This window comes from Triticum aestivum, chromosome 3A (genome assembly GCF_018294505.1).
Source record: "Triticum aestivum cultivar Chinese Spring chromosome 3A, IWGSC CS RefSeq v2.1, whole genome shotgun sequence".
NCBI lineage: Eukaryota > Viridiplantae > Streptophyta > Magnoliopsida > Poales > Poaceae > Triticum > Triticum aestivum.
The window spans coordinates 722609936-722682024 of NC_057800.1; the positions used below are offsets into that span (position 1 = coordinate 722609936).

The 72089-nt window shown below is 47.7% G+C and overlaps 1 protein-coding gene and 1 long non-coding RNA gene across 2 annotated transcripts; both read left to right on the plus strand.

Moving 5' to 3' along the window:
• The first annotated feature begins 24898 nt into the window (after positions 1-24898).
• Positions 24899-26184, plus strand: LOC123059445 (uncharacterized). The gene is made up of 2 exons (XR_006427441.1): positions 24899-25330; positions 25931-26184. It is a non-coding gene; the product is annotated as an uncharacterized lncRNA (long non-coding RNA).
• A 10303-nt stretch (positions 26185-36487) lies between these two features.
• LOC123059446 (protein STRICTOSIDINE SYNTHASE-LIKE 10) lies at positions 36488-37709 on the plus strand. The gene has a single exon (XM_044482023.1). The coding sequence runs from the start codon at positions 36561-36563 to the stop codon at positions 37611-37613; it is 1053 nt and encodes a 350-aa protein (XP_044337958.1). The 5' UTR covers positions 36488-36560; the 3' UTR covers positions 37614-37709.
• Positions 37710-72089: the final 34380 nt, after the last annotated feature.

Genomic DNA, 72089 nt, shown 5'->3' on the forward strand with positions numbered 1-72089 from the left:
GCTACAGATTCCTGATGGAGACCTCGGAAAGACGGGCACGTTTCAAGGGGTCAACCCGGGGAGGAGTCAGCCGAAGGGTAAGGTCACGCTGCCTATGACGTTTGGAGGCGAGTTAAACTATAGGACGAAGAGGATTGTTTTCGATGTAGCCGAGATCCCCTTGCCCTACAACGGGATTCTCCGCCGCCCGGCACTAGCCAAGTTCATGGCGGCATCGCATTACGCCTACAACACGCTAAAGATGCCGGGGCCAATGACCATCATCATCGTCCCCTCCGACAAGAAGGATGCACTGATCTGCGCCGACCAACTCTACCAGGAAGCAGTTGCGGCGACTGCTGCCAAGGCACTCGCTCCTGCCGCTGGAGCCCCAGCAGGGAAGAAGACCGGAACAACCTCTCACACCCACTCCAGCAAGCGCACCTCTTCGGAGTGTTGTTCTCCCATCGAGGAGGTGCTAGAGAGCTCCACCGGCAAGAGCAAGAAACCCAGAGCTGCCCCACCAGAGACCAAGAGGGTGTCCGTTGAGGAGGATGGCACGGGAGGGGCTTTCACCATAAGCTCCACCCTAGATAGCAAATAGGAAAGCAAGCTCATCACCTTCCTGCGGGCGAATGTGGACGTGTTTGCATGGCAAGCATCCGACATCCCCGGCGTTCCCAGGAAGGTGATTGAGGACCATCTTGCTGTCTGTCCTCATGCGCGACCTGTCAAGCAGAAGGTCAGGAAGCAAGCTTTGGAATGACAGGAGTTCATTACGGAGGAGATCAGGAAGTTGGAAGCAGCAGGCTTGGTGAGAGGAGTACTCCATCCGACGTGGTTGGCCAATCCGGTGGTGGTGCGCAAGGCGAATGGAAAGTGGAGGCTGTGTATTGACTACACAAATATCAATAAGGCTTGTCCCAAGGACCCTTTCCCGTTGCCGCGCATTGACCAGATTGTTGACTCCACGGCCGGGTGTGACTTGTTATCATTCCTTGACGCCTACTCGAGGTACCACCAAAACTTCATGGCGAGAGAAGACGAAGAGAAGACAGCGTTCATCACCCCATGTGGCACGTATTGCTTTTTACGGATGCCTTTCGGGTTGAAGAGTGCTGGCTCGACGTTTGCAAGCGCAGTCCAGATTGGTTTTGAGCCCCAACTACATAGAAATATGGAAGCTTATATGGATGACATAGTGGTCAAAACCAAAGACAGGGCGACACTTGTACAAGATTTGGAAGAGACGTTTGCGAATCTGCGCAAGATCAACCTTAAGTTAAACCCTAAGAAGTGTGTCTTCGGCGTTCCGTCCGGCAAACTTCTCGGGTTCTTTGTGTCACAGCGTGGGATCGAGGCGAATCCAGACAAGATCAAGGCTATTGAGCAGATTAGGGCACCCAAGTGCCAAGGACGTGCGTCGGCTCACTGGTTGCGTTGCCGCCATGAGCAGATTCATCTCCAGGTCTGCTGAGTGTGCCCTTCCCTTTTTCAAAATCTTGAAAAAGGCAGGCCCAATGGAATGGACCCCAGAAGCCGAAGCAGCGCTGCAGGATTTGAAGAAATACCTCTCCTCTACACCGATACTGGTTGCGCCCAAACCACAAGAACCGTTGCTGCTATACCTGGCGGCAACGAATCAAGTGGTCAGTGCCGCACTAGTGGCGTAGAGGGAGGTCAACGAAGAGGCAAGGCCCCTGGCAGGGTCTGAAGCCGGCGGGGCAGGGCCTGCGCAACCATATGAAGTGCTTCAAAAGAAGAAAATGATGTAGCACTCGGTTTACTTTGTGAGCTCCCTCTTGCAAGGGGCTAGGTCAAGGTACTCCGGTGTGTAGAAATTGCTCTTCGGCATCCTTATGGCCTCGAGGAAGCCGCGTCATTACTTCCAAGCACACAAGATCACCGTCGTCACCCGCCTCCCATTGCAACGGATATTGCATAACCCAGACGCAACCGGGAGGATTGTGGAGTGGGTCGTGGAGCTGTCGAGCTTTGGTTTGAAGTTTGAAAGTACTTCGACAATCTAGAGCAGAGTACTGGCAGAGTTCATTGCCGAGTAGACCTCAACGCCAGACGAAGAGATCCAGGAGACCACCCTCCGTAGCAAGGAGGCAAATCGCAACTGGATTTTTTACTTTGATGGGGCTTTCTCGGTGCAAGGCGCCGGTGCTAGTGTGTTTCTCGTCGCACCCACTGGACAACACCTCAAGTATGTAATCCAGATGCACTTTCCCAGGGAGATGTCCACAAACAACACTGCTGAATACGAGGGGTTGCTCGCCGGTCCCAGGATCGCGGCAGACCTCGGGATCAAGAAGCTCATCGTCAGGGGTGATTCGCAGCTTGTTGTCAGGCAAGTCAATAAAGATTATCAAAGCCCGTTGATAGAGGCCTACGTAGATGAGGTGAGGAAGCTGGAGGAGCGCTTTGACGGTATACAGGCAGAGCATGTTCCCCGAGTGGAGAACGACATTGCCGACTACCTGTCGAAGCGCGCCACCTTCAAACTACCTGTGGAACCAGGTAATTTTGTGCTTCGGCTGACTCAACCATCCGTTGAACCATCAACAGAGCAGAACAAGCGAAGGAAATCAGGCCCCGGCAAGTACTTTCCCGCCGAGCTCCCAGGAGCCGCCGGCAAGGATGTTGCCATGGACACTGAGCCAGCCATGGGGCAACCGACTCGGGCGGGGCGTCAAGTCCTAGCTATAGAGACAACTGCTCCCATGGCAGAGGAAGTGCCTTTAGTCCTTGCCATCGAGCCTCAGGCTCCGGCATGGGCACAACATACCGTCTGATTCCTCCAAACAGGGGAACTCCCTAAGGAGCAGGAAGAAGCGGAGAAAGTAGCCCGTCGGTCTGCCATGTATCAGTTCGTCGATGACGTCCTGTACAGAAAAAGACCAAACGGTGTGAAATTAAAGTGCATTCCTCGGGAGGAAGGACTGGAGTTGTTGGCAGAGATACATGGAGGCATATGTGGCTCCTACATAGGGTCAAGGGCCCTTGACGGCAAGGCATTTCGGCAAGGTTTCTTCTGACCCACTGCCCTCCAGGATGCAACGACACTAGTAACCAAGTGTGAAGCGTGTCAGTTCCATTCGAAGAAGCTTCATCAACCAGCTCAAGCGCTCCAAACAATCCCTCTCTCCTGGCCATTCTCGGTCTAAGGGCTCGACGAACTGGGCCCCTTTCCCCGTGCTGTTGGGGGCTTTGAGTACTTGTACGTTGCAATCGACAAGTTCACAAAGTGGCCGGAGGTGGAGACAGTGAGAAAGGTGACATCACAATTAGCCATCAAATTCTTCAAGGGGCTAGTCTGCCGTTTCGGTGTGCCAAACAGAGTCATCACCGACAACGACACACAGTTCACGAGCCACGCCTTCATGCAGTACATCAAGGACCTCGGCAGCAAGGTCTGTTTTGCTTCTGTTGCACGTGCACGGAGCAACGGCCAGGCTGAGAGGGCAAATGCTGAAGTGTTGCGAGGCCTCCGGACAAGGACTTTTGACAGGCTACGCAGGTGCGGACAACGCTGGATTGATGAATTACCGGTGGTTCTTTGGTTAATCAGAACGACGCCAAATCGAGCCACCGGTCAGACACCCTTCTCCCTCGTTTACGAGGCAGAAGCAGTTCTCACGGAACTCACATACGGGTCACCTCAAGTGCTCGCTTATGATGAGCTTGAGCAAGAGCAGTTGCGGCAAGATGACGCAACACTCCTTGAGGAAGATCGTCTTCGGGCGGCTGTACGAGTAGCGTGCTACCAGCAAGCCTTGCGCCGCTACCATAGCCTCAAGGTTCATGCGCGAAGCTTTGAGCAAGCCGACCTTGTTCTTCGGCACATTTAGTCAGCCAAGAATTCCGACAAGTTGACGCCAAAGTGGGAAGGCCCTTATCGGGTAATACGAGTCACCAGGCCTGGCGTAGTCCGCCTGGAGACCGAAGATAGCGTTCTAGTGAGCAACTCCTGGAACATCGAACATCTTCGCAAGTTTTACCAATAAGGCGCGGTTGCCGCCCCCCCCCCCCGACAAACCACCTTTTGTACAAAGTCAGGCGCAGACCCTAAGCATAAATAAATGAAGCGCTGGCGCCCTAAGTTTTAGCATACATGCTATGTTAAGTCTCTCCCTCGGTTAGGGTTGATAGTGCTTAGCGGAGGTTAACCCCTAGCATAGAGGTCGAGTGTGCGTCACTCTGTTCCTTTCCACCTTCTTTGGTTCGCAGGGTACATGGACAGTTATGATGAGCTACTGGGAGGAAAAAGAACGGGCCGGCGCTCCGGCCCCGGCAAACCAAGGTTGCCGGGGGCTGCAAACACAAGGATCTAACCGCGGCAGGCCAAGGTTGCCGGGGGCTGCAACGTCAGATAAGTTTTTCTCCCCCACTCCGTGCGCCAGTATGAACCTTGAACGTATAAGGCTTCGCTCACTCTCGTACCATCTTGCCCCCTCCATCCCATGTCCGAAAACTCTACTTTGGACCGGAACTTGCTTGTAGTGCGATGAGAAGAGGGCGAGCGAAAGGCCTAATCCTGCTCGGCCCCTACATCCACCAAGAGCGTGAGCGTAGTCGGGCCATAGAGCAAGAGGACGGCAAGGCATGTTTCCGGGGTACCATGTTTATCTTAAGATAACGAAGATGTGTTCCTCGGTGTGGCCCTTGCCCACGCACAAACGAAGCCCGACAAACACCCTTCCTTTCATTCATACGTTGCAAACAAGTACAATTCATATGGAATGGGTACACGAGCAAGGGGATTATAAATTTTAAAATCTAACGAATGCCCGCAGGATTACAAACTAGAAAAGATAAGCGCCCCATGATTCCCGTTCTTGCCCTTTTCCTCCCATGTGCGGCAGGCGAAGGCAAAAAGTAGGAGATGGGGAACGCGCCGATGGAGAGCTTGACGAGGAAGGCCCTCGGCAGAGCGCGCAGCGGAGGGAGGGGCGACGCGGTCTGTCGGAGACAAGGTCGACGTGCCCTCGCTCGACGCTCTCGTCGTCGTTGTCGCTGTCCTCCTCATCACTCCTGCTTGAGGAGGAGTCTTCATTGTCCGAGGAGCTCTCCACGCAGCACTTCAGGCGAGTTCCAGAGTCTCCAAAGACCTTAACGGAGAGCAGGTCGTTCTCCATTAATTTGAAATAGAGAACGAGCCCCGCCGTCAGGCTATGGATACGAGCGAAGGTCTTCCACCCGCGGTGAAGATACATGACCTGAGGGGTGGGAAAGTCAACATCGACCCGCGTGCCGCCGTTCCCACAGCCCCTCATATGCAACCTCAGGGTCTGGGGCGGATCGAGCTCCATCTCCTGAGCGAATGGCGCAGGGAGACAAAGGCGACAGTGCGGTGGCCGGCGCAGCCTGATGAAGAACTGATGAGGCTGGTCCCCGATGTGGCCCTCCATTGGAGGAGGCATCACTGGCGGATGCAAGGCTGGTGCGCCGCCCCATCACCCTCTTCCCCGAACGCGGCCTTGGCCTCGCCCCCTCCCCCTTCCTCTCATGGCCGGCTCCGCCGCCGCGGGCTCTTGGGAAGGAGGGATGCGCTGTCGAGCAAAGACCCTCGCCGCCACCGTCGAAGGACCGGCGCCCCCTCTCGCCATGGCAGATGAAAGAGTGGGGCCGAGGTGGAAGGAGAGGGATTATGAAAGATTGTGGGGTGCCATCCCCCTCCCCCTTTTTATAAAGGGGCGGGGTCGGGACTCGGCCGCCCCACTTAGCCAATCCGACCATCGGGGGCGCAGAGAATCGATGCCGACCCACTGCCCCAATAAGCAGCGAACCGTTTCCCCGCCTCGTCATTCAAGGCCCGCACCCACCACCTACGATCTTTGGAGCACGGGGACACGTGGCGGGCGAGCAGAAATCGAGGGGACGGACGAGATGGCCGTTCTCTGCCCCGCGGTCGTGGGGCGCAGGCGCCTTGAAGACCACGACCCGAGCCCACTCAGTAAATGAGCCGCGCCTCTACGTTTTCCTCTTTTTATGGGGAAGGCGCGAGCCGCCTCTTTACCACGATGTGACACATGCATGCGGAAACCACCCCACGCATGACCCCCCACGTCGCGCGTTCAACGCGGGTCATGGGGAAGCGCAGCGGACGGAGAGTTACTGCGGTAAAAATCCGCCCACCTGCCCGCGCACCGTTCTGGGTCTAGCCCAACAACGCGTCGCGCTGATGTGTGGCCCAGGCCCCCGAGCTCCTGTCGGTGTACAAAAGTAGGGGCTCTCCTTTTGCACCCCTTTACTTGTGCACGGGCAGTCAGAGCCGTGCCCACGGCCACACTAAGCAGGGTAGAGGAGGGAAGCCAGAGCAGAAGACGGCCAAAGCAACGCCAAGGCCTGAGGCGCAAAGAGAGCAAGAGGGCGAGGTGGACTCCCCCCGGCAAGACCCTTGTCGGGGTGGCTTCCGCAGCCTCGGCAAGATCCTTGCCGGGGCAACTTGCCTGACGCCAGCAGAGCGCGCCACCCTTGAGCCCAAGGGGTTCCAACACCATCAACCATACTGGAACCAAGGCTCGGGAGGCATCTCCGTGGTGGCATGCAGATCTTTGTAGAGATCATAGATACACAAGGACAGATGGGAACCAGAAGACGATGATCCTTGGGGAGACCCTTGCCAAGGAAATCCACGAGACCCTCGGCAAGATCCTTGCCGGGGACGACCGCATGCCGCAGCGAGACCCTTGTCGGGCCCTCGGCAAGATCCTTGTCGAGGACACCTGCGGGGCTGCAGCCAGCCGCGTCTGCCAAAGACTCCACTGCCGCTCCCATACAGCTGCCAGCTCGACCAGCTGGGCAGGCATCTGCGTGGCAGCGCGCGGCCTCTACACCAACTCAGCAAGCATTTGTGTGGTGGCATGCAGATCTTCGTGAAGGCTCCACCACCGCGCCAACCTAGCAGCCAGCCAATGTGGCGCTACAACGCCTCGTGAGCTTGGATGCGCGTCGGAACGTGACGAGGCGATGACAGCTGGGACGAGCTTCTTTGCCGTCCCCATAAAGCAACAGGGGTACGGCGGCAGCGCATTAAATGCATTTGTTCGACGATGCCAGGGGATAGACTCAGCCCCCGTACATCTTTCCACCTCGCGTGTGCCACTGTGGCGATCCCTTTTGTCTATAAAAAGATGCTCGAGGTGTACTGAAGGGGGATTCGGATCTTTTGGACTAGAGAGCCACCGCTGCTAGTTCAAGAACACAAGAACACCTAAATATACATCAAAGCAGGACTAGGGTTTTACGCGCCTCCGCGGCCCGAACCTGGGTAAATGATCTGTGTGTTGACCGCCAGACCCGCTCTTTGCACAACCCGGCACCTGCCAACCGTAGAAGGGATCCCAGTGACCCCATAGGTGTCGTTTCCCACCGACAATTAATGTTCTTTATAGTTCTTTGTTTTTCATTTATACAAATCACCTCAGGTTATGTTTATTCAGGTTATCTTTACAAATCACTTAGATCACATTGATACAACATCTAGGAAATCAGTACCGCGAACTTTGCACATTAAGGAGTAATCTATAGTCAGGTTACTATAACAAATACTACGCATACTATACGTTTTCCAATAAATATGCTTGAGCTAATTTTCTGTTTGGTTTTGTATATTGGGCTTGAAATGCTTGCTTGCAGTTTTGATCTGGCACTGATCTTACTATCAGGGCCTTCATGATTTCCTTCTTGGAATTGCTTGCTTCTAATTTCTTTGAAAGATATCATGATGCAATTTTGTTTTTCTATCTTGTGTATTCTGCTGCTGATTCCTGCTGATTCTTTCTTGTAGTATGGGTTATTGTTTGACCGGTTACAGTGTGATAACAAATTTTGCATTTGTGATTTGTCCCCTTCCCAAGGAACCTTCTATATAAAAGATCTCAAAATGCAGGAGCTTAAGAAAATGCTATATAAAAGATGTCAACTACTATATCAGCTATCTAAAAGATATCACCTGTGCCTGAAAGTATTATCAGCTTCTTCATGAAGTATCAATTAATTGCAGCTAGGCTTAACCATTGTTTTTTATTTTCTCTGTCGACAGAGAGGCAAGTTCGAGATTCAATTGGATGGACCTTCATGTTGTTTACTGAGTTTCTCATCAGCCATGGTCTTTCTTAAGTGGTTATAATGTCAAAGTAGTACATTGCAAACATGTGTATAAACTGTATAATAACTGGACGCGAACCTAGACGTGTTCGGTTGCTGATCCTGGAAGCGGTGGCGGCGGAACCTTGAAGTGATCGGCGGCGTATCCTGAAAGTGATTGAGGGCGGATCCGGGAAGGGATCGTCGTGCGACTCCACAAGTAGGGTGGCGGCTTTGAACTGGGAGGGCACCGGCGAAGGGATGCAGCGGCGGGGGCGAAGTGCCTGAGCAGCGACGATGCAGGGACGGATGACAGCAGCGAACTTCTCGTGCGTGCGAGTGATTCAAGGGCTTATATATGATCAGAACAATACCTGCTTTCAGGTTTGCGCTGACTCTGCAAATTCAAAATATGCCAAAAGACATTTTAGATAGATATTGTTCTTTGCATGCCAACATATTCAGGAAAGAACAGTTCTAGTTCCATCAGCCTGCCTTATGCGATCAACATTTAATTACTGGATTTGAACTTCTAAAAAATCCTCTGGAGATCATTTGCTAGCTATAAAGGGAATGGAAATTGAAAATGTAAACTTAGTCAATCGAACAAAGTTGGTGTATTACATATTTACATGCAGGCGTTAGGCACAAACTGAAAAATGACTCGATGATAAGATAACATAAACCTGTTGTCTGAGGATGAAGCTATCTTACTTGGATTGCCCTAGCTTCAAGTATCCCTGCAATGCAAGCTCCCATAAACCACTCGAAATCTTTTGGTCAAAATCCTAGTTCACAAGTGCTCTGCATATAAAATAAGTGCCGCAAACTTTATACAGTGATGTGAGGTTGGGTTGGATGAAGTCAACTGTTTTGGGTAACTAAACAGATTCGGTCTTTCCAAATCCTCTATAAAAAACTGCATAATTTTGACTTGGACTCCAAACATAATGTGGAGATCAATCGCAAAAAAAGGAGAGATACGTCCATGCTTTCTATAGACTATCTATTTGCAGTATTTTGATGTACGGTTTAAAAATAGCAGTCCAATTTAGTTTCACAGTCCAAAAATTAATCTTTCTGTGATTCTGTGTACAGTAACCTTGTATGCGGACTTAGACCATGTTACTGTTCGAATTAAACTAGGCGTTCAACATGAAAGTTGTAGATATCTTTAGTGGTATCTTTTGATATGTTTAGGTGAGTAGAACTAAATAAACAAAATTAACAGTGATGAAAGCAGAAGTTGAGCAACTAAAAGTGCATGGACAGACTCACTAAATATTAAAGAGACCAGTCATGCTAGTTTTCCCTAGGTTCTGAAACTGCCGCACGCACTCTAACCGTCTGCAGGTTTGGCTCTTGTGCAGATTACAGTTAGCTTTTATACTGAAAAAATTAACAAATCAATACGTTTCCTAAATAGGACATAGAGCTAACCAATATCACCGTCAAATAATCAGTGCCCTGCCTAAAGCTCCTATTTGCTGAAGGTGTAACACCAGAGTTGTCTGACCTTCCACTGGGCAATGTGTAGACAACCCTAAGCTTCATTACCTCAATCACCTTATCAGCATCCTTATTGAACTGAAGAATACACAAAGATGGAATCTAGTTGGTGGAATGCTAATCATTTTATTCTGATGACAACACAACATTAAATCATAGAAACCAACGTGGACATAAATATTTTAAAGAAAGATTCATAAATGATTCACCATATATATGTATGATCCTCCTAGATTGTAAGAACAAACACACTGGAGCGGATCCAGACCCCCGCAATCAATTCATGTGGATGTCTGATAAACATTTTGTACAACATCTAGTAAACAAAGAAAAACAAATACACAGAATGTTTACTTGTATGGATTGAAAAGGGAAATATTGCAGTGGAAAAAGGTCTACTGGAAACTGCTCCTATCTTTGCTGATTTGAGGACACAACAAGTTTTATAGGACCCTGAAAAATTACAACATGATGATTATCAACAGGACTTCGTGATCATCATCTCGCTTATCAGACCAATACTATGGTAATGCTCTACTAAATTAACCACTGGCTAAAAGGAGAAAATACAGTTTCTTTTAATCAAACAAAAATGAAAATTCTCATAAGCATATATGTGTAATCTATTTTTTGTGGCAAAACTGGACGACCGGCTAAAAGGAGAAAATACAGTCTTATAGCACACGAAATTAACACTACAAAGCATACAACAAGAAAGCATTATTTTTTGTGGCAAAACTGGACCAGGTAGTACCTTCAATCGGCCAGAAGAGGAACATTTGAATCTCCTTGAAAATTTACAGTCGACCAGAGGACAACCTGCAGCAAACTGACGGGGTGAGGGTAATTGGGAGAGAGATGCAGAGTTGGGGCTCAGGCAGAGGAGGTTGGCCTCCATTGGAATGGCAAGAGGGATATATGCGGGAGACGGAGAGGTGTCAGGTGGACGGCGCCGAGCAGCCCACCACGGACGCCAATTTGCGGGGCGGCGATGTAGAGCCGTGCATGCTCGGGCGGACAGGGAGGGGAAGGGGTAAGTGGAGGATGCGGAAGGAGAGGAAGAGAGGAGGCAGCGGGGAGGGAGGAAGAGGAGCGTACCAATGGCTCTGTACGTCGGATAAGAGGCCTGTGAAGTGGATCGGCGTCGGATCCTGGACGTGATCGGCGGCGGCTCCTCAACGGGATCGGCGGCGTCTTGTGTTGTTGCAGCGCTCTCTCTCTCGTAGCTAGAGGTAGAAGAAGGAGGAGCACACAGTACACTGGAGTTTCACCCGGCTTCACAGCCCCGTTACTTTCCTCATAGCACCAAACTCACTGGATTACAAAGACGGCTTTGTAGCCTTGGCCAAACGCAGCGCCCACGCATCCGTCGCGCTGCATGCGCGGGCATGATATGCATGCCCACAACACACATGACCCGGCCGTGGCCATTAATCCATGCACTACCAAACTGACTTGATCGGCTCATGCAAATAGCTAGCTCATCCATCCGATGCATGCACGGACGCACGACGCGCGCGCCACACGGACGACGCGGCCAGCTCCAACGGGCGCCGCTAACAGCCTGCTGATCATCTGGCTAACTAACTCACGCCGCTGACTATCACGTCACACACATGCGCACACAGCCACACTACACACATGGAACTGCTACAAGTAAACACACTACACACACGCCACGCTACTGCATCCCACACGTCCCGTTCGTCCCGCGCGTCATCGACACGCCCGACGAACCCGACGAGCCCAACGCTACCAGTGTGTCCCGCCCGTCCCGCGCGCACCCGACGCGCCCGACGAGCCCGACAACACACGCCGTGGCTTATTTCAACACACCCCCCCTAAGCCACGGCCTAGAGGAGTCCGTCGTCGTCGACGTTGGCACCGGCCAAGAGGGCCTGCTCCGCCGCCGGTCCTTTTCCGCAGCTGCGGGCACTCGCGCCGGAAGTGCCCGTGCTCCCCGCACTTGTAGCAGCGCCTGCGCCTGTTGCCGCCGCTCCCCGACGCCACGCTGCGCCCGTCGTCGTCGTCCCGAGCACCGCCGTGTCGACGCTCCCGTGCTGCCCACTGCGCCGCCGTCATGAGCAGCTGCTCACCCCCGCGCTCGCCGCCATCTTGTCCACGGCGCCGAACCCGCTCGTCGAACGCATGCAGCCGCCCGAGCGCTTCGTCGAACGCCATCGTCGTCACGTCGTGGAACTGCTCGATGCCGGCGACGACGGGGAAGAGGCGATCCGGCACCGTATCCAGCAACTTCTTGACAAGTGCTGCGTCGCCCAGCGTCTCCCCGAGGTTGGCATACCTCGCCGCCATCGCCGCGAGCCTCCCGCCGTACACGTCGAGCTCCTCGCCGTCCGCCATCTTCATCCGGTCGAATTCGCCGCGCAGCGTCCCCAGCCTCGCCGCGCGGACCCGATCGGCGCCGACGAACCTCACCTTCAGGGAGTCCCATACCTCCCTGGCGGTGAGCTTCGTCGACACCTGCAGCAGCACATCCTCCGGCAACGCCCCGAGAAGCAACGCACGCGCCATCTTGTCCTTCCGCGCGTTCACCGCCGCGTCGCCCGGCGCCACCGCCTCCCATACGGTGTGGACGTCGAGGATCGCCTGCGCCTTGATGGCCCAGACCGTGTAGTTATCCGCGGTCAGCATCGGCATCGCCATCGTCGCCGATCCGCCCGCGCCACCGCCGTGTGGGACGAGCGCCATGGTCGCCGGTGATCGCCCAAACCAAAGCTCTGATACCAATTGTTGTTGCAGCTCTCTCTCTCTCTCTCTCGTAGCTAGAGGTAGAAGAAGGAGGAGCACACAGTACACTGGAGTTTCACCCGGCTTCACAGCCCCGTTACTTTCCCCATAGCACCAAACTCACTGGATTACAAAGACGGCTTTGTAGCCTTGGCCAAACGCAGCGCCCACGCATCCGTCGCGCTGCATGCGCGGGCATGATATGCATGCCCACAACGCACATGACCCGGCCGTGGCCACTAATCCATGCACTACCAAACTGACTTGATCGGCCCATGCAAATAGCTAGCTCATCCATCCGATGCATGCACGGACGCACGACGCGCGCGCCACACGGACGACGCGGCCAGCTCCAACGGGCGCCGCTAACAGCCTGCTGATCATCTGGCTAACTAACTCACGCCGCTGACTATCACGTCACACACATGCGCACACAGCCACGCTACACACATGGAACTGCTACAAGTAAACACACTACACACACGCCACGCTACTGCATCCCACACGTCCCGTTCGTCCCGCGCGTCATCGACACGCCCGACGAACCCGACGAGCCCAACGCTACCAGTATGTCCCGCCCGTCCCGCGCGCACCCGACGCGCCCGACGAGCCCGACAACACACGCCGTGGCTTATTTCAACACCCCCCCCCCTAAGCCACGGCCCAGAGGAGTCCGTCGTCGTCGACGTTGGCACCGGCCAAGAGGGCCTGCTCCGCCGCCGGTCCTTTTCCGCAGCTGCGGGCACTCGCGCCGGAAGTGCCCGTGCTCCCCGCACTTGTAGCAGCGCCTGCGCCTGTTGCCGCCGCTCCCCGACGCCACGCTGCGCCCGTCGTCGTCGTCCCGAGCACCGCCGTGTCGACGCTCCCGTGCTGCCCACTGCGCCGCCATCATGAGCAGCTGCTCACCCCCGCGCTCGCCGCCATCTTGTCCACGGCGCCGAACCCGCTCGTCGAACGCACGCAGCCGCCCGAGCGCTTCGTCGAACGCCATCGTCGTCACGTCGTGGAACTGCTCGATGCCGGCGATGACGGGGAAGAGGCGATCCGGCACCGTATCCAGCAACTTCTTGACAAGTGCTGCGTCGCCCAGCGTCTCCCCGAGGTTGGCATACCTCGCCGCCATCGCCGCGAGCCTCCCGCCGTACACGTCGAGCTCCTCGCCGTCCGCCATCTTCATCCGGTCGAATTCGCCGCGCAGCGTCCCCAGCCTCGCCGCGCAGACCCGATCGGCGCCGACGAACCTCACCTTCAGGGAGTCCCATACCTCCCTGGCGGTGAGCTTCGTCGACACCTGCAGCAGCACATCCTCCGGCAACGCCCCGAGAAGCAACGCACGCGCCATCTTGTCCTTCCGCGCGTTCACCGCCGCGTCGCCCGGCGCCACCGCCTCCCATACGGTGTGGACGTCGAGGATCGCCTGCGCCTTGATGGCCCAGACCGTGTAGTTGTCCGCGGTCAGCATCGGCATCGCCATCGTCGCCGATCCGCCCGCGCCACCGCCGTGTGGGACGAGCGCCATGGTCGCCGGTGATCGCCCGAACCAAAGCTCTGATACCAATTGTTGTTGCAGCTCTCTCTCTCTCTCGTAGCTAGAGGTAGAAGAAGGAGGAGCACACAGTACACTGGAGTTTGACCCGGCTTCACAGCCCCGTTACTTTCCCCATAGCACCAAACTCACTGGATTACAAAGACGGCTTTGTAGCCTTGGCCAAACGCAGCGCCCACGCATCTGTCGCGCTGCATGCGCGGGCATGATATGCATGCCCACAACGCACATGACCCGGCCGTGGCCACTAATCCATGCACTACCAAACTGACTTGATCGGCCCATGCAAATAGCTAGCTCATCCATCCGATGCATGCACGGACGCACGACGCGCGCGCCACACAGACGACGCGGCCAGCTCCAACGGGCGCCGCTAACAGCCTGCTGATCATCTGGCTAACTAACTCACGCCGCTGACTATCACGTCACACACATGCGCACACAGCCACGCTACACACATGGAACTGCTACAAGTAAACACACTACACACACGCCACGCTACTGCATCCCACACGTCCCGTTCGTCCCGCGCGTCATCGACACGCCCGACGAACCGACGAGCCCAACGCTACCAGTGTGTCCCGCCCGTCCCGCGCGCACCCGACGCGCCCGACGAGCCCGACAACACACGCCGTGGCTTATTTCAACACACCCCCCCTAAGCCACGGCCTAGAGGAGTCCGTCGTCGTCGACGTTGGCACCGGCCAAGAGGGCCTGCTCCGCCGCCGGTCCTTTTCCGCAGCTGCGGGCACTCGCGCCGGAAGTGCCCGTGCTCCCCGCACTTGTAGCAGCGCCTGCGCCTGTTGCCGCCGCTCCCCGACGCCACGCTGCGCCCGTCGTCGTCGTCCCGAGCACCGCCGTGTCGACGCTCCCGTGCTGCCCACTGCGCCGCCGTCATGAGCAGCTGCTCACCCCCGCGCTCGCCGCCATCTTGTCCACGGCGCCGAACCCGCTCGTCGAACGCACGCAGCCGCCCGAGCGCTTCGTCGAACGCCATCGTCGTCACATCGTGGAACTGCTCGATGCCGGCGACGACGGGGAAGAGGCGATCCGGCACCGTATCCAGCAACTTCTTGACAAGTGCTGCGTCGCCCAGCGTCTCCCCGAGGTTGGCATACCTCGCCGCCATCGCCGCGAGCCTCCCGCCGTACACGTCGAGCTCCTCGCCGCCCGCCATCTTCATGCGGTCGAATTCGCCGCGCAGCGTCCCCAGCCTCGCCGCACGGACCCGATCGGCGCCGACGAACCTCACCTTCAGGGAGTCCCATACCTCCCTGGCGGTGAGCTTCGTCGACACCTGCAGCAGCACATCCTCCGGCAACGCCCCGAGAAGCAACGCACGCGCCATCTTGTCCTTCCGCGCGTTCACCGCCGCGTCGCCCGGTGCCACCGCCTCCCATACGGTGTGGACATCGAGGATCGCCTGCGCCTTGATGGCCCAGACCGTGTAGTTGTCCGCGGTCAGCATCGGCATCGCCATCGTCGCCGATCCGCCCGTGCCACCGCCGTGTGGGACGAGCGCCATGGTCGCCGGTGATCGCCCGAACCAAAGCTCTGATACCAATTGTTGTTGCAGCTCTCTCTCTCTCTCTCGTAGCTAGAGGTAGAAGAAGGAGGAGCACACAGTACACTGGAGTTTCACCCGGCTTCACAGCCCCGTTACTTTCCCCATAGCACCAAACTCACTGGATTACAAAGACGGCTTTGTAGCCTTGGCCAAACGCAGCGCCCACGCATCCGTCGCGCTGCATGCGCGGGCATGATATGCATGCCCACAACGCACATGACCCGGCCGTGGCCACTAATCCATGCACTACCAAACTGACTTGATCGGCCCATGCAAATAGCTAGCTCATCCATCCGATGCATGCACGGACGCACGACGCGCGCGCCACACGGACGACGCGGCCAGCTCCAACGGGCGCCGCTAACAGCCTGCTGATCATCTGGCTAACTAACTCACGCCGCTGACTATCACGTCACACACATGCGCACACAGCCACGCTACACACATGGAACTGCTACAAGTAAACACACTACACACACGCCATGCTACTGCATCCCACACGTCCCATTCGTCCCGCGCGTCATCGACACGCCCGACGAACCCGACGAGCCCAACGCTACCAGTGTGTCCCGCCCGTCCCGCGCGCACCCGACGCGCCCGACGAGCCCGACAACACACGCCGTGGCTTATTTCAACACACCCCCCCTAAGCCACGGCCTAGAGGAGTCCGTCGTCGTCGACGTTGGCACCGGCCAAGAGGGCCTGCTCCGCCGCCGGTCCTTTTCCGCAGCTGCGGGCACTCGCGCCGGAAGTGCCCGTGCTCCCCGCACTTGTAGCAGCGCCTGCGCCTGTTGCCGCCGCTCCCCGACGCCACGCTGCGCCCGTCGTCGTCGTCCCGAGCACCGCCGTGTTGACGCTCCCGTGCTGCCCACTGCGCCGCCGTCATGAGCAGCTGCTCACCCCCGCGCTCGCCGCCATCTTGTCCACGGCGCCGAACCCGCTCGTCGAACGCACGCAGCCGCCCGAGCGCTTCGTCGAACGCCATCGTCGTCACGTCGTGGAACTGCTCGATGCCGGCGACGACGGGGAAGAGGCAATCCGGCACTGTATCCAGCAACTTCTTGACAAGTGCTGCGTCGCCCAGCGTCTCCCCGAGGTTGGCATACCTCGCCGCCATCGCCGCGAGCCTCCCGTCGTACACGTCGAGCTCCTCGCCGTCCGCCATCTTCATCCGGTCGAATTCGCCGCGCAGCGTCCCCAGCCTCGCCGCGCGGACCCGATCGGCGCCGACGAACCTCACCTTCAGGGAGTCCCATACCTCCCTGGCGGTGAGCTTCGTCGACACCTGCAGCAGCACATCCTCCGGCAACGCCCCGAGAAGCAACGCACGCGCCATCTTGTCCTTCCGCGCGTTCACCGCCGCGTCGCCCGGCGCCACCGCCTCCCATACGGTGTGGACGTCGAGGATCGCCTGCGCCTTGATGGCCCAGACCGTGTAGTTGTCCGCGATCAGCATCGGCATCGCCATCGTCACCGATCCGCCCGCGCCACCGCCGTGTGGGACGAGCGCCATGGTCGCCGGTGATCGCCCGAACCAAAGCTCTGATACCAATTGTTGTTGCAGCTCTCTCTCTCTCGTAGCTAGAGGTAGAAGAAGGAGGAGCACACAGTACACTGGAGTTTCACCCGGCTTCACAGCCCCGTTACTTTCCCCATAGCACCAAACTCACTGGATTACAAAGACGGCTTTGTAGCCTTGGCCAAACGCAGCGCCCACGCATCCGTCGCGCTGCATGCGCGGGCATGATATGCATGCCCACAACGCACATGACCCGGCCGTGGCCACTAATCCATGCACTACCAAACTGACTTGATCGGCCCATGCAAATAGCTAGCTCATCCATCCGATGCATGCACGGACGCACGACGCGCGCGCCACACGGACGACGCGGCCAGCTCCAACGGGCGCCGCTAACAGCCTGCTGATCATCTGGCTAACTAACTCACGCCGCTGACTATCACGTCACACACATGCGCACACAGCCACGCTACACACATGGAACTGCTACAAGTAAACACACTACACACACACCACGCTACTGCATCCCACACGTCCCGTTCGTCCCGCGCGTCATCGACACGCCCGACGAACCCGACGAGCCCAACGCTACCAGTGTGTCCCGCCCGTCCCGCGCGCACCCGACGCGCCCGACGAGCCCGACAACACACGCCGTGGCTTATTCCAACATCTTGTAAAGTGGATCGTCCAGGTAGCGAGACGATCAATTGCTCCCGTCAAGGTAGCACAGGGATCGGCGGCGGCTTGATGTGAGAGGGCAGCGGCGAAGGGATTTGGAGTGCGAGTCTGCGTGCGAGTGGTTCTCGCTCGAGGGCATGAGGCCTCGCTCGGTCGTGCGTGCGATTTGTTTGGCGTTTTTTTTCATTGGTTAATTTTCGTAGGAACATAGAATAGCGAGTAAAAGGAATCTAAAAGAAGTATATGTTTTCACATTAGACAAGAATGTGAATATCATGGCCTATTGGCTCGACTATACATATTGTTGGAATACTTTATCTCAATATTACAACTTTCAAAACATCTTTACCAATGGAAGGATGCATTGATCAAATGCTGATGAACATATAACTTTTTCACTAACCTTTCCTATAATTGGTTCATCTGAAGAATCTTGAGAATCAAACGTTTTTGGGCGAGCCCATCATCCTCGATATGCATGACCGGGGCACCGAAAATGGGTGTGTTTACAATGCATAAGAACGATAGGATCCAACAACCTTCGGATGTCCACCCTCTCTAGATGAAGTGATGTGTTGTTTCCTTGAGGAGAAAGGAGGAACAACTTGTGGGGCGGGAAGCCATTTATAGAGCAGAGCCTGCAACAACTATTGAGCAAGAAATGCATGGAGGTTTCGGATGTGAGGCCAATCAGTGTGAGGCGCATGAGAGAAGGTGTTATCCAAATGATCAAAGCGGGTTGGGTCACATGCGGAACCTGCGACACCAAGGTGGAATGGAGTAATAGAGGAGGAGGTGGTGTGCGTAAGGGGCAGAGCGATGGTAGTAATGTTGCATTGCTTTTGGGGAGAATTGATGGTTTGGAGGAGAAAGACGATGGAGTCAAAGGAACGAGATTGATTCAGTCGGCTGGAATTGGACTAGAATTCGTACGAAGTTTGGAGGATAGAGATGTCATGTAGGCGTCGCATCCATCCAAAGGGTATCTTGAGGCTGACTAGGTTTACTCCAATTTCTTTGATCGTGTTAGCTACTTAAAAGCAAGAAGATTTTGACATATCTGACTACAATTCGTATGACATTACAACACGGTTCCACCTGATTTTCTGATATTTCACAAGATTTTACTAGATTATGCAAGGTGTGGTAATTGTTTGACAAGTTTGCACTAGATTTTGCACCACTTTACAGTGTGAGATGAAACAAGCATCCGCTATTAATGTAGTTATGTATCAGATGGACATTTTTTTTGTAAGGCATATGAACATTTTCTTTCTTTTCTGCAAGGTAGATGAACAGATTGTTAGTGAGAACGTTTTATGAGATATAGCATCTTCACCTTCGCTACTCCCTCCACTCCAATGTTCCACATTCAACAACCTAACGAAGCTGAGATGAGGAAGGGGACGAAGAATCAAAAACAACGATCTAAGTGGGACTTCAGAGAGAGAGAGAGAGAGAGAGAGAGAGAGAGAGATAATAAGGGAGAGAGAGACAGACAGAGAGAGAGAGAGAGAGAGAGAGAGAGAGAGAGAGAGAGAGAGAGAGAGAGATGATGCATGCACATGCACATGTTGAATCCTTCATTCCACGAGGGTTGTGTCAAAAAGCCGCCTCAAACAGCATAACTATATGTAGAATCAATCTAGAGATATGATCGCCTTCATGATTACAACTTCAGTGTGATTATATAAGTAAGGAACAATAGGCATCTAGAGAAAATATATGGCCCAGTTTGACATGGAAGAGAAAAGAGTTTTGCTTTCGTACCCCATCCCCTAATTTTGAGGGCATTCTCATACATTCACGACCAACTTTCTAGTCCCAATTCTTCCAATCAAAAAAGAGGTCAGAACAATCTAATATTTTAATTGAAGGGCTATATTCTAATCTACACCTTTAAAACTGCATCAAAGTCTGTAAACTTGTCTAAGCGGGGTTGTACCGAAGCAAAACTCATTAAGAAAAAAATATAACGTCTGTAGCAATTGTTATGTTATTTTGTTTTCTCTCTTAAACTAGAAAATCCTTGTGGAATATAAGAAGTGAATGGCATGCATACCTAGTATGCCAATATGATGGACACCAAAGGGATCACATTCTTCTTATTAGCACCTACAACTTGTTGAAAAATGGATGCTGAATTTACTTACTACATTAATTTATAAATATTATATCTAGGTACAAAATAAGTAAACAGAACAAAAAATATAGAAGAATTTACAATATTATTTTCAGAAAGAACATATATGCATGTACACTACTAGGTAATTAAAAATAGAACATGTGACTAAGGAAAACATCATCAAGGAGATTGACCACGAGAAGATCTTATATGCATATACAATACATGCAGTAATATATCGCCAGATGGATCCATGAGATGAAATTTGAGCATTAGAAATTGAAAATTTTAAAACGGTGAAACTGCTGAGGGACTACACTACTCTGCATTCTTTCAGAAGTACTTACACATCATAGATGAGAGGTTAATGTCTCTTAGTAAAGCTAGCTATCGTGTACTCCACCTGACCATTTTTTGTAACACTAGGTTGAGGTTATAAGCTGATGCTTTGACCTGCTCTGCGGTAATTTACTGTTTTGTTTCAATTTTTGGGTCACTGCCCTTGATTTTTCAAAGTTTAAAATAAGAAAACATTGCAGAGTGGGTACTGGAGGGAGTGCATTGGACACTTTTGTGGCCTCTTTGATTAGTTTTATTTTGAAAGCACAATATCTTGTAGGACATATTAAACTATTGAACGGACAAAACATCAAGTTTCTAGAATTGGAAAATATGTCAATAATAAAAATGTTCAAGGCAAAATTACAAAAGTAAAGTTTTACAGGAATTGGAATAACTGACAGCAAATTGTTCAAAAGCAAACTGATATAAGGAAACAGCTATGTCTTCACACTTGGCATCTTGGAACATATTGCTGGAACATTAGGCAATGGGTGTCTTGTCTTGACACTTGGCGTCTTGGAACATATTGCTGGAACATTAGGCAATGGGTGTCTTGACACTTGGCGTCTTGGAACATATTGCTGGAACATTAGGCAATGGGTGTCTTGACACTTGACGACATGTGCGAGGGAGCTGGGAACAAACTACAGACTTATGACCGCCGGTCTCAAGTGTAAACATGTATGGGGCGATCATCGCCATCGGCCAAGTTCTGTTGCCGCACAAGGGTAAGGCTCCCCTCTGTGACGTCCACCCAGAACACCTCGACATCCATGTCTACCTGTTCGCTAGGGAACACGATGAGGATGTCATGCACGAGCTGCATTCTCATCATCCCGTCACGGTGGCGGGCCAATCGCAGGAAGGATCTGATGACCGAGTTGTTAGTACTGCGCCTGTGGCGAGCGTGCTGCCTAGCCACGCACACGAAGTGAGGCTGCGGCCAGAGCGCATATCTGAGCACGTCCCCTTCGAGGGTTGGCAGGTAGAACTGGCCGCGCACGGAGAGGCCGGACTCTGACAGCGCCGGCCAAGTATCCACGATCTGCCACCTGGCGTCGCCGGGCTTGGCGTGCATAATCACTTCCCTAGGCGCCCCCACCGTCACATAGAGCACCACGATGGGATCAGCCTCGCCGTCGTTGTAGACCAGTCCTGCCGCGTTCCACGCGATCGGCCAGGGAGGGTTCTCGAGGAAGACGTTGGGCAGGTCGGCGACGCCCCCGGTCACCGGGTTGAACAGACGCATCTCCCACCCCAAGGCTAAGAGCACCAGGAGGCCCTCGGCGCTGGCGACGACGTCCCCGTACTCCGGAGGGATGTTGAGCTCGATGGAGGCGCCCGTGAGATTGTTTACGAATCTGGCCTTCTCGTTGATGCGCACATGATCCCCTTTGGCCATCTCCCAGTGTCGCGGGAAGAAGCGCGGGTCCATGCCCATCAGCCTCGGCGCCATGTAGTCTTTCACGTCGGAGAGCAACACCAGGTCCGCCACCTTGGGTAGCAGGTTGGCGAAGATGATTTCCCAGTCCAGGCTGTCCAGCTCATCCGTAGAGGTCCATACGCTGCAAATAAAGAGATTGGAGTAAATCTAGCAAATCAAGAAATACTCCACTAGAGATTACAGATTCAGTTCACCGATGCATGCTTTAAATACTTGAAAATTAAGAGATTAGAGATTCATTTCATCCACTGATATGCTTTTGAACTTGGAAATTAATCTAGCAATAAGAAATATATAAACTAGATCTAATCCGTAAGAGATATAGCTATATGCATGCGTATAGTGTACCCACTATTTGTGGCCGGCATCGTCGGGGCCGGCAATGAACGGCCGGTCAATCTCCGGCGCGGCTGCAGGGGCTATGGTGGCGGCGGATGCAACAGGGAGCTGTGATTCCATTTTGTGGCTAGGGTTGTTGGGAGGGTAGGATAGCTTGCGGAGGCCAGGATGGGTTGGCTTTAAATGGCAGCCGGGCAGCTACAAGTCGAAGGGAACGCTGTGTGGATCGAACGAAAATGGAAGGTAGTAGAGAGACAAAAAGTCACAGCTAGGCGACGAGAGTAATTATACGACCAGCTTGTGTACTTTTTCGTCATAAAGTAATAGGCTTCGATCCTGTGCTGTTGGATGCCAATCAAACGGCGCTCATTTGGAGACCGTTAGCTGTTCACGTGATTATATCAGAGGAAGAAGGGAGTTGCACGTGCATACTATATGCAGTGCAATTCAACCGTACTCCCTCCGTTTCTTTTTACTCTGGGTACAAGATTTGTTTGAAGTTGAAGTACATAAAGTCTGATCAAATTTATTTTTAAAAATATAAACATATAAAATAGTAAATTTGTGTAGCATGAAAATTAATTTAATGACGTATCTAATGATATTGATTTCATATTAAGAATGTTGATATTTGTTCCGATAAAGTTGATCAAACTTTACAAAGTTTGACTTCAGATAAATTTTATATGCAGACTAAAAAGAAACGGAAGAAGTACAAATGAACACAAAATGGATACAGTTTAGCATATATAGACAAATTCATCGAAGAATACGACAATTTGTGGTCTGCACACAAAAAATATTATGTGAACAGCACATGAAACAATTTACTTATAATATCGTCTATTTTGCATACTTAAGAAGAGCTTATATTTTAAATGAAATTTTGTAGGGAACAAGATACAACATAACCTATGCCAACATAACCTATTTTTAATAGATACAAAAAATAAACCTATGGCAATTATTTGATTCTAGGCGGTTCCTGATGTAGAATTTTATAACCACATATATGCGGTGCCATTCACACATACACATATGCCCTGAAAGTTTTTGTATGCTAAGACACTATACTAGTTTTGACCAAACACAAAAGCTTATGTCTCAATGCATTCATAATATGAGAGAACAAGTATTTTTACAAGCCTAGTGATAGGCCAACACCCCCAAAGTACAATGCTACACTTCTAAGTAGCAACCATTGCAAGGAGTGTGGTTAGAGACACTGCCACAACCTTCACCCACAACCAAGCCTCAGACTTGATCTTGTCGAGCAAACTAGTTTTTTTTTTCGAGATTGACGGGGGGGCCAAAAACCCCACCGCTTGTTATATTCCCACTCGAAAGTGACTTGGCAGTCAGTACAGATACAAGTAAGTGCACAAAGGCACAAAAGAAAATAACAGGGGAGGGCTTCAAGAGGAAGCCCAAAACTAGAAGAAAGAAAACAAAATGGAGGGGAAGGCTGGCAAGAGAACCAAACCGAAACCCCTGGAGGCCGACATCTCAGGTAGCAAGCTCCGCTGAGCAGCTTGTTCCACCACTGACAATGAACCACAACAAGGCCTAGGGAGAAAAAGACGGGCATCATTATCAAAGAAAAGGTCATTATGATGCTTCCAATCCCACCAAGCCATGAGCATAATCAGTGAGGAGGTGCCCTTGCACATGGCAAACGTGGTGGAATGGTAGGTTTGTTGCCACCAATCAAGAAAGTGATCAAACGGCGATGGGTGGCCCAGCTATGGATCAGATGCAAGATAGAAATTCATGCCACGAGGTCCATGAGAAAGCATAACTAGTGTGAAGGCGAGCCATGGAATCCATCATCTAGTAATAGAGCATGCACCACAAATAGTGTTGTGACCTTATTACTGGAAGGAACTATCTCTTAGGAGTAGTTGTTGGGCCTTTAAGTGCAGATGTTTGCAGCAAGTGGTAACATTCCTCCGAGAAACTATGGTACCAACTCGTAGAGACAACACCACGAGTTACTCTTACGAAACACTACAACCCAAATAAGAACCAGCTTATGTCCTAGACAGTTATAGCGAGGCTGTCAATCTCACTACTGCTACTTGGAACAAGTTAGAACAAATAATGCGGGATAACATATTTTTATGTTCTCAGATTGATTAGTAACTGAAAAAAAGAGCATGTGAATGAGTTTTGGAGAGTTTTCTTATGAAGAAAATTGGACCGGAGTTGACGAGTTCACTAGTAGCATCTCCCATCATAGTGAAGACACATAAATAAAAGCATATTAACTATAGGACTAGGTGTAATTTTTTGTGAAAATTTACTAGGCTTTGATCCTTTACCATTGGATGCTAATCGTACAACGCATATTTTGAAACTAGATAATATTGTAAGTTATTCTGGTGATTAAAGCAGAGGAAGAAACAGTTGCACATGCATACACACAGTTCAATCCAAATGCACACATACAATGCATTGACAAACTCATTGATATAATTTAGGATACATTGTGTTGACACAATTTTTCATCCAAAAATATGGCAATTCCTCGCCGGCAAAAAAAAAGTGAATAACACATGATACTATTCACACATTTCTTCTCTATTTATTCATAGTTAAAAGTTGTGAAAAAATATGTTAATTAAGTTATTGTTTTGGGAAGCTTCTTGGGGTTCATGATGATTCTACTAGACAAGTGTGATAGGCTTCTGAGATCTGGCTAAAAAAGCTTCTGTGCTGCACATCACCCCGGGCATAAAAACCGAAGACCGAAGACCGAAACCGAAAAGACCGAGACCGAACCCGAAAAGACCGAACTAGAAAAGACCGAATAAAAAACGGTCTGCAAAAATAGAAGACCGAACTATGTATAGTCTGTTCGGTCATGTTGTTCTGAGGACCGAATAGCCCGTATAGACCGAATTACTAAAAGCCCATCCTAATTCCTAAGGCCCATCTAGCCAGCCCAACGGTCACACACAACTACACGACCTCACGTCCTCACTTCACGATTCACAGGAACCAGCCGGCACCTGATTCACTTCCGTTCCTCTTTTTCTCTCCCACTACTAACCCTAGCCGCCGCCCGACGCCCGCCGCTGTGGCCCGATGCCCCGTGAGACGTGAGCCCGTGACGATTGACGACTGCGGCACCGAGGCGCGCCGCGCGCCGCGCGCCCTGACCGATGAAGACTGGCGCCCACAGCGGCGACCCTGACCGGTGAAGAGCGGTGCCCCGAGCGGCAGTCCTGACCAGGGAAGACCGGCGCCCCGCGTCGACAACCCCGACCCCCCGTCGGTCGCTCCACTTCCCGCGACGCGGCCGTCCGCCACCGGTGCTGCACCTCCTGACGGCCGGTTCAACAGATGCAGTCCATCACCACCACCCGTCCTCTTCCACACTATTCGCTGGCTCGCCGCCTGCTGCCATCTTTCGGTTCTCCACATCGCAGCTGATGGTGACTTACTTCATCTCTCTATGTACATATATATGATTCCCATGAAATCAGCACTCCAGCTGGTATTTTGTAGGCAATACATGCCTTGCTTTGTGTCAAATGTTAGCACTTGCAGACAACAAATAGAACTCTGTACTACACTTAACTAGAGGAGTGTCAAATGTTACCACAAGGTTATTTGTGTGGTCATTTGGGTTGTTTTGCAAACATAGTAATTTGTTTCTACTTATTTCTGCACTTCAACTTCTATCCATGCAGCCTTGTAAAGCAACACTTTAAAATGGAACATTCAGAGTGCGGATTTGGGCAAGATAACTGAGAAGAATCACACACTTTAGCAGCTTCAATACTTTAGTACTACTAGTAGGAGTAGAGAATAAATATCTATAATCCTCTTTGTTATTGCAAGTTAAATCCTGAGTACAGAATTCTTATGTACATAGTAAAGCATTTGTGCTTGTTTCCTAAAACTAGATATATACATGGTATATATCATTTTGGTAGCTGATACGAGATACACAAAGATGGGTTATATGCACTTTATGTTCTGATTTGCTCATGTCAATGTTGTTTGACAGACCATTGTCCTCTTTTTTGTAGATGTTTCCTGTACCGGATTCTAAATATGATGAGGAGTTGAATGAGAAAGATGCCGAAGCAAAAGGTGCCAATCTAGAAGCTGCTCAAGATGACAAGTCAAAAGAACAGAAGCAAATGGCGTCATGAAATCTTATTGTTGGACCATGAATTACGAATCTTCTTACTTATGAATCTTGTCACTTGCTGTCAAGTATAAACATGTATTGGTATTTTGTTTACTTGCTGTCAAATATAAACATGTATTGCTACTGGGAGTAACTCGTTGTAGCAATTAATTTGGTCTGTTTGGTCGGGACCGAAGACCGAATAGTAAAGACCGAAGACCGAATAGTGAAGAACCGAAAAGACCGAAATTAATTTGGTCTTCAATTCCAGAAGACCGAATTTTTGGAAGACCGAACCGAACAAACCGAAAAGACCGAACGCCCAGGGCTAGCTGCACATGAGCACTTTGTGTGACCAATTTTTGCGATGCTATATACCTGGTTCATGCAAGAGAGAAGATTTGTGAAGCAAGAAATGATGTCAAGGTGGACTCTGATCCTTTGAACAACTTTACATGCTTTGATATTTCTCATTTCCTGAAGAAAGCTAAGCTTTCAAGCGGTACGCCAGGAAATGCAGTATACACTTCTATCATTTGAGGCTTCATGCTTAGGTATTTGACGTGCAACTTAGCTATTCTTGATTCTGTGCAATCAACCTTTGATCAACTGGATTCAGTGCCAAGTAACTTATATAGGTCTATACAGATGCTATCGACAATGTCACTGTGATATCATGTAGTTTTACTGTTTGGTTTCGATGCCATTCACCAAAACAATTAGGATTATGCACTGCAGTGTCATACTCAGTTGACACAACCTAGAAGCCTCCAGGGTCGCTCCCAAGCGACCCCGGAGGCACAGCCGCTACCGCCCAAACTTCTACCCTAGCCACCAAACCGTACTGCCGCCATTGGAGTAGGTCGACTCTCAGCACACGGCGTCGGTGAGGCGCCCCCGCTGGTCCCTCTCTCCCATTCTTGCACCTCTACTTCAAACCCCACCCCTCCTCCATCACTCATCGACTAATCGACCTAGGGTCATCAGCTGCTGGCCAGTCAAGCTCTGGTGGACGCTCGCACAACTGCCTGATGCGCCACACAACATGTGACCTCCAGCATGCATCTCTCTATCGAGGCGCCAGATGTAGAGGCCGATTGTCTGCTCCATGTGCCTAGCAGCGTCAAGCTCGGATGAGTTCACAACGACATACAAGGTGATGGCCTTTGCCCATGCGGTGGCGGGCCAATAGACCTACGGTCTATGGATTAGTGGTGGTTAGCTAGATTCGATCGACCGGATGGTGCTCACTACAAACTGTATTGTAGCAACTTCCTACGGCACCACGATGGTGGTAGTCATCGAAAGGTCATCGGGAGGGTTCATCTCTCTTGATTCGGTAGTTGATTTCGGCGGTGAGATGAAATTATGGACAATGGCTTAATGCAGAGGGATGTTAGTTGTGTAATGGCGGCATTCTTGTAGCGACCCGACCCAAATGGAACGGAGTCTCTGTGCTTAAGTGCCACCCCTGGATCGGTATGCTAGCACAGACAGTACACGATGAAATATTACAGAGTTCAATCACACACCCTATTACATCGGGGTCCTCAAAAGAATATTTATTACATAAATATGGCTAAAGGCCATCTAAAATAAATAATTGCGGAAGCATCGTAGATAAATGGGTCCATCCAACTCCACGGCAAATGTTGAGTGCGGACAATGACCTACCACACCATATTCCTCGCAGGAAAACTCTGCAACATGAGACGTTGCAGCCGTGTAGGTCAACACATGGAATATGCTAGCAATGTCACACCATAGAATAATAACGAAATTTCTACCTCTATATACAATATGGCTGGTGGAGGCTCTAAGTTTAATTTTTCCATAAATCTAATTTTGTCCTACATCAAGTTAATTAAATTATTACTACAAAGTTCATGCCATTAGTGAGATGGTTATATAGCTGCAGGGATCGCGAAAAAGTGGCGGCTACAACACATGAGTGACTTCAATGGCGGTGCTACCCGAGCACCCCATCTCGAGCTCCGGCGTGAAAGCTTAGGTCACATCCGAGTGGGTATACATAGCAATGGCGATGGTTTTCTTGCGTCGTTACCTTGTTGAAGGTGTTACTCGGATATATTCGGAAAGATTGTTCAGGGTGAAAAACTAGATTTTGGCCTTGTGGTTGGATCCGTTGATAGCGGTGCTTGAGTGTCGCTCCTTTCCTAAAGGAAAGGTTGGATCCTTTTTTTTCGAATTATTTACAGACATGATAAACCACATGCAATCGCCACATTTCCAAGAACAAGAAGGAATTCAAGCTATAAAAATCATCAAACACATGCTAACAAGCTCCAAAAGAACACTTGAAGAGTAACGAGATGGTACGAAGAAGATATCAATGGGTAATTGCCTAATCTACCACTCGCTCGCTCTCTACTCTCTAGAGCTGATGCAAATGGCGTCTTACGGAAGTACGTCTGCTGCCTGCAGGGGCAGCACATGGTGTACCAACGAGTCTGGATATATTTAAAGCCTAATAATCCAAGCTGAATAAGGATAACTAACGAATGGTTGCGAATTAGCAACCATTGAATTCGCGCTTGTCCCGCTCGTCGCACCCCCTTGCGAACAGACGAAACGTCCCTTGTACTTGTATGTATTGTTGGAATTATGTGTCCAGCAACTATATTCAAATTACTTGTAATTGTTAATATTCGGAATACCTCATTACGGAATTATACATGTATTTATACATGGAATTGCTTTACATGTTTATCATGGAATTGTTACTTGCTGGAATGTACTTAAGTAACATATGCTAAAGGAAGCTAGTTGATTATCAGTGGAATACAATATAGTAGTTATATTGGAAAGACTACCCGGGTGCACTGATGATTGGAAGGAGCTAGATCGTATAGTTAGATTACAGCCCTAATGTTGATCTACATAATTAGAGGAATTTACACTCTATTATGGCGCGTTGCTCACAAGCGCGTGCTCCGGGGACATAACAGATAGAATCCGTTAACAGACAAATATGATCGTGGTTGGTAATTTGATCTGGACTCTATCCCGGAAACTAGTGGAAAAGACTAGGAATCTTATATCTGTACAAGAGGTGGACTCTTTGAAAAAATAATATAAGAAGGTCCCTACCCCCTAGCCTCAGATATGCGAATTGTGAGCGGCACCATGGATAAGCGCAGAGGAATAGGGGGTAGACCGCAAACCCTAAATTTCTAACATTGGTATCTTGAGCAAGGTTCGGCCGCCGACGCTTGAACCCAAATCCGCTGCCTACTCTGCCGCCGGTTGTCGCCGCAACCATCTGGTTTGCGTTTTTCCCAAGTCGCCGCCTGGTTGGTCAACTTCATGGACTACGCAGCGTCTTCGCCCACGTGCTGCAGCCTATGCGTCAATCGAGGAGGAAAATCAAGCTGCAAAGCACGTCCACATGCGTAGTCTGATCTTGCTTCTTGCAAGTGGATCAATCTCACCCGTGGCTCAAGGAAGGAGCCATGATGGATTCTTCACGTGAAGGGAGCTCTCCATGCCTCTCTGATTCACGCACGGAGATCGAAGTTGTAGCTGGTCCGTGACCACGAGTTCGATCTGCCGGAAGTACAAATCCTGCCGGCTCACCGGGTCCAACCCCGCGCCCGTCGCCGTCTCTCAACATGTACGAATCCTGCCGGCTCACCGCGTCCAACTTCGCTCCGTATCGCGCCCGTCGCCGTCTCTCAAAACCGTGAGGTCTGCTGCCTTGGGAGTTTGGAAGTCATCTGCTTCCCCGAGTCATTGAGTCCGCTGTTACGCGGGTCCAGATCCGTTTCTAGTGCTCACGGAAAGGTGCTGCCTACTCGCCGAGTCTGATGCAGCCATACAGGGATTTTAAGGTTGATTGCTGCAATTAAGGAGGAAATCATTTTATTTTTAAGAAAGGAATTAGAAACAATCTGAGGAAGGCACACCCACTCCAAGGAAGAGTGGAAGTATAATACTTGGATTGCGACAAGAAGATAGATAGCTACTGATGTTTGGTCGAAACTGAAAAGCAATCGAGGAATCTAGAAATAGTTGGGTTTTCTTTATCATTGGAAAACTAGCTAGAACAGGTTGTAACAGGAACACTCGATGGCATACTCTCGAAATAGTGAGAACACACGTTGCAATGGTCGGGAACGGATGTCGTACGCCGGAAGGAGTGCACAGCAAAAGGATCTTGCTGGAATACCATGGAACCCACCAGAATACTACAGATTTTTGGACAACATACAGATGCCGAGCATTGTTGGCGCCCCGTGGAGTTTTTCATATTATTGTCGACATTGAATAATTTCATTGGTGCATTGCGACACGCTAAAGGAATCATTTTTAGTGGAATCATTTATTTTCAGTCTAATCAGTGCAAAATTATTGTTGGAGAAAATTGATATCTTGCGGATAATTATGCATAACCTGAAAAGGGATTTCAGGGAAGTGTTTTTATTGAGCATCACTTATTCAAAGAGGAAGCTGGGGGTCACTCCAGGAAATTTGCTCTTCATTTATCGGTATGTCTGATGTTAATGTTTGCACTATATTTTTATTTGTGGCTATTTCTTTTAAAAATAGATGGAGTATGGTGTTTGTTTGTATACATCATATATATTGGAGTACAATAGCAATCTTATTGGCATGCAACAGTTCCGAAGGGAAAACTAATGTACTTAGGAATTAATTGTGAATTTGATATACTTTGGACTGGAAATTATGCCATCAAACTCCTTTTGTGGAGGAAAACTATTATTGTTATAGGACAGGCTATTCAACTTCAGTGAGAAGGGATTTAATTTATTGCTCCATCTTGGAACCTATTGATTATGACATACTATTTGGAAAAGGGAGAGTGGAAATATTGCTCAATGGTTAAATTAGTGCATTATGATTTTCACACAATGGTCCATCTTTCTTGATGTCCATTGGAAGTTGGTAGACCAATTTTTTTATATTGGGCAAAGATTACTCCATATGGAGGAATATCGACAATGGGAACACATGCTTGGAATCTTATTATCTAAATCATCAACGACTTGGTCACATATCTTGGAACTGGATCAAGAGGCTTATTGATCCTTGAATTTTAAACTTTAGTGGGAGGACTAATGGTACATGTGAAGCATATATGTGTTTTTTAATACACCTTGTTTATTAAGGTGGAAGGAGATGAAAGGGCTTCACATCGTTTCTTTTTTATATACTTACGGTATTTCTTTGGACATCCCCACTAGAGGTCACATTGTTTATTTCATCTCACTCTTCCATGATTTCACTTTTACATGGTTATGCTTATATTTTATTATACAAGTCGGAAGGTTTTATTGTGCTGGTCACATGTTATACTAAAGTGGAAAATCAGTTGATTAAATAATATCATAGTTTTAACAACCGATTGGTGGGGGAAGTACACTTCAGGAATATATCATTTGTATGTAAAGAGCATGGAATTATTCACCATTGTTATATACCGTACACTCCTCAATTGAATGGAGGAATTGACTGTCTTGTATACTCCCTTGTTTGTTTGGAAAGAAGCATTGTGTACTGTCATTTGTTGTATCTTTCTCCATCTAGTACAGTCACTTGGCTGGAAGGAAATCTTCTATTTTGGCATGAAATTCACAATTATTACAAAGCGCACACCAGGAATTTTTCATGGTTTTTCTAGTGAATCAAAGGGTGTTTCCTTAGTTATCTGGAAAATGAATACTGGTGGAAAGTAGGAACACAATCATTTTTATGATCAAGGGTGGAATTATTGACAATAATACTGGAATATAATCTTAACCCCAAGGAAACTACAAGTGACACTCCCAACATGACATGCTTAGGATAAGTGGGAGGAATTAACTTGGAACGTAATCTATGGATAATTGTTATGTGATTTTTGGGGGAAGTCACTCTAAATAGTAGAGGAAGACTCCTAAGAAGGCTTGAAACTTTTCATCATTGTCAACTATGGGTGGAAGAAATGCGGGCAGGAATAAACTCAATGAGGAATTCTATAGTTTGGGAACTTATTATCACACCAAATAACCGCAAGCCCATTGTTTGTAAGTGTTTTTATTTATTTGTAAGGAAATTTGTCTCGTTGGAATATTATAATGTCACTCTTGCCATTCAGTTCTTTGCACAAAGGGAAATATATTTTGTGGAAACTCTCTCTCGTGGAATTTTGGGAAAGAGGAACTAAAAATATGATTTGCGAATTGAATATATTAATGTATTGTCTTATAACAAGCTTCACATCAATGGAATAGCAGGTCATATGGTTTTCTAAATGAAGCCTGGCGGTTATCTACAAATGTAAGTGTAAAATAGTTTACAATATTATTGTATAGATAAACATTCTTTGGTTGTTTGTGCATTGATAAGTCACATTGATGGAAGTGTAAGCTTGGTCGATTTCTAACTTTCATATGAAAGGAATTTGTGGAGCTTTCAATGTTTCGGGAGTGGAAATACATAGAAAATATCTTGAAGTGTTTCTCTATGAAAATTTGCAAATCTGTTAAAATACCTTTGATAAAGGGAATCATACTCGGTGAGGAACTATATTTGAACCCCTGAGAAAAAAAATGGAATAATAAATGGTACTAGAATTAGTATGTATCTTCATTATATTATCATACCTTAGCTACTTGAATTTATGTTGCATTCAAGCAATGGAAGGAAAGATGAGTGGCTAAGGGAATCTCACACATTATATAAGACTGTGGAAAGTGCATCACAACCTGTCACTTGTTCTGTAATTTATATTGAAGATAAACGCATTGAGGAGGCTATTACTGTATCTACGAGATGAGAAATAAGTCCAGGTACACATATTCATTTTTTTGTGAAATACTAATATGGCGCATGTTCACTGATCGAAGTCAGGAATTTGTTTCAAAACATGGTTACTTATGGAGCTTCATTTACTGATTGGATTTAATATTTATGTGGTTTTGAAACTTTTATTCAACATAGTTATCATCTATTTGACTCGATGTGGGATTAATCATATTACTTATATATGTGATGGAAAACAATTGATGCGGAATTTTACTTGAGGAAGCAAAATACTCAAGGTGCCTATAAAGGTGGAATTACACTCGAGGAAAGAATACTCGAGGCGCCAAGGACAGCTATGCTGGAATAATTAGGCGGAAACTAAATGTCTTTAGTGATCTTAAGTGTCACAGTAAGGAAACATACTGAGGGAAGGTATCACTATATATTCCTTTGAATTTTCAACATAGTTTTAACCTAGTTGCTGACCCCTTGACTAAGCATATTAGTCATGAGGTATTTGGTAAGCATGTTAAGGCTATGGGTTTACGAATATTTGAATGATTGTTTTGGACAAGTGGGAGATGTTGGAATTATGTGTCCTGCAACTATATTCAAATTACTTGTAATTGTTAATATTCGGAATACCTCATTATGGAATTATACATGTATTTATACATGGAATTGCTTTACATGTTTATCATGGAATTGTTACTTGCTGGAATGTACTTAAGTAACATATACTTAAGGAAGCTGGTTGATTATCAGTGGAATACAATATAGTAGTTATATTGGAAAGACTACCCGGGTACACTGATGATTGGAAGGAGCTAGATTGTATAGTTAGATTACAGCCCTAATGTTGATCTACATAATTAGAGAAATTTACACTCTATTATGGCGCGTTGCTCACAAGCGCGTGCTCCGGGGACATAACAGGTAGAATCCGTTAACAGACAAATATGATCGTGGTTGGTAATTTGATCTGGACTCTATTCCGGAAACTAGTGGAAAAGACTAGGAATCTTATATCTGTATAAGAGGTGGACTCTTTGAAAAAACAATATAAGAAGGTCCCTACCCCCTAGCCTCAGATATGTGAATTGTGAGCGGCACCACGGATAAGCGCAGAGGAATAGGGGTAGACCGCAAACCCTAAATTTCTAACATGTATAGCCGAGATCATCAATAAAGGAACACACACTTGATTCATTTGTTGCTTCTCTATTTCTCTTGATCTCTATTCTTAACGTAACGGAGGAGCGATGACTCCTGGGAACAACGGAGATGGAGAGCACAAGGCCACGGAAGACGACGAGTGCCAATATAATCAATGTGGATAGGGGCGGGGCGGGCGGGGGCTGTAAAGATTGGAGCGCGGGGAGGGTTGGTGGGCTCGGTGTACGGGAGGGTATGAATGTGCGGGGAATCAGAGATACGTCCAGTGCTTGGCCGGAAAATTGACAGCGGCCATGCAAGCATGAATGTTGTTTGAAAAGGAGGATGAGAGGACCTTGGATGGTGTGTATTCGTTGCAGCGTGGACGTGGGCAGAGAGTTTTAGAGGAATGCGTTGCCCGGAGCAGGAGATGTTGATGCGTGCATGCCGTCCGGAGGTGGGGACAGAGTTTTGGATTTTGGCCGGAAAAATGAAATTCTAACGAAATCCTTCTGTTCGTTCAGGCCCGGTAGATTTGCTTACCGGCCAAAAATTTTGGCCCAGTTTGAATTTTTGGCCCAGCTCCGCACCTGGTCCGATCTGCGTTGCTCTTTTAAGGATATAAAAGGACGAAACTGAGCTACGAACCCTAAAAAAATGTCGAATTCCTTAACTCTCCTATAAGCGGCGGTGCCGTCCTCGCGGCAGATGTGCTCGCGCCAGCTCCTTATTCTGGAGCCCATTGTCCTTGCGAATGACGTGCTTGCTTCTTCCGTGGCGTGGCGCGCTAGCTGAACTGCACCATCTGGCCCCAACGGGTGCTGAAATTTGAGATGGGCTCTAGGCCCATATAGCAATTTCTGAAAAATCTCTAAGGGCCCATGTGGGTTATATGGCACTAGGTGTAGTGGGAAGTTTAGTCCCACACCACTAGTGAAAGGAGAGTTGGAGTGGTTTATAAGGATTTCTCTTCTACATGCTATTGGAGCTTGAGAAGAGAAGAGGCCCTCGCGCACTCCTCCTCCGCCGCTCGTCACACCTACGCGCTTATTTTTGCCAGTCACTAACGGAGAGTTCTCTGCCAGATGGGCCACGATCTGAGACGTCGGATCGTGGGCTGTCACGGTCTCGTACGTGGGTCGAGCCCACGTCTCTCCACGCGGCTGCGTCTATATAAGTGTGCGGTGTCTCCTAACCCTAGCCGCCACGAACAGATCACATCTGCTCCACGCGCATGCCCACCGTCGTTCCCTTGCTGCTGCTGCCGCCGGTGACTCCATCCCGTCCGCCGCATACACGGTCGACGGGAGAGCAGGTCTCCGAAACCACGCCCTTCTGGTTCCTGTACGGGGTGAGGGGCGAATAGGTTTTTGGGCAGCGATTACGTGACTGCTCCCTTCCGATCGTCTACTTCCTCTACGTCCGCGTCGCCTTCATCATTACCATGTCCACCGACGCCGAACGTGCCGCCGCCGAGAAAGCTGAAGCCGACAAGAAGGCCGCCGAGGACGCCGCTGCCGCCACCAAAGCCGCGGCCTCTGCATGGCCTACTGAAGGGTATAACTCGTTTATCCCGCTTCTACTGTTTTCTGTTTTAGCCATGCTAGCGTTATACGTAGATCTTTCTGCAATTAGCGTAGTATGTGCTAGCTTGACTGAATACCAATATGTGTTTATTTATGTTAATGCCGTGCTAGTGATTTACTCGTGGATTAATTTAATCAAGAAATTGCCTATTTACTCAACAACGGGATGGTGCAGCAGGTGCCCCCGCGTGGGCAGCGCGAGACTTGGCCAGTATTTGATTTACGTGTGTATAAGCAGTTCATGTATCGTTGTTGTTCAGCTTGGTTCTGCTGTGTTCTAGTTGCTGCAGATATTAATTTTTTTGTGTTTATTTTTGTTCAAAATCCGCTCATTTTTTGTTCAAGAATACAAAATTTGGATGGTGGTTTTCGTCCGGAAAAGCCGAATTTCGCCAATTTCATTCTGGGCGGCGGTAATATTTTCCGAAATTCAAAACTTTGGGCGGGGAAGACGGCGGTGTTGCTCCTTAATGGAGTAATTTTTTTTTAAATTCTTTTAGTTAATGAAGTATGGATGGCGTACGTGCTCCTCTCCTGTAAAAACAAGGAAAGGGAGGGGTTTCGGTCGGAACGGCTGTTGGCCTAGTGCCGACGGCGAGACGACGGCGATGGAGTGCTTTCCGATGGAACAAGCTGTACGAGCTCCGAAGCAAGCAGGCTAGCAGGTGGATCGATTCTTCTGCTCCCGTACACAATACACGTGAACCTGGCTTGTACGATCACGCACGTACACCAGCCACCTCTTTTTTTGCTCTTCCTCGTTTGGTTTGGTTCCGTCCGTTACGTGGCAGAAACGGTTTTCCTACAAAAAGAAAAACGTAGGATCGAAACCCACTCGGCGTCATCTCTCTCGTACCACACGCCGACTCGGACAGCTAGTTCTCGATGGATCCTATATAAGAGCAGCCTCCAGCTTGGATCTCTCCATCAATCAAACCAAGCCATCCAGCGCAGGTGCTTATTAACCAAGAGTCCAGTCCAAGAGCTAACGAGAGAAGCTAGCAGATCGACAACAACATGGGGTGCAGCATGAGCCGCCTCCTCAAGACCACCGTCACGCTCATCATCCTCGTCCTTCTCCTCATGCCCGGGGCCTTAGCCGCCACTAGCTTCGATGCCTCACGAAGCCAACAGCTGCCGCTGCCGCGTGGGACGGTTCACGGGCCTGAGAGCGTCGCCTTCGACGGTCAGGGCCAGGGCCCCTACAGCGGCGTCTCTGACGGCCGGATCCTAAAGTGGAACGGCGAAAAGCTAGGATGGACTACCTATGCATATGGACCCGGCTATGATAGCAGGACGTGCACGCCCTCCAAGTTCAGCCCGGAGACTGAGGCTGCCAGGGAGAGCCGCTGCGGCCGCCCGCTTGGCCTACGGTTCAACCAGAAATCGGGCGACCTCTACGTGGCTGATGCGTACAAGGGGCTGATGCGGGTTGCGCCGGGCGGCGGGGAGGCCACCGTGTTGGTCAACCAGGTTGACGGTTTTCCTCTGCGCTTCACCAACGGTGTTGACGTCAATCAAGTTACGGGTCAAGTCTACTTCACCGACAGCTCGATGAACTATCAAAGGTCACAACATGAGATGGTGACTCGCAGTGGGGACTCCACGGGCCGCCTCATGCGCTACGACCCACGGACATCGGATGTCACAGTGCTCCAAGCGGGCATGACGTACCCCAACGGAGTCGCGCTCAGCGCCGACCGCACCCACCTCGTGGTTGCATCTACTGGCCCATGTAAGCTACTAAGGCATTGGATCAAAGGGGTCAATGCAGGCACATCGGAGCCTTTTGCTGACCTTCCCGGCTATCCAGATAACGTGAGGCCCGACACCAAAGGAGGCTATTGGGTGGCGTTGCACCGTGAGAAGAATGAGTTGCCTTTTGGTCGTGATAGTCATCGTCTCGCTGTCAGGGTTGGTAACGATGGAAAGATAGTCGAGGAGATGAGAGGGTCAAAGAAGGTGAGGCCCACCGAGATTATGGAGAGAAGCAATGGCAAAATCTACTTGGGTTCCGTAGAGCTTCCTTATGTCGGTGTTGTTAAGCGCCTTTTTGTTTCTTGTTCTTAGCACCTAATGTAATTTTTCATTTGTTTGTTTTTTCGTCGGAGGGACTATTGTAATCCACATTTTCTATCAGCAAATTACTATTCGTTCTTTCCTCCATATTAACGTGTATAAAAGCTAAATTCAATCTATAGAAGTTGTACTTGTTAAGAGCCAGCCTACATGCTATTGCTAGCGATAGAGCAGGGAAGCACGCAAAGTCCATGTTTCAAACATGTACGTGCTTCAAACACATGAAGTCCATGTTTGGAATATGTACATGCGGTTGTTCCCAGCGCACAAATTAAGTGCGCGCCGCACGTCCATGCATGTGCTCAGCGGCCAAGCCCTTCAAACCAAAAACCGTCTTCCTCTCTTTCTTTGTTTTGACCAACGTACCACCGGGGAGTTCGCGCTGACGCTGACAGGGTAGGTGAGGAGGTGGCCGGGGAGGTCGCGCTCGGGGCCGTCGCCGGCGTAGAGGTCCCAGTACCTTTCGGCCATGGCGTTCACCTTGTGCACGCACTCGAGGCTCTTCGGCCGCTGGAATGCCTCGTCCATCATGCCGAGGTGCTCGTACCACAGCGCCATCCTGAACCCGTGCATCTGCCCCCTCGCCGGCCGGCTTGTCGCCAGGTGGCCCGGCTGGTACCCGCCCATGGCGATCTCTGAGTCGCGCGCCCCGTCCATGGACCTCTGGTTGTGTTCGCGGACACCACGATGATGTACTCGTCGTCCACTGACAATCAAACACACAAACCATCAAGAACAGCCCAAATGTGTCTACCAACATGCAGTACGGACGTACCGATCATCATCTTGGTGTGGACGTAGATCATGAACCGGCGGTTCTGCTGCGCCTTGAGGGCTGTCGGGCACGGCCTGCTCCGACGGCTGGTACTCGCCGGACTTCTTGGCCTCCCGGTTGCCGAGGCAGAAGAAGGTGAGGTAGTCCTTGGGTTTGGTGTCGATCCCCTTGGCCTGGATGGCCTGCGCGATGTCGCTGTACATCATCTCCTGCATCCCACCAACATCAACATGCATGCAGTGCAATGCACCCCACCAACATGTCCTGCATGCTTCGATCGGCGAGTTCCGCGCTCCAGCTCCCCGCCCACCTTCACGTGCATAAGGATCTTCCTCGTCGTCATCTCGGACGAACATGCACGGCCCCTGTGGACTTCCCAGCCAAGCACCATCCGTACATACTATGTATCTCCCATTCCACGCACCCATACCGTCCGTACCCTTCCTACACCGCCCACACCCGACCCTCCCACGCTCGATCCAGCCTTCACAGTGTCGTCCGCCCGTATAGACATTATATTGGCTCTCATCGTCGTCCATTCGTCCCCCCCCCCCCCCCTCCCCCTGCGAGAAGAGAGCGACCTCCCTTCCCCTAGGAAATTCGTATGCCCTCTGTCGTCGGCGCTCGCCGGTATCCTGCTCCGTTCATCACAACCGTCGGAGAAATGAATGTAACTAGACCTACTAGTAGAACGCTCGTGCGTTGCTACGAGCATCAATGCATACAAATGGATTAAATCAGTGATTAAGGCCGTGTTAAGATCAAAACTCATTTCTCACTCATACGTCTGTATGTGTTCGTACATCAAACGGGCGCCTAGCGGGCTCCCCAAAATTCAACCGTCTCGACAATCTAGGTTTCCACAAATCCCAACCATATATGAGAAAGAAATGTGTTTGTCCGGACTATCCATCATGTTATCTCCGACACATGGTCCCTACACAAAAACCCCACCCCACGATGTACCCTTCCCTTTTCCTATAGGACCCTCCCCATTCCACTGTAACGAGACATTTCTCACAGGAGCCCGCGTTGTATATAAAGTGGTATGTTGATATGTAGATATGTAGACATTCCTCAAAAGTCATTCACGTCCACCTGTTTACGTCCGGTTTCATGTCCGGTTGTAACTGTTGGACCAAGAACGGATAAAAAGGGGTTATAATGGAAGAGAATGAAGAAGAGGATGACAGCTATACTGGTCATGGGTTTCCTGAATACGATGGTACTATAATGAGAAAGAAGATGAAGAAGAGGCATCAAATGAGCCTACTGATGATCTTGGTTGGACCATTGCTAATGTAAAGAGAAACTGTATAAGTGAAAAGGAGATGGCAATTTGAACATTAGAAAATTAAAATTTTAATTATAAGAAGAAGAAACTGCTGAGGGACTACACTATGCATTCTCTCAGAAGTAGGTATGCATCATAGGTGAGGGGTTGATGTCTCTTAGTAAAGCTAGCTTTCGTTATACCCCACTTGACTATTTGATGTAACACTAGGTGTTGAGGTTATAAGCTGATGCCTTCACATGTGCTCTGCGTTAATTTTATTGTCTATTTTTAAGTTCAATTTTTGTGTCCCTCCACTTGATTTTTCGAAGTTTGAAATAACAAAACATATTGCAGAGTGTCATGTGTATAGAGGTACATTGAGCATTTTTTTGGCCTCTTTAAATCATTTTATTTTGAAAGTGCAAGAATATATAGATAAAAAATTGGAAAAATAAAAATGCTCGAGACAAAATTACAAACTAAAAGTTGTAAACAAATTGGAATAACTGAGAGCAAATTGTTCAACAGCAAACAGATAAAAGGTTACAGCAATGTCTTAGATATGGTCAGAACCTTTGACTGATTACTAGTCCTGCATGTGAGGGAGAGCTGAGAACAAACTAGTCATGAGACTCGATGCCGAGGGTCAACCACGGGCAGGGATAGTCGGCCAAGTCCTGTTGCTGGACAAGGGTAAGGCTGTTCTCTACGACGTTCACCCAGAACACCTCGACGTCCGTGTCCATATCCAGGCCCCCACCAGAATATCATCGATCATGAAGTCGCCGCCGAGGATCTCACGCACGAGCTGCATCCGGATCCGGTCACGGGCCAGCAGTAGGAAGGACCTCATGATGAAGTTACGGCGCCTGTGGCCAGCCTGCTGCCTAGCCATGTAACTGAAGTGAGGCAGCGACCGGAGCCGATAGCTGAGCACGTCCCCTTCAGGGGTCGACAGGTAAAACCGGCCACGCAAGGAGAGCCCGCACTCGGACAGCGGCTCCCCGGGCTGACTGACTCGCCACACAGCGTCCCCGGGCCTGGCGCTCAAGATCCTTTGGACGCAGCCGACCTTAAGGTAGAGCACCATGGCGGGATCAGCTGTGACGCCTCGAGACCGATGTGCTAGGTGTTTTCCAGTTATTCGCTGACGTTGTCATGTTATTTGCTTGCGTGTTGCATTTTATCATGTCATCATGTGCATTGCATTATCATGTTTTCCAAACTTGCATCCGTCCCGGTCTCCCCGTTCCTTCCGTTGTCCGTTCTGAGCCCAAAAACACTTGCACGCGCCCGCGGCATGTCCGAAATATTATTTTATTAGTGGCCAAAAATGTTCTTGGAATTGGTTGAACGTTGGCATGCAGTGTTGTTATGTTGTCAGTAGGCCGCCTGCCAAGTTTCATCGCATTCAGAGTTCGTTTGACGCCCAAACGAATGACTATAGTGGCGATATAGACGGACGTTTTCGGTCTCCGGAAACCTTGCTGGGCTGCATTTCCGTCTCTCTCTTCTCAGCCTGAGACCTCTCCTACACAGCCTAGGCCTAGCCTACCCCTCTTTGCACAGAGCATCGACCCCTCGCGCGTGTCCGAAACTGCCCCGAACCCGTACCGCTCAGTCATCACCGTTGCGTTCAGATCATCCCCTAACATCCCTAAAACATCTCCGTTTATTACTTAGATTTTCCTAGCCTATCAATTTCTCGACCGACGGATTTTGATCGGATGATCCAACTCCCCTCTTTTCCCCATATATATAGTCTTCTCCTAGCCTATTTTTGCACAAACCCTAAAATCTAGGGACATTGTCCCATCCACTCGTCGCCGCCGCCACTCCACCGAATCCCCCTCGGGATCTCCCCTCCACTCCTGATGCATCCATCCCATCGCAGCGCCGCCACCCCACCAAACTCCACTCGGCTTTCATGCCCAACCAATCTAGAGCATAACTCCTCCCTGCCTCGATCTGGATCGAGGAGCCCGAGCCCTCGCAGCCGCCCGAGGCCTCCGCGGCCTGCCCCTCCTGCCTCCTCGCCGCTCCGGTTGGACCTCGCCGGACTCCTCCCGCAGCAGTACTACACCAAGCCTCGCGTGTCAGCCTCCTTCTCGTCGTGCCCGTGCATGAGCGGACGAGCTCGAGCTCCCTCCTCTCGATCCATGGCGCCTCTGCCTCGAGCCACTGAAGAGCTCGCCCACGCCCGAGACCAGGCCACCGTCCCCTGCCCGAGAGCCCATACCCGAGGGGCTCCCTCGTTCCCCAGGCCGCCTCAATCTCTGGCCACACCTCCGATAGTCGCCATCGTCGACCTGCAGGCCAGCACTTTGCCTCCTCCTCCCGTCCTCTTCTTCGTTTTCCCTCTCTCTCTAATCCCTCTCCCTCCTAGATACTCCGTCGCCATGGATGCCCACCGTTGCTTCCTCCGGGAACGAATCCTCGTCGCCCCGAGCTCGCGCATGCTGCCATGCCCTGGCGCATCTCCTTCGCCCTTGCCTCCAGGCGACTGCATCGCCATGCCTCATCATCGCCGCTGCAAGTCCCATCTCCAACATCGCCGGCGAGCGCCACTGCCGGAGCTGCGCCTGAGCTCCTCCTCCTTGCCTCGTCCGCGCTGGAGGCGGCCTCCCATGCTCCAGCAGGACCCCACGGCCCGTCCGCCCTCTCCTCGAGCCAGCCGCAAGCAGCGCCGCCAACAGCAGATCGCCGTCATGGACGCTCGACCTCGCTGCCGTCCTTGAAACTCTACCTCGCCCTTGCTGACTTCGCCGCCTGGCCGTCATTTTTCTGCAGGAGCCGAGGCCGTCGCCTCCTTAGTACATCGCCGGCCACCTCCGGATCCGGCCGCCGAGACACGAGCCGTGCCGGATCCTCGTCGTGACTCCCGCCGGCCCTCCTCCTTGCCTTGTTCGTCTGCTGCCGTCCTGCCGATGCCCCCGGCGTCGTCAGCCACCGCTTCCTCCTCTGCTTCGAGCAGGAGGACGAGATGCGCCCGATCCGCCTCGTTCTCTCGTCAACGCCCGCTCGTCCCAGCCAGGTTGACCGCGTCCTGTCTCTCTCGCGCCAAGGCCCAGCACGCCAGCCTCCCTCTTGGTTTCGCCATCTCCACCCACTGGGTCGTGGCCCATGGTGAGCAGCGCTCCCATACCCCCTCCTTCTCTGGTGGGCCATCTAGATACGGCCCGAGGTGTTTTTTCCCTGCTGCGAATTTGTCTAATTTTCTAGAGAGCCCTGTTTTGCAAAAAAACCCTTCTAGTTCATGCATTTAATAACTCTCAAACCGTGCATCCAAATTAAACAAACCTTATATGAAAAATGACTAGAATTTCATCTAGTTTCATAATATGCAACTTTCATCCATGTTTAAAATGCTTATGATGTTGTTTGACTAAGTTTTTCTCATATGCCATGTTAAGATGCTTTAATTCATAACTTAATAACCGTAGCTTGGTTTTTATTAAACTTTATATGTAAATGGGGTAGAATTTTGCCTAGTTTAACATGGTGGCATCACTTTGCATGTTTAACAACTATAAAATTTGGTTTAGGGAAGAACAGTACCAAACCTAATATATGCATATGGGGATTTACCAGAATTGTTGTTCGTTGCTTCCGGCCTCATTTAAACTTGACTGCACCCTCTTGCCATGCTAACAACATTTAATATTGTTGGGTACATAAATGAGATCAAAATAAATAACTTGAATGTGGTGTTCCATCAATATGCAACTCGTTGCATATTGAGCTCCACTTAACTTGTAGAGTTGTTTGTGCACTTTGTCATGCCATGCATATTTAAACCGGACATGCATCATACTTGGTTGTGCATCATGCCATGTTTATGTGGTGGTTGTTTACTATATTGTATGCTTCTTTCCATTGTTGCTTCTTCGGGTTGGTTCTGATAACGTCGCATTTGTGAGTACCCGTTCGACTACGTCTGTTTGTCTTCTTCATGGACTTGTTCTTCTTCCTTGCGGGATTTCAGGCAAGATGACCATACCCTCGAAATCACTTCTATCTTTGCTTGCTAGATGCTCGCTCTTTTGCTATGCCTATGCTGCGATACCCACCACTTGATTATCATGCCTCCCATATTGTTAAGCCAAGCCTCTAACCCACCTTGTCCTAGCAAACTGTTGTTTGGCTATGTTACCGCTTTGCTCAGCCCCTCTTATAGCGTTGTTAGTTACAGGTGAAGATTGGAGTTTGTTCCTTGTTGGAACATGAATATTTTGTTGCGATATCACAATATCTCTTATTTAATTAATGCATCTATATACTTGGTAAAGGGTGGAAGGCTCGGCCTTATGCCTGCTGTTTTGTTCCACTCTTGCCGCCCTAGTTTCCGTCATATCAGTGTTATGTTCCCGGATTTTGCGTTCGTTACACGGTTGGGTTATAATGGGAACCCCTTGACAGTTCGCCTTGAATAAAACTCCTCCAGCAAGGCCCAACATTGGTTTTACCATTCGCCACCTAGGCTTTTCTTTCCTTGGGTTCTGCAGACTCAAGGGTCATCTTTATTTAAACCCCCGGGCTAGTGCTCCTCTGAGTGTTGGTCCAACCTGTCAGCTGCTGGTGGCCACCAGGGGCAACTCTGGGCTGGCCTACCGAAACCTTGGACAATCCGGTGTGCCCTGAGAACGAGATATATGCAGCTCCTATCGGGATTTGTCGGCACATTCGGGTGGCTTTGTTGGACTTGTTTTACCATTGTCGAGGATGTCTTGTAACCGGGATGCCGAGTCTGATCGGATTGTCTTGGGAGAAGGAATATCCTTCGTTGACCGTGAGAGCTTGTGATGGGCTAAGTTGGGACACCCCTGCAGGGATTTGATCATTCGAAAGCCATGCCCGCGGTTATGGGCAGATGGGAATTTGTTAATGTCCGGTTGTAGAAAACCTGAATTGATCTTAATTAAAATACATCAACCGCGTGTGTAACCGTGATGGTCTCTTCTCGGCGGGGTCCGGGAAGTGAACACGGTGTTGGAGTTATGCTTGACGTAGGTTGTTCTAGGATCACTTCTTGATCATAGTTGTTCGACCATGCTTTTGCCTTCTCTTCTCACTCTCATTTGCGTATGTTAGCCACCATATATGCTAGTCGCTTGCAGCAGCTCCACCTCATACCTTTTACCTTACCCATAAGCTTAAATAGTCTTGATCGCGAGGGTGCGAGATTGCTGAGTCCCCGTGACTCACAGATACTTCCAAAACCAGCTTGCAGGTGCCGATGATACCGTGCAGGTGACGCAACCAAGCTCAAGGAGGAGCTCGATGAAGATCTTGTCCTTTGTGTTGTTTCGTTCTAGTTGATCAGTAGTGGAGCCCAGTTGGGGTCGATCGGGGATCTGTGTAGCATTTGGGGCAGTCTTCTTTTATTTTGGTTCCGTAGTCGGACCTTGATTGTATCTGGATGATTTAATGCTTTATTCATGTAATTGTGTGAAATGACAATTGTAAGCCAACTATGTATCTCTTTCCCTTATGTATTACATGGGTTGTGTGAAGATTACCTCACTTGCGACATTGCTTTCAATGCGGTTATGCCTCTAAGTCGTGCTTCGACACGTGGGAGATATAGCCGCATCGAGCGCGTTACATCAGCTTCAGCCTCGCCGTCGTCGTAGACCATTCCGGCCGCTTTCCATTCGATCGTTACATGTGGGTTCTCTAGGAAGATGCTGGGCAGGTCAGCCACGGCCCTGGACCATAGTACGTGTACATCATAGGTGAGGTGTTGATGTCTCTTAGTAAAACTAGCTTTCGTTATACCCCACCTCACTATTTCTTGTAACATTAGGTGTTGAGGTTATAAGCTGATGCCTTCACCTGTGCTCTGCGTTAATTTTATTGTCTTTTTTAAGTTCAATTTTTGGGTCCCCCCATTTGATTTTTCGAAGTTTGAAATAAGAAAACATATTGCAGTGTCATGTGTATAGAGGTACATTGAGCATTTTTGTGGCCTCTTTACATCGTTTTATTTTGAAAGTAGAATCATCTCTTGTCGGTGTAATCAATCTTTGAAACTTCCAATATTAGTTCCTTTAAATCTGAGCCGTTTAATTTTTATACGCCTAATCCAAGCCGTTATTTTTCTTATGTTAATAATAGATAGATGTCATATAAATATATACCTCAGAAATCAAGAGTATGTTGGTAATTTGGACCATTGTCTGACTTAGATACCTGCGATACAAAAATCATATATATGGTTTCTAAGATAAATTGTATGCAAAACTCCAGATGGTAAAATTTACAGGAACCATACCTACGGTCAAGATCATTTCTCATGAAAAATGAGCCGCCATTATTAGTCACATATATTCATGTATGAAGGCTATAATCGATCTGTTACTATATCAAGTAGCTCTGAGCCTCTGACACGGGAACTAAGCTAAATCAAGGTACATAATGAAAATACACTCCTACTACTACTTGAACTATGAAGGCCATAATTGAAATACATTAGATTGACGAATATAGATCTACAAACAGTAAAACAAAACTGTTGGTTCACTTAGCATTTGTTTATTGTGGATAAATACAAAAAATGTCCCGATTTTATGAACTAAATTTGGTTAAGTGAGGCCCACCCAACTATGGATCGGATCCAAGATAGGACTTCATGCCACGAGGTCAACGAGAAAAAGCAACTAGGGTGAAGCTGAGCGATGGACTCCATCATCTACTCATAGAACATCACTGCAGATGGTACTGTGGGCTTGCTACTGTAAGGAACTATTTCTAGGGAGTAGTTGTTGGGCCTCCAAGTGCAGATATTTGCAACGAATGATAACTTTCCTCCCAGTAGAGATACCAATATATCAATCCATCATAGAAGAAGCTATATATGCAACACAAATAAGATCCCACTTATGTCCATAACAGTTATAGTGAAGTAGTCAAGCTCGCTATCGCTAGTTCCAACAAGTTATGAACTAAAAACGCGGAATTAAGTATTGTATTTTCGAATTAATTAATTAAAAACTGAAAATGAAAGAGCATATGAATGAGTTTTGGGGAGTTTCTTATGAAGGAAATGGTACTTTGGTTGATAGGTTCGCTAGTAGCATCTCCCGTCACGGCAATGACAGATAAATAAAACCATAGATAGGTGTAATGAGCAATCAAACATTCATGACAAAACAAAACTTATGTTGGTATCATCTTATGTGAGAGAGAGGGAGGGAGGGAGAGGGAGACTTGATGGATGCACATGTTGAATCCTTCATGCCCCTAGGGTTGTGTACAAAAAGCTGTATCAACTAGCATGGCTATATGTAGAATCAATCAAGAGATATGAGCTCCTCCATGATTACAACTCCAGTTTGATTAGACAAGCTGGGAACAGCCGGCATCTAGAAAAATCATATGACACAATTAGATATGAAATAGAAAAGGATAACATCCGAATGAATATAAGTAGTGAATGGCTATAAGATAACAGCCGCCATTGTCATGCTATTTTGTTTTCCGTTTCCAACACGAAATTCCTTGTGGAATATAAGTAGTGAATGGCGTGCATACCCAATATGCCAGGATGATGAACATCAAAGTATTCATATCTTCTTTTTTATTAGCATCTGCAACCTGTTGAAAAATGGATGCTAAATTTACTTACATTACTTGATGAATATCAGGAGGCGATGCTAGAAGCTTGCTTGTGTGCTAGCTGTTGTTGTGATTCGAAGGAATTTGCAAGTTCACTGAATGGAAAAAAGAGTGACTATGGTGAGAGATGACTAAATCTATAGTTTTGAATCCCTTTACAATCAATACTTTAAATAGCAACCAGAATTTCTTTTCATGAGCCAGTGATTAATCAGTCAAAAGTTGTTCTGCATATTAGTAAAATGTTCTATTTTAACTAGAAAGTATAATTTCTTTGCTGAACCATGGATCGATCAATGTTGAATTAGCTCCGAATATTTTGTGGAGGTTCGCTGAATCACTTGTCTGAATCTTTATACCAACTATGAGTGTTCCATAATTGTGGGATTTTTTTATCACCTTTCCAGTACATGGAAATCTCCTAGGATGACAAATAAGAAGTAAACCAAAATATCCGGCAGCAGCTGGTTCCCATGTCTGGTTGTTGGTTCTATAAAATGCATATCTGATTGCTCCATATTCATTTGTTCATGCCTACTTTAATGAGCAGTTGAGCACTACTTGAGGCAGAGTATTTACATCCTAAATTTCATTGTTTACTGTTTGTAGGTGTACTTGCTCTTCTCTTGCTGTTGTTGCTTCTAGATATGCAATCTATGCTTGCTTTGCAGAAGTGGAGATGGAAAGGAAGTTGTCATTAGTCAAGTCATGTGAGCTAGGAAGGGACCAGAAAAGAGAACATCTTGTTTGGAGTGGAGAAGACTATGATTAAATCATACAATATAGTATTCTTGGTGACTAAAGTCCATATAGGTAAGGTTACTGACACACTAAGCTTCAATCTTCATAGATAAAATATATTGTAAAATTTTCCATGGAGAGCCTACATATTTAGCCAAGAAAAGGGACTCCACGGAGCTTTAGATTCTTGTTTTGCTGTGATTTTGCAAGGTTTTTGCAGATATTTATTGCTCAATCAAAAAGACATGTTTTACTCAACCTTAGTATGATTGTTCAGAACTATTTAACTTAGGCAAAGAAACAGTGCACACACTTACACTTTAATAATGGGATGTCTCTCAATTTTGCCAATCATGTAGGAACTATAAGGTGCAAACATACAGGAGCCCGTTGTGAGCAGCATATTCTTTTTGGTTTTAGGAATTCTAAGGTGGAGCGTGTTATATATTTCCATAAGTCTTTACCGCTTACCTATTTCTCAGTGCCATGGATTTTAAATGTAGTAACTTGTCATTATTCTTTACAGTCAGGCGTTGAGTTGTGCCCTCGGTAAGGCAACACGGAGGATACTATTCATCGTACTTTGACTGATGAATCAGTTGAACTAATTGTAAAGGATTGCCAAATGTGATTATCAGAAGGTTGCAGTCTGGCTTAGGGTGAGCTTATCCTATATGTTTATACACGCAAATGCTTATTTGGCTTCACCTGTGACAGAATGTATTTCTCTTCCCTCTCCTTTTTGCTACAGTACCTTGTTGCTTGCATTCTTGTGTCTTTCAGCAAGGAGAAAATTACCGTAGACTGATGAAAGCACACATGATAGGGTGCTGCATGTAGTCTTAGGAGCCAAATAAACATGTTTTTCATTTTTCTGATGTTAAATTTTATCCAATTGACAGGTCTGGTTTCGTGTTAATGAACTATTGCTCTTGAGTTACAGAAGAGTTTAACTGGTGGGGCTTCAACAGCCATTTCTATGTGCTTGTAGGACGATGGTGAGGTTTTCTTCTTGCTTTAGTTTTAAAGCAGCCTTATAGTGCAGATCATTTTAGATGGATAGATAGTGACAGGTCAATGATTACACTATGAATAAACGGTAGACCTCATCTCTCCCTTCTTCCTTAAACTGCATCTTGATTTTCTGAATTGTTTGTAATTTTGACTTCGAGTTGTCCATGAAGGACGCTTAAATGGTCTAATGGCCTGATCTTGCCAGAAGAATCCCCTGGGTATTACCACCCAAAGGTACTTTTTTGAGATAATGACCTAAATGTGTTTATGAGGCATGCATTCGTATATGAATTGGAAGAACATCAATCACCAAGTATTTATAGTGGATGTCTCCTAGATGAGATAATTTTCTGCAAACCATGTCTGATCCATTATTGCTCTAGGTAGCAACATCATGGAACCGTAGTGTTATTTTTATGCCCTACATTCTATCACTGATACACTTGGATTTGCATATTTTGAGTCCTGCTTCTACTAATTTGACTTATGATGTCCATGGTTTAGGACGAATGCTCGCAGCTCATCTTCTATCCTAAGGTGTATGTTGTCTTCCTCTCGGTTGTAGTTACTTCCACATTATTATACGATTTAAGGCACACATGATATATTGAACGTCATGAAGTAAGATTTATTTCCATTTCTTCAGTTTGTAATAATTTGTGCAAAGTTCCGTCCAGTAATTGGAATGATTATTCCATGGCCACCATGTTGCCATCGATTTTCACCCTCCTTGACAGATCAATCGAGCGGGCATCACTGAGCTGCATGGCTTCCCTGTCTCCCACCTATCAGAGGATGTCATGTAACCTTTAAGAATATATTTTCTAAGTGTGTTGATTTTGCACATCTCTATCTTAAAGTTTTACATACTTGAGCGTACCAGTAGTAAATATGCATGTATTTTGAGTGTGATGGAATAATACACCCTGGTACAAACAAGAAATTGGAAAGTGCGCTTCCCAACCTGGCACCGCCCCAACTTCGTCTCAGGCGGCGCCACCGGGTGGCGCCCCAACAACTAGTAAGTAGTGAATGGCGTGCATACCCAGTATGCCAGGATGATGAACATCAAATTATTCATATCTTCTTTTTTATTAGCATCTGCAACCTGTTGAAAAGTGGATGCTAAATTTACTTACATTACTTGATGAATATTGTAGCTAGGTACACAAGAAGTAAATAGAACAGAAAAATGTATACATTTTACAATATTATTTTCAGATAGAACATATATGTTGGTATGTACACTTGGTAATTAAAAATAGAACATGTGATTGGGGAAAACATCTTCAAGGAGATTGACTACGAGAAGCTCTTATATGCATATAAAATAGATACAATAACATATCGCTAGATGGAAAACATCATCAAGGAGATTGATAATGAGATGACGATTTGAACATTGGAAAATTGAAAATTTAAATATAATAAGAAGAAAATGCTGAGGGACTACACTCTGCATTCTCTCAGAAGTACGTATACATCATAGGTGAGGGGTTGAAGTCTCTTAGTAAAGCTAGCTTTCGTTATAGTCCACTGGACTATTTCTTGTAACACTAGGTGTTGAGGTTATAAGCTGATGCCTTCATCTGTGCTCTGCGTTAATTTTATTGTCTTCTTTAAGTTCAATTTTTGGGTCCCCACTTGATTTTTCGAAGTTTGAAATAAGAAAACTTATTGCAGAGTGTCATGGGTACATTGAGCATTTTTGTGGCCTCTTTAAATCGTTTTATTTTGAAAGTATAAGAATATATAGATAAAAAATCGGAAAAATAAAATGTTCGAGACAAAATTACAAACTAAAAGTTTTAAACAAATTGGAACTGAGAGCAAATTGTTCGACAGCAAACAGATAAAGGTTACAGCAATGTCTTACATATGGCCGGGACCTCTGACTCATTACTAGTCATGCATGTGACGGAGATCTGAGAACAAACTAGTCATTAGACTCGATCATGCATCACTGCCGATGCCGAGTGTCAACCACGGGCGGGGATACTCGGCCAAGTCCTGTTGCTGGACAAGGGTAAGGCTGTTCTCTACGACGTTCACCCAGAACACCTCGACATCCGTGTCCATATCCAGGTCCTCCACCAGGATATCATCGACCGTGAAGTCGCCGCCGACGATCTCGCGCACGAGCTGCATCCGGATCCCGTCGCGGGCCAGCAGTAGGAAGGATCTGATGATGAAGTTACGGCGCCTGTGGCCAGCCTGCTGCCTAGCCACGTAATTGAAGTGAGGCAGCGGCCAGAGCCGATATCTGACCACGTCCCCTCGAGGGGTCGGCAGGTAAAACCGGCCGCGCAAGGAGAGCCCGCACTTGGACAGCTGCTCCCCGGGCTGACTGACTCGCCACACGGCGTCCCCAGGCCTGGTGCTCAAGATCCTTTGGACGCGACCGACCTTGACGTAGAGCACCACGGCGGGATCACCTTCGCCGTCGTCGTAGACCATTTCAGCCGATTTCCATTCGATCGGCACAGGTAGGTTCTCTAGGAAGACGCTGGGCAGGTCAGCCACGGCCCTAGTCACCGGGTTGAACAACCGCATCTCCCGCCCTGAGGCTACCAGCACCAGCAGGCCCTCGGCGGTGGCCACGACGTCCCCGTACTCCCGAGGGATCTTGAGCGTGATGGAGCCGCCGGTGAGATGGTTTACGAATCTGGCCTTCTCACCGGTGCGCGCGCCCTCTTCCGCCATCTCCCAGTGCCGCCGGAAGAAGCGCGGGTCCATGCCCATCAGCTTCGGGTCGGTGGCGGCGGCCCTCCATGGCTTGCACACGGCTCTCAGCGCGACATAGTCCTTGACGTCCGAGAGCAACACCAGGTCCGCCACCTTGGGTAGCAGGTCGGCGAAGAGCCTTTCCCAGTCCTGCTCTTCCGTATAGGTGCGTACGCTGCAAATCAAGAGATTAATTAGAGATTCGTGCCATCGATGATCAATGCCATGCTTAGCTTTAGAAACCTGGAACTTCGAACCGCATCTAGTTAATCTAGATACTGGAGAATCTATAAAAATACATCCAATCCGGAAGAGATAGGTATATGCATGTGTACCGACCGTTTATGGCCGCCGGCGTCAGCGCCGGCGATGAAGACGAAGAACGGCTGGGCAACGGCCACTGCAGAGGCGTTGGTGACTGCGGCGGCCACAGGGAGCTGCGGTTCCATTTTGCGGCTAGCGTTGTTGGGAGGGTAGGCTGGCTTGGAAAGGCCGGGATGGGTTAGATTTAATGGCGGCCGCGCAGCTACAATTGGAAAGAAACGCTCCGTCGAACGGAAATGGAAAGGTGGTAAACGACGACAGCGAGATTAATTATACGGCGCTCATTTGGAGATCCATTAGCTAGCTGTTCACGTGATTCAGTCAAAGGAAGAAAGGAGTTGCACTTGCGCGTACATACATGCAATGCAATTCAAACGTACAAATACAGTGTATTTTGTTTAAAAATAGACTGCATTTAAAAAATGTGAACCGACACTTGGGATATAGTTTTGGATACATCTTGAGATTCTAAAAAATACAGTGCATTTAAAAAAAAGATGGGGCTCATTCGCGCGAGAGCTGCACACCCCCTCCATTCTCCCTCAGCAAAATGTTAAGTGAGGAAGGTTCAAGGCTGTTAGGCTGTTAGGCTGCCCCTTCTCCCAGTGCACCCCGAAAGAAGGGATGGAGAAGACTTGCTTGACGACGCAATGATCTGGAACGGTGGTGCGAAACCATACGATACGGCGACCGCTAGGGAAGACGTCTGCCTGACTATATATTGCGGGCTGGGTAGGTCGTGGGAGTAAACCCGACATCCTAGTCGCGATCTAAAAGAATCGGAAACGGTTCAGTAATTAACGCTTCCGTTAATTATTAATTAATGACTCATTAATTTTTTCCGAGCAGCAACAATATAGACAACGTGCATAGCTCTGTCCTCGGCTCGGCTCATTCCCTCAACCCGTGGCGCATCGTGACGAGGCGTGGCGTGGCGAGGCGAGGAGGAGGAGCGCGCGCATAGGTCTCCTCTTCTCATGCTCATACAAGTGGTAGAAGAGCTCACTTTATAAAGAAGTGCAAATCTCACTCAACTTCCGTGGTGGGACTAAACTTTAGTCTCACTCACTCTACTCACATGTGTGCATGAATGGGCCAAGAGAATTTCAGAATTTTAGTTGGGCTTTGGGAGACTGTAAAGTTGAACTTTCACTCAGAGATTTATGCTACACTAGATCACAACTTGAATAGTGGACTATGCCTTGAACTACAAGTTTTCTGCGAGACTAGTTTCACACAAATTCTTGACCGATACTGGGCTACCGCAAGGCTTCCCCGTAGGTGGAGCGTATACGTCATACTCCAGGGCCTTTCATGAATTTATTAGAAAGCACCAAATTCTCACAGAATGTGATGTTAATAGTCAAATTCATATAGGTGTGTTTCTCAGGAGATGCTCTGTGGGACAACATCTCTGCTTACCCGAATAAGCCACTTGAAACACATTAAGATAAGTATCAACCTGCTATGCAGATCAGGAGAGTATTGCATCTTCATGGAGTGGGATAATTAATATAGGGATACTCTCCTCCCAGCTGACCAACAGCTTGTCTCCCACTTCTACTTCACGGGATCTCCGATCACATAGAGTCAGTTACCACTATGGACAACTCATGCGGTGGGTCTCAGACCCATCTCCATCGGTGCATTATCTATCACATTACGTGATATACCCTTTGTGAAAGGATCTGCCAAGTGTTTCGATGCTTGGATATAATACAACGTAATAACTCCGGAGTTCCTCAATTTTATGACAAGTTTTAGTCTCCTCTTCACGTGCCTTGAGGACTTCATGTTATCCTTAGAACTGTTTATCTTGACGATCACGGTTTGATTATCACAGTTCATCAGGATCGGTGGTATTGGGTTTCCAACCGTAGGTAAGTCCATCAAAAGCTCACGAAGCCACTCTGCTTGAACAGTGACATTGTCTAATGTTGTGAGTTCTGCTTCCATAGTTGACCTTGTTAAGATGGTCTTCTTGCAAGACTTTCAGGAAACAGCGCCACCACCAAGTGTAAAAACATAATTACTTGTGGCCTTAATCTCAGCATCAGATATCAAGTTTGAGTCACTATAACCCTCCTGTACCCTTAGATACCTGGTGTAGTGAATCACATAGCTCGCAGTGCCTTTCAAGTAGCACATAACTCTCTCAAGCGCATGACAATGATCATCTCCCGGTTTTGACACAAACCGACTCAGATGCTCATAGCAAAAGAGATGTCAGGCCTCGTGGCACTCGCCAAATACATAAGCGAGCCAATTATCTCTCAGTTGATCTCTAGCAATCCATGGATTCTTTCGAAGCAACACACTAGCATCATATGGAGTTGGAGAATGCATGCAATCGCTATACCCAAAACGACTCAAGATCTTTTCCACATAGTGAGACTGAAGCAGTGCGATCCCACCTTTCTCATCTCTCAACAGCTTGATGTTTAAGATAACATCAGCTACTCCTAGATCCTTCATCTCTCAATAGCTTGGTGTCAAAAGGGTGCATGAATACATGAGTGAATATCAATATGTACCAAACATCTAAGATCAACATCGCTAGATTAAAACAAAAATGCTTTCTGAATAAAATTATGTCTACCAGATCATGACACCAAGAATAGGATCCGTTGAATAAACTTCAGTCTTAGGGCATGCTAGCAGCAAGAATATGGAGTTCAAATTGACTAAAAATAAAAAAGGCAGAAAGCACCTAGTCATTTCTCAATCTACAAGTGTTGGAAAACAGGAACAAATTTTCATTTTGGCCTCAAGGTATCTTGATCATTAATTTAAAAGGATTCACATCAACACAATCAAGTTTTTATGCTATCTCAGTCCACAAAACTAGTTTGTAAATATGCTAAATTGTTTAGTGAGCAACAAGGCGTGATTCTTTCATAGGTTTTCTGTCATCTTTCTAAGCCTTATGTTAGAACTGTTGTGGTTGCTTCATTATTATAACAATAGTGGCGTCATTGTTGAGCTCCTTTGAAAGAACAATGACAGGTGAAAAACACCATAGGCATCTTAATTTCTTGTTTTGTTCTCACCATTTGAGTTATTCCAATGTTTTAGAAAAAGTGGTAATTTTTGGGGAAGTGATATTTACGCATAGAAGGTGAACAAGGGCATTCAAACGAATACATAGCAAGATATCCCCTTTTTTACTTTAAAGATGTGCAAACAAATTCATATGAATTCAAAATAACGATTTGTGCAAAAACAATATTCAGTAACCAAGTGCAGAATAAAACATTTCTTGACCACATAGGAAGCAAATTTGATCCGAGTCATGCTAGTTGCCTCCAAATATTTCCTGACTCTAATGGCAGAAAGGAAATGACACGATTGCACAAACCTGGTTATCCCAACAGGTGACCATCAAAGTGAAAAACAAATATAAACTCCAAAATCAAGGTTCACATAAAAAAACTCAATCACCGGAGTGGCGTTGGATGGGAGGTTGATCTGCGTGAGGTGCATGAGATGAAGGGACATCCAATAGAACAAAGCAGGTTGGATTGCACGCGGAGCTTGCGGCACAAATAGTAGGAGGGAGTAATGGAGGAGGAGGCAGCACAAGCATGGGGTGGGGCGATGGTAGTTAAATGTTGTGTCTATTTTGGGAGACAATTGGTGGTTTTGAGGAGGAAGATGATCGATCAAAGGAATGAGATCAGTTTAGTGGGCTGGATTGGACTAGTATCCACATGAAGTTTTGAGGAGAGAGATGTCATGTAGGCGTCGCATCCACCCAAAGGGCATCTTGAGGCTAGCTAGCTTTACTCTCGTTTCTTTGATCGTGGCAGGTACTTAAAAGCTAGCAGATCTATACATATCGACTACAATTCGTATGATATTATAACACTGTTCCACCCCATTTTCTAACATTTCACAAGATTAGACTAGATTCTGCAAGGTGTGGTATTGTCTGACAACTTTCCACTAGATTTTACACAACTTGACAGCTTGACATGAAGCAAGCATCCTCGATCAATGTAGTAATCAGACACACATATTATTTTTGGAGAGGCATATGAACCATTTTTCTTGCAAGGCAGATGAACAAATTGCCAATGAGAACATTTTATGATAGTAACAACTAGCATAAGACATGATTTACTTTTTACAACAGTTTGCAAACTGCCGTAAGACATGAAAAGTCATCATGCGAACTACCATTTGAGTGTTGGATACAAGCTAAAAGATAAGAGCATCTCAATCAATGAAAAAGACACTTCTCTCAACAGAAGGCTGAACGATAGGTTAACTCTAAAAATATGGTATGGTACGCATCAAGCACATGGACATGGAGGCATATGATGATTTATTCTTTGGTCGTCTTTGCAGAGATCTACTACATCCGTCCTGGTTTATTGGCCCGGCCCCTTCACATTTTGTGCCAAATTTTGACCTTAAATTTAACTAACTATATGGTAATGCATGTAATCGAAAAATACTGTCATTGAAAACTATGTTTAAATACGAATTGTACGATATAATTTTTGGTGACATGTATTGTTATTTTCTTAGTTAAATTTATGGTCAAAATTTAGCACAAAATATTAAAGGGACCAATAAACCAGGACGGAGGTAGTATTCATAAACGACGTCCATGTGTGTAAGTGCAACCGAAGCATTAAGCAGGGGTAGAGCTTACTAGGACTGCATCGGCCCTTGTACCACCTAAGATGTAATTTTCATGATATTAATGCATATATGATACTATTTTGCCACTCATATGGATATGATACAATAACTTTAATTGTCCACCTCGCATATATTATAGACTCTTTTCATCCATTTTGTGGACATGTTGAACTAGAATTACAAGGAATTGCAGAAATAGATTACAATAATACTTGCTTGGTCTAATTAGGAAATTCCTACACATTTGTCAAAAGAACTTTGGGAACTCGGTTGTTTATTATGAGGGCGCAAGTATCTCATCTTCCCCTTCGCAGCTCCCTCCACTCATAAGTACCACATTCAACAACCTAACCAAGTCAACACGAGGATGTGGAGGAAGAACAAAAAGAGGAGAACAAACAAAACAATGCTAAGGAAGAGAGAGAGAGAGAGAGAGAGAGAGAGAGAGAGAGAGAGAGAGAGAGGGCTGACTTCATTCACCTAGGGTTGCGTACAGAAGCCGCCTCAAATATTGTAACTGTATGTAGAAGCAGTCTAGACATATGAGCTCCAGCATGATTACAACTTCGGTTTGATTAGATACGGAACATCTGGCATCTAGAGAAAATATATGACCCAATTACACATGTAAGAGAAAGAATTTTGAGGTATTCTCATACATTCATAATCAACTGATTCTACTCGTTATTATCCCAATTAAACAAGTGATCAGAATAATTTAATATTTTAATCAAAAGGGATATATTATAATCTACACCTTTAAACTGCATCGAAATCTATACACTTTTCTAAGGGTGGTTGTACCGAAGCAAACCTCAATAGAAAAAAAATAACATCTGAAGTAATTGTTGTGCTATTTTTTTCTCTCTTCAAATCAAAATTTCTTGTGGAATATACGAAATGAATGGCATGCATACCCAGTATGCCAAGATGATGGACATCAAAGTGATCACATTTATTTATTAGCACCAGCAACTTTCTGAAAAACAGATGCTGAATTTATTTACATTAATTGATGAATATTCCAGCTAGGTACAAAAGAAGTAAATAGAACAAAAAAATGTATAAGGATCTGCAATGTTATTTTTGAAATAGAACACACACACACACACACACACACACACACACACACACACACACACACACACACACACACACACACACACACACACACATATATATATATATATATATATATATATATATATATATATATATATATATATATATATATATATATATATATATCTACACTGGCTATAGGTAATTAAAAATAGAACATGTGATTGAGGAAAACATCATCAACGAGATTGACAATAGGAAGCGCTAGCTCTTATATGCATATAAAACACATACAATAATATATCGCTAGAAGGATGCATGAGATGATGACTTGAGCATTAGAAAATTGAAATTTTAATTAAAAATGAGGAGAATCTCCAGAGGGACTACACTCTGCATTCTCTCAAAAGTACCACTGGTGGAAAAAGGGCCTTTGGTCGCGGTTCGCAACTGCCATTAGTCGCGGTTGCGCAACTGCGACCAAATAGGCGCGGCTAAAGCCCCCCCCCCCACCCCCTTTAGTCGCGGTTGCTTAAGAACCGCGACTAAAGGCCCGTCCACGTGGGCGCCAGGCGGCCGTCGGGGCGGAGGACCTTTAGTCGCGGTTCTTCTGGCCAACCGCGACTAAAGGCCGCCGCAGGTTTAGGGTTTTAGCCCCCCCCCCCCCCCCCCGAAACCTGTTTTCTGTTTAATTTGTATTGTTTTATTTATTTTGTGCTTTATTTTAATTTTGAAGGAGTTTCACATATTCTACGGTACTACATACATGCATATGAATGTACAATTTCAAACAAATTTGAAATTAGAACCAAAAAGAATTCAAGAGGAATATACAATATATATTCAATATCATCGGATGACCATATACAATTTTGAACAAGTTTCCATACATAATTTAATGCATATAAAGTTCTATGTCCTCGTAATGGTGTTCTCCTTTAGGATGGAGGACTTCCCTCCTGAACCATCCAGCTAGTTCCTCTTGAAGTGGTCGGAAGCGAGCTTCTGGACTAAGCATCATCCGGAGGTTATTCCTCTGAGCATTGGTATCACTCGGAACCCGCTCAGAGGTGTATCTCCGGATTATCTCACAGACATAGTATCCACATAGATTGGTCCTCGCTGGCTGAATATCCCCACCATTCTTAGCCTTTGACCTTTTGAATTCTAGCTCTTTTTTGAATTCACCGACCTTTGTATCTACGAACCGTCTCCAAACCCTACGAGGCAAAGAAAATTAAATGAACAAGAGAGTTATTAGTTACTTGATATTAGATCGATATAGAGCGCAAATGAATGAAAATAATTACTTCCGCAGCATTCTTCTCATGCCGCCCCAAAGCTTTGGATCCATATTCAGAGAGTCGTGGACGAGACATTCTAAGGTGTCAACTTTAATTACTAGCAGAATCCAGTGGAACCTGCGGACACGATACATGCACAGTACGTCATGCATAACTCATCGATTAGCCGGCCACATACCATGCATGGAGTGAACAAAAGAGAATGTGCTCAAGACAGAAACACTCACCCAAAATGGTAAGGAAATAGAATATCACTTTTGAGTTCCTGCTTTGTAAGAAACTGCCACAGGTCTGCCTCCATGTCGGCGGGGTGATGCTCCAACACATATCCATTAACGATGTATGGGTCAATGAACCCAACATCATGGATGTTCCTTACTCTGCATTCCTTAATCTTCATTCTGCATGTATAATAGCGGACACAACAATATAGTTAGGACATATATATAGTGCAGGCAATATGAACGAGATGGGGTAGAAATAAATCACTTACATAACGTAGCAACTGATGATAGATTTGTCGAGCTCGCGCAGATTGAAAAGCTGGAACAATTCACTCAGATAAATTTGTACATAGTAATGTTTGAAGTGATGCTCATATCTAACTTCCGCATAAATATATTCTTTGGCGTTTTTATTTTTTATGTAACCCTTGTACCATTTCAGCAGACCTTTCATTTGTGGAGGTAGATCCTCTTCCTGCGCAGGCTCGACGAGAGGCCCATTCTTCACATATGTAATTACTACCTCCTTCACTGGCGCCTCATCAAGGCCTAACAGTTCACGAAGAGTAATACCTAAGTTGGCCGCTTGTTCTCTGGCACTCGTTACAGTCAATCCATGTGCTGCCGCAGCTGCTATGATATCGGGGTCATCCGGACCGGCGGCTTTCACTATAAGCGGGGCAATCGATTGTTTACTTTGTTCCCCGAGCTGGGCAACTCGTTTCCCGCTTTTTTTACTTTCTAATTCCGTTTTCTCGGCCTCCTCCAAGGCTTTGTTCTCCTGGTTCTCCGCCCGCTCTTTCTTCTCCTTCAACATGAGTGCCTGCCTACGAAGTTCACGTGCATAGTCGTCAGGCAGATTCTTCGCGGCTTGGGACGGTGTGCTCAAAAATGACTTAGCCCACTTCTTTTGCTCATCAGAAAATACTGGCTTGGGCTCGGGCTCTCTTTTCTTCTTGCAGTCCGCCTTCCATTTCTCATGATCAGCAGCCGCGGCCGCGGCAGTTTCCTCGGCACTACGTTCCCAAGGCCTTGTGGGGAGAGGCTTCAGTGATGGCTCCGGTACCTTTGTGGTCTTAGGTACATAAGGGTCCGGGTTAATAATCCAGGACTGCTTCTGCTTCTTTGCCGGAGGTGGATTGGGGGGCGGCGTCTGATCACCCGCCGGACGAGGACTGGGGGGCGGCGTCTGATCACCCGCCGGACGTTGTGGACTGGGGGGCGTCGGCTGACGTGACGGAGGTGTAGGTGAACCGCCACCACCACCACCACCACCACCGCCGCCACCGCCACCACCACCACCACCACCGTAGGGGGGTGGACTTGTTGTCCTTGGCGCCTCGCCTGGAAACTTGATAAACTTCTTTTGCCATAGAATGAAATGGCGCTTGACATCTCCAAGTCTTTTCTCCCCTTCAGGTGTAGCAATGTCAATCTCCAGGTCCTCAAACCCTTGGACTATGTCCTCCACCGTGACACGAGCATAGCCATCTTGAATGGGGTTGTTGTGGTGGAGTGCTCCAGGTAAACATGGTAAAGCACTGCCGATGGCTACCTTCATGGACATGTTCCCGATAGGATAATACAGATGACATTCTTTCATCTCCTTTATATCGTCCACGGGGTAGCGAGGAGGCTCCGGTGCAGTAATTTCGACCACCAGAGGCTCCGGTGCAGTAATTTCGATCGTCGGTGCATCTGCACCAGCCGGTGGGGCCTCCGTGGAAGCCACGCTGCTTCTCCGCTGCTGGCTTCCGAGATCCGCTGGATGATCTTCATGCTGCGCCCGAGCTGCATCTCTTTCGGCTACTAGTACACTCACGGTTTTCTTCATCACATCCATTTCCGATGCCAACCGCGCCACAACATCTGCTTCCCGATCCATCTTTCTCTTCCGGCTTCTGTAACCGTACGGGTCATCGTTCTGGGGGAACCCTATTTTCCACGGAATGTGCCCCATGCCTCGTACACGTCCTCCGTGTTCAGGATTCCCGAGGGCTTTTGTCAGCGCGTCGTTCTCTCTGTTGAACTTGATCTTCCCCTCTTGAGCATCCCTCATTGCGTCAATAAGGGCTTGGGTGGGTTTAATTATTTTGCCCCGGTAAACACACTCCCCTGTCTCCGGGTTCAGCGTTCCCCCATGCCCGTACCACCAGCTTTTGGCCCTTGGGTCCCATCCCTCCGTACCTGGACGGATTCCTCGCGCCCTCAGCTCGTTCTCCATCTTCTCCCACCTAGGCTCCCAAAGGCGATACCCTCCTGGCCCCATAATATGATTGTACTCCTTCTTAGCCGCATTTTCCTTATTTTTTTCGATATTTGAATGAACTGCTCCGATTTCTTTTGCTTCACAAATTCTGGCCAATCATGTTTCAGTTTCTCATATTGTCCTTTGAAATCCGGAGTCTTGTTCTGCTTGACAAAGTCATGGGCTAGATTTTGCTTGAATTTCCGGAATGCGTCGGCCATCTTATGAAGAGCGAACTGTTTGACTAGCCTCCTCCTCTCCTTGTTTTCCTCAATCTTGTTACCCTCCTCATCGAATTTGTTGTATTCCGGAGGTAGAACGAAATGTTCCATAAGCTTCTTGAAGCAATCTTTTTTTGTTCTCTTATCGACAAAAGTGAAACCAGCAATTCGTGCCTTCTTTGGCTTATTCCACTCCTGGACGGTGATCGAGACGTTGTCTCTAACAACGGCTCCGCATTGGTTGACAAACTTGGTGGCGTTCTTGCGGGGCTCCAGCGGCCTGCCGGTTGCACTATCGACAACCTCGATGGTGCATGTTTCTCCTTGTTTCATCGTCTTGGTTGCGCCACGCTTTGACGACGTACTCGATTGTTTCGACGATCCGGCCGAGGGCTAAAATAAGAAAGAGAGTCGCGCGCGTTAGTACACACATATTTATTCAAATCAGTTAGTTTGTATCACCAGAGGCTCAATGTATATATATACCTCGGCGCCGGAGGTGGTTGCTACTTCCATTTGAAGATCGTCGTTTATCGACGTTTGTTCGGCATCATCTTGCTGACGGCGCCCTTCATCTTCACCGTCAAGGTTCAGATAAGAAGAGATATCATCTTCTTCTTGTCCGGTCGGCACATATAGAATATCGCCGTTTATGATGCCGAACATATGTGCTTCACCGTCCGGATCATAGTTGTCCATAATCGGGTCAGCTCTATCGTCCGCCATTATGTCAGTCCTGAAAACATGTAGTAAAAACAAATTAATTAAGTGAAGAAGGGGGCGGTGGCGGTGGCGGTGGCGAAAGGGCGGTGGCAAAAGGAGGGGGCGAGGAAGGGGTGGGAGAGGGTGTCGCGGTAGAGCGCGAGACGGGGCGGCAGACGACGGCGTCACGGAGAGGGAGGCGAGGACAACACACATGTATAACCCTCGCCGCCCCCTCTCGATCCCAAAAAAAAACACCGCGCGCATCGCCGCCCCCTCGCCGCCCCCTCTCCGTATATGCGCGGGGTCGTGTACATTTTTTTAAAGCGGGATCGTTGTACATTGACGCGCGGGGTCGTTGTATATATTGATTATCAAGTTTTACTTTTTTTGTTGTTAATTATCAAGTTTTATATACGTTTTTTTTGTTAATTATCAAATTTTACGGTTTTTTTTGTTAATTATCAAGTTTTAAGTTATTTTACCGTTTTTGTTAAACTAATTAACTAGTTAAAATTAAAAAGAACAAAAAAAAGAAAAAAAAGAAAAAATTCCGGTGGCCCGCGGCGCCCCTCTCTCTCTCCACGATCTCGCTCTCTGTCTGAGAGAGGCGCGCGCGTGCGCGCGCGGCAGTACCGAGGCCGGCCGGCGGCGTTGAGGGCGGGCGAGCGAGGCGGCGCGCGCGCGGTGGGCGAGGGAGGCCGGTGATAGCGGCCGGCGGCGCCGTACGTGGGCGAGAGGGGGCGGCGCGCGTGGGCCGGGGCGGGGCGCGGTGTGCAAACATACGGCGGACGGGGCGGCCGGGGCGCGAGAGGACGATGACAGCGCGGCGGGCGACGGCGGGCGGCGTCGAGGGCGAGGGCGACGGCGGCAGGCCTTCGGCGCGGCAGAGAATCGGAGAAGACGAGAAATGGAGGCGACGGTTCGGGCCCTTGTATTTATAGCCCCCCCTTTAGTCGCGGTTGGGGAGGCGACCCGCGACTAAAGGGTAACCTTTAGTCGCGGTTGGCCAGACCAACCGCGACTAAAGGGTTTTTTGGCGGGTTTTTGCGTTCCCGCGCGCAACGACCTTTAGTCGCGGTTGGCCAGGCCAACCGCGACTAAAGGTATTTTTCAAAATACTTTTTCTTTTTCAAAATCTTAAAAATACAAATAATATATCAAAAAATTCAGAAAAATAAAACTAATTCAATTCAATATGTTAAAAACACAAATATTATATCAAAAAATTCAGAAAAATAAAACTAATTCAATTCAAAATTCTAAAAATACAAATAATATATCAAAAAATTAAGAAAAATAAAACTAATTCAATTCAAAATGTTAAAAATACAAATAATATATCAAAAAATTCAGAAAAATAAAACTAATTCAATTCAAAATTTTATACGCCTAGGCAGGAGTACGACAGCGACGACAGCAGCGACGACGACGGCGGCAACTTAGAAGGCGACGACTACCAGTACAACGGCGGCGGCTATGAAGACTACGAGTATGCATATTATACGCCTAGGCAGGAGTATGACTAAATCACTCCAAATTTCATGTATCATCAGTGGTATCTCGAATCATTCGAAAATGGACACCAAACACATCACGGGTAATATAATTCACATGATCCATTCAACAAAGTTTGGTACAATAAATTATTACACATCATTTCTTCCCTTGTGTCCCTGCTTGCTTACGATTGTGCCGTATCCATGGAGCATCCTCATCATTTAACTTAATGCTTGGGTCGGTGTTCACTTTGAAGGGCGGAATTTCAGCAAACATATTATAATCTTCTGACATGTCTGTCTTGTCCTCCACTCCCACGATGTTTCTTTTCCCTGAAAGAACAATGTGGCGCTTTGGATCATCGCATGATGTACTGATCGTTTTCTTATCTTTCCGTTTCCTCGGTTTGCTACTCATGTCCTTCACATAGAAAACCTGAGCGACATCTTTCGCTAGGACGAATGGTTCGTCAAGGTAACCAAGATTGTTGAAATCCACCATTGTCATTCCGTATTGCTGGTCCACCTTTACCCCACCTCCTGTTAGCTTGAACCATTTGCACCGGAACAAAGGGACCTTAAAGGAGGGTCCATAGTCAAGTTCCCATATCTCCTCTATGTAACCATAATATGTGACCTTTTGCCCATTCTCGGTTGCTGCATCAAAGCGGACACCACTGTTTTGGTTGGTGCTCTTTTTATCTTGGGCGATCGTGTAAAATGTATTCCCATTTATCTCGTACCCTTGGAAAGTCGTTATAGTCGAAGATGGTGTCTTGGCCAACATGTACAGCTGATCTACAACATCATTGTCATTCATTAAATGTTTTCTCAACCAACTGCCGAAAGTCTCCATGTGGGCCTTCCTAATCCAGGATTCAGGCTTCCCCGGGTTGTCCGAGCGTAAAATATTCTTGTGTTTCTCAAAGTACGGAGCCACCAAGCTGGAATTGGTCAGTACAGTGTGGTGTGCTTCAGTCAGAGAATGGCCGTCCATACATATCGTTGATTTCCTTCCGATCGTGCCTTTTCCACTTAGTCTCCCCTCGTGCCGCGATCGAGGAAGACCAATCGGCTTAAGGTCAGGAACAAAGTCAACACAAAACTCAATTACCTCCTCATTTCCATAGCCCTTGGACGATGCTTCCTTCTGGCCTAGCACGGTTACGAACATATTTCTTTAATACTCCCATGAACCTCTCGAAGGGGAACATATTGTGTAGAAATACAGGACCGAGAATGAAAATCTCTTCGACTAGGTGAACCAAGAGGTGCATCATAATATTGAAGAAGGATGGCGGGAACACCAACTCGAAACTGACAAGACATTGGATCACATCGTTCTGTAACCGTGGTAGAACTTCTGGATTGATTACCTTCTGAGAGATTGCATTGAGGAATGCACATAGCTTCACAATGGCTACTCGAACATTTTCCGGCAGGAGCCCCCTCAAAGCAATCGGAAGCAATTGCGTCATAATCACGTGGCAGTCGTGAGACTTCAGGTTTTGGAACTTTTTCTCCGCCATGTTTATTATTCCCTTTATATTGGACGAGAATCCAGACGGGACCTTCATACTGCTCAGGCATTCAAAAAAGATGACCTTCTCTTCTTTGGTCAGAGCGTAGCTGGCACGACCTTGAAACCATTCCGGATGCCGGTCATCAGGGTCTTTCAAACGTTGCTGGTCCTGCCGTGCTTCCTTTGTATCATTTGTCTTCCCATACACGCCCAAGAAGCTTAGGAGGTTCACGCAAATATTCTTCGTAACGTGCATCACGTCGATTGCAGAGCGGACTTCTAGGACTTTCCAATATTCTAGCTCCCAGAATATAGATTTCTTCTTCCACATGGCTGCGTGCCCGTCAGCTCCCTTCGGAACTGATTGTCCGCCAGGACCCTTTCCAAAGATGACTTTCAAATCCTTGACCATATCAAATACCTCAGCACCAGTGCGTTCCGCAGGCTTCGGCCGGTGATCTGCCTTGCCGTTGTAATGCTTGCCTTTCTTTCTTACTGGATGAATTTTCGGAAGAAATCGACGATGCCCAAGGTACACGTTCTTCTTACAATTTGGCAAATGTACACTTTCAGTCTCATGTAAGCAGTGCGTGCATGCATTGTATCCCTTATTTGACAGTCCCGAAAGGTTACTAAGAGCAGGCCAATCGTTGATGGTTACGAAAAGCAACGCTCGTAGGTCAAATTCCTCTTCTTTGTGCTCATCCCACACACGGACACCAGGTCTGCCCCACAGCTGTAAAAGTTCATCAACTAATGGCCTTAGGTACACATCGATGTCGTTGCCGGGTTGCTTCGGACCTTGGATGAGCACTGGCATCATAATGAACTTCCGCTTCATGCACAACCAAGGAGGAAGGTTGTAGATGCATAGAGTCACGGGCCAGGTGCTATGGCTGGAGCTCTGCTCGCCAAAAGGATTCATGCCATCTGTACTTAGACCAAATCTTATGTTCCTTGCGTCAGCTGCAAAATCTTTGAACTCTCTGTCGATCTTTCTCCATTGCGTTCCATCTGCGGTGTGTCTCAACTCCCCGTCCGACTTACGGTCCTCTTTGTGCCATCGCAACAACTTGGCATGCTCTTTGTTCCTGAACAGACGTTTCAACCGTGGTATTATAGGAGCATACCACATCACCTTGGCGGGAACCCTCTTCCTGGGTTTCTCGCCCTCAACATCGTCACCAGGGTCATCGCCTCTGATCTTATAACGCAATGCAGTGCATACCGGGCATTCATTCAAATTCTCGTATTCACCGCGGTAGAGGATGCAGTCGTTGATGCATGCATGTATCTTCAGAACCTCTAAACCTAGAGGGCAGACAACCTTCTTTGCTTCGTACGTACTGGCGGGCAACTCGTTATTCTTTGGAAACATATTCTTCAACATTTTCAGCAAGTTTTCAAATGCCGAGTCAGCTACACCTGCCTGTGCCTTCCATTTCAGCAAATCCAGTGTGCAGCCCAGCTTTTTCAGACCATCATCGCATCCGGGGTACAACGACTTTCTGTGATCCTCTAACATGCGATCCAAATTCTCCCTCTCCTTTTCAGTTTCGCAGCGTCTCCGTGCATCAGCAATGGTCCGACCAAGATCATCAACGGTCTCATCACGTGCCTCTTCTTCACCTTCACCTTCCCCTTCACCTTCCCTTCACCTTCAGCATCCTCCATGAAAGTATCACCGAAATGAGCAAGATAGCTTTCATCGATGAAATCATCCCCTTCTTCATCTTCTTCCATTATAACCCCTCTTTCTCCATGCTTGGTCCAACAATTATAGCTTGGCATGAAACCGTGCCGAAGCAGGTGCAGGTGAACTTCTCTTGAGGAAGAGTAACCCTTCTGATTCTTACAGTCAACACATGGACAGATAACAAAACCCTTCTGCTTGTTCGCATTAGCCACTACGAGGAAATCTTTCAAACCCGTAGTGAACTCGCGGGAGAGCCGGTTACCGTACATCCATTGCCGATTCATCTGCATTATTATAATATAAAATATATAATTAACCATCATGCATTTGTTAAACTAACTAGCTATAAACAATAGAAATTAAACAATGAACAACACACATGCATATTTTATCAATGACACACATGCATGAAAGGTTCAAGTTGCTAACCGCGATCGAGGAGGAAAAAATAAATGAGGAACCTCAAGTGTGGCTCCAACACTTCATATCATGTTTGTTTCACGCTCTTGGGGCATTTCATCAAACACCTTGTGTGCATAAGAGGAACCAAAAGCAAACCTACAGCCCCTTGTGAAGCTTGTGAAGAGAAGTGGCACCAAATGGCTAAGTGAGTGTGCTGAACTGGTATATATAGGGGAGGAGTTTTAGTCGCGGTTGGCCTGGCCAACCGCGACTAAAGGCCTTTGGGCTGGCCAACCGCGACTAAAGCCCCTCACGTGCACCAGCTGGCCACCGAGCGCCCTGGGCCTAGGCCTTTGGTCGCGGTTCGTCTGCCGAACCGCGACTAAAGACTTCATTAGTCGCGGTTCCTACAGTTTCGCGACTAATGGGGCTGGACGGAAGCCTCTTTTTCTACCAGTGTACTTATACATCATAGGTGAGGGATTGATGTCTCTTAGTAGCTATCGTGTACTCCACCTGACGATTTTTTGTTGCACTAGTTTGAGGTTAAAAGCTGATGCTTTGACCTGCTGTGCGTTAATCTACTGTCTTTGTTTAAGTTCTACTTGTGGGTCCCCGCACTTGATTTTTCAGTATGAAATAAGAAAATATTGCAGAGTGACGTGTTTATAGGGGTACTGGAGGGAGTGCATTGAGCACTTTTGTATGATTTTTTTTCTTTGAATTGTTTGGATTGCTTATCACGTGTGTCATGTGATCACTTTTGTATGAATTGAGAGCACACACCGTCATGTTTCTAGAATTGCAAAAATGTCAATAATAAAAATGTTCCAGACAAAATGATAAAACTAGAAGTTTTACTGGAATTGGAACAACTGAGAGCAAACTTTTCAACAACAAACTGATAAAAAAATACAGCAATGTCTTGCACTCATCGACGTCTTGGCACATATAGCTGGAACATTTTGCAATGGCTGTCTTGGCACTGAGCGTCGACATCAGATTCAGACTCATCACTGCCGATGTCAAGCGTCGACATGCTGAGCGTCAAAGTTGTCATGGGCGATCAATCATCGGCGAAATCCTATTGCGGCACAAGTGTAAGGCTCCCCTCTGCGACGTTCACCCAGAAAACCTCGATGTCCGTTTCTACATGTTTACTAGGGAAGCCATCGACAGTTAACTCGATGCCGAGGGTCTCACGCACGAGCTGCATCTTGATCTCGTCGCCGTCGCGGGCCAGTTGCAGCAAGGATCTCATGACCAAGTTATTACTGCACCTGTGGCGAGCGTGCTGCGTCGCCACGTACACGTAGTGAGGCCGCGGCAGGAGCACATATCTGGAGGCCCTCCGCGCTGGCGACAACGTCCCCATACTCCTGAGGGATGTGCAGCTTGATGGAGGCGCCGGTGAGATTGTTTACAAACCTGGCCTTGTCGTCGGTGCGCTGATCCCCTTTCGCCATCTCCCAGTGCCACGGGAAGTAGCGCGGGTCCATGCCCACCAGCTTCGGGTCGGCGGTGGCGGCCCTCCACGGCTTGCACACACCTCTCAGCGCCATGTAATCCTTGACGTCGGAGGCCAACACCAGCTCCGACACCTTGGGTAGCAGGTCGGCGAAGACTATTTCCCAGTCCCGCTCCTCCCTCGTACAGGTACGTATGATGTAAATCAAGAGATTCATGTCATCGATGCCATGCCATGTTTTTCAGACTTGGAAAGGCGAATCAACCATCTATCTAAATTATGCCATGAAATTAATCTAGCAGCAAGAAAATCCATAAACTAGATCTGATAAGTCATACAAGAGCGATACCTAATAAACTAGTAGTATGTACGTGCATATATGTGTACCGATTATGGGCGCCGTCGTCCGCGCCGGCCATAGGGAGGGTAGGGATGTTGAAGAACGGCCGGCCAGTCGCAGCTGCAGGGGCGTTGGGGGCGCCGGCGGCCATAGGGAGCTGCGGTTCCATTTTGCTGCAGCTAGGGATGTTGAATGTGAGGCCGGGATAGGTTGGGGGTTAAATGGCTGCCGGGCAGCTACAAGTGGCAAGAAACGCTGTATCGATCCAACGGAAATGGAAAGGTGGAAATGGAGGAACAGCTCACACGCGACGAGATTAGTTATACGGCCAGATGTGATTTTCGTGATAAATTCGATCATTTACTGATGGATGCCAATCGTATGGCCTTCATTTGGAGACCGGTTCATAGTAGGTAAGTGTGTGCATGGAATGTGATGGAAGCAGATGAAGAAAGGAGTTGCACGTGTATGCATGCAATGCAATTCATACGTACACATGTGCCTTGAAGCGTTTGTATACTACTGGTGCTTATCTAAAAGGGTTAATTATCCTTTTGCCCTCAGTGGTGTCCATGTGCTCAGTTTTGCCCTCAGATGCGAATTGTCCTCAGTTTTGCCCCTAGTCCGTGCGCACCGACTCGTTCCGTGAACTCTGCCGTCTCCGTCAGGTCGACCTTTTGACTCGGCCCTTACAGGTGGGACCAGGCGGCAGAAACGGCCAATTTTATTCAGACCGTTGCACGCGTGGCTTGTGGGACCCAGCAAAGAGCCGTTGAGCAGAGAGCCGTTGGCGGGTGTGCTATATAAGCGGGCGACAGCGGCGGTGACCACGGCGACAGAGAGCACGGCGGTGACCACGGCGAGAGAGAGAGAGCACGGCGGCGGGAAGCTAGCTGTGGAGGGCGCCGCGGTGGGAAGCTAGCAGTGGAGGGCGCGGCGGCGTTGAGATCCCCTTCGGCTCCGAGCTCCATGTCTTCCTCAAGCTCCCGCGCCACCTCGCGGATGCAGAGCCGGACGCGTGTGGACATGCCTGTCTTCGTCTGTCCGCGGTGCCGGGCGGGCGTTGATCGAAGGGTTTCTCAGACACCGAGGAACCAGAATCGTCCGTTCTACGTGTGCAGCGAGAATGGGGTAAGAATCGGGGCAATTGCACCATTTTCGTCGTCGGGATGTTTGAGCAATGGGTTGATCTGTTTAGTGTTCATGCAGGTGACATGCTTCTTTCTTTGGGTCGATGCTCTGGCCAAGACTCTGATGAATGAACTGCAAGAAGAGCATGAAGAATGGTTGCGCATGCTGCCACGAACGGCAGTGGCCACACCACGAGCTCCGGAAGAAGAGATGGATGGCGAAGCACGCACTGACAAAGAGCTAGCTATTGAGCTTAGGATGTTGAAGAAGAAGGTTAGGAAGCTTGAAGATCAAGCACTACCAATACCCATTTGCAAATACTTTTGGGCATTTGTAGGTATGGTAATCACACTGGTTGTAATATTGAAAATGTATGGAAAGGCATGAATTATGAAGGAATTTGTAATCTTGAAATTGTTTGAGAAATTCACCTAGTTTAAATGTTGGTTAAAGTTGTTTAAATGTTGAAACAAAAGGAGAAGAAGTGACCAACATTTAAATATGTTGGAAAAAAGAGAAGAAATTAGGAATTCAGAAACTTTTGATCAATGAATTGCAGCTCTCTGCTCTGCCTTTTTGTCCGAAAAAAAGATTGCTCTTGGGCCAAATTCAGAGCGTAGAGCCAAGTGCAGGCTAGACTAATGGGCCAACTGCATCCAATTAGGCCCATTCAGGGGTTTTCTTGCGTATTTTTTTGTTTTCTATTCTGATTTAATTTAGGCAGTAAATCATAATGCTGAAACTTTTTGTGGAAGCTAATTGAATTATTCCGGAGCCAAACAATTAAGGTTAGAAATTTTTTAGAGCTGTTAATTAATCCAATTCAAATACACCGTGATTTAAATCAAAGACCAAAATGTCATGGAAAATGTGCCTCAGCTCTGGTAGAGGTTTACGCCAGGTGCCAAAATAAATGAACATTTTTTAAGGGCATTACATTGAGGAAAACATAATATGTATAAAAAATGAAGGGTGAAAAATGCACAAAAAATTGGTGCGGCTGGGGACTCGAACCCAGGACCGCGTGGGTTTGTGGTGTTTAGGGCTGCGCTGGTAACCGCTAGGACAGATGGCAAGACTTTGACATAGGTAGGGAAGGAAGGTATACATAGTGAGACTGTGAATTTTTTTTAAAAAAAATAGTGAGACCGTGAATGTTTGCACACGCGTGAGAGTGGTTTTCCTTTGTTTTGCACTTAAATTTTGGAGGGTTGCAAGGTTGAAAATGTATGTTGCACTACCACATGATTTTGGTCAGAGTGGCACTTGGTTTAGGGTTAGAGTGGCACTTGGTTTAGGATTTAAAGGGAATAAATTTACATGTTAGTTCATGACTTTTTGTTTGAATGAAACAGAGGGCTTCTCACCCCCTACGATTTTCATTAATGAAAACCACAAGTTCTTGAACTTCATGACTTGTTTAGGGAAGAAATGATAAGTTTGGGCACGGACATTTTTTAACACACATAATGAGATAGAACACACCGTACCATTACAATAACTTAGATAAGTTCACGGACAGTTCAT

Excerpts from the sequence above, each read along its gene's own strand:
- LOC123059446 (XM_044482023.1), top strand. The coding sequence starts at position 36,561 with ATGGGGTGCAGCATGAGCCGCCTCCTCAAGACCACCGTCACGCTCATC.